Below are 72,089 nucleotides of genomic sequence, written 5' to 3' on the forward strand. Positions count from 1 at the left end.
TTATTACTAGTCTATATGATAAGCTAATTGTTTGTAATATTTTGATTTGAAGTTCTCTTGCTTTAAGAGTTGCATTTAGTCAAATTTGTAAAAGATAAAATTATGATTATTTTATAATTTTAAAATTTGGTCTAAATGTTTTGGAGAGTTACAAAACTTGGTTTCAAGTTTTGGAATTCAAAAGGTTTTTTATGGAGTTGCTAATCTTGTCATCAAGTTTGGAACTCAAAAGGATTTCAAGAGTTACAAAACTTGCCCTCAAGTTTTGGTATTTTAAAAGTCTCAAATTATGAAACAATGATTTCTAAAACTCTTGTAATTAAAAGGTGCAACTTTTGGGTTCATAACCTAAAAATTAATTAAATAGTTTTTAATTTTGAATTTTTATATTTAGAACCTTAATGTTTGTTTGAATAGTTCAAATTACCAATTATGTATTTAATTAAGTTAATTAAATGTTTAATTAAAAGAGAAGATTAATAAATCCATAATAACATGGTTTAAGTTTAATTAAATTAAGAGTATAATTTATTATAATATTAAACCATAAAGTATTTTTAAAAATTTAAAATGCACCATTATACTATATAAAATTAAAATTTTAATATATTATATATGTATAAGTAAACGATTAGCCTTACCGTTAGTAGGCCTCATTCACGAAGCCGATCTATAAGAGGGTATAAGGTTACTGTCTATAAAATGGTGGTTTAATGGGTGTCCACTCTCACTTACCGCTTCCTTGACTAGTGGAGGGTCGTTAGCCGAAAGGGTAGGATAGGACACTAAACCCTAATTAAAAGTGTAATGAGTTATAAAGTAACTAAGCCCTTATAAATTCCCAATCTTAGCTACTTTAGAAAAAATGTAAATTTGACGCTAACCCATGAAATTGCTCTTTGCACCTTGCCAATTCGTTAGTGGAGCGTGTGTGGTTAACCGACACACTAAATTGGACTAGTAAGGGTGGCAAAGGGTAGCTCGATGTTTGTCGTAGATCAATGGAGCGTCTGTGGTTAACCAACACGTTGATTAGGTGATAAATGACTTCGAGAGTACCAAGCTAATTTTCATGGTTATTCACCTTGTTTGTGATCCTCTGTATCCCAGTCACAAACTTAAAGGGCATAATCGAGATCAAACAGGCCATTGAAAAGCTCAATGAATCTCAAAAGATCTAGGAATTTCAATTCGTTTAAAATTTAATGTTCAGTTTTGTTTTTAATGGTGGAAATTGGTAAATATTCATTTACCTACCTTCAAATAATTTACAATTAGATTACGGAATCCCTCTTTCGAATTGTATACTATTGTGTTGGGTCCTAGCCTTAGTATTTAATTTGGGAGTTATATTAAGGACTTAAATTGTTCAATTTCGGGGTTTTTTTGCCAGAATTGGATTTGGATCATTACCTTAAACTATTTTGTATCATAAAATATGTTTATTCTGATATGGCAATGATTATCCTCATCCAATTCAAAGATAAATTATCAAATCTTGAAATTATTACTAGTCTATATGATAAGCTAATTGTTTGTAATATTTTGATTTGAAGTTCTCTTGCTTTAAGAGTTGCATTTAGTCAAATTTGTAAAAGATAAAATTATGATTATTTTATAATTTTAAAATTTGGTCTAAATGTTTTGGAGAGTTACAAAACTTGGTTTCAAGTTTTGGAATTCAAAAAGTTTTTTATGGAGTTGCTAATCTTGTCATCAAGTTTGGAACTCAAAAGGATTTCAAGAGTTACAAAACTTGCCCTCAAGTTTTGGTATTTTAAAAGTCTCAAATTATGAAACAATGATTTCTAAAACTCTTGTAATTAAAAGGTGCAACTTTTGGGTTCATAACCTAAAAATTAATTAAATAGTTTTTAATTTTGAATTTTTATATTTAGAACCTTAATGTTTGTTTGAATAGTTCAAATTACCAATTATGTATTTAATTAAGTTAATTAAATGTTTAATTAAAAGAGAAGATTAATAGATCCATAATAACATGGTTTAAGTTTAATTAAATTAAGAGTATAATTTATTATAATATTAAACCATAAAGTATTTTTAAAAATTTAAAATGCACCATTATACTATATAAAATTAAAATTTTAATATATTATATATGTATAAGTAAACGATTAGCCTTACCGTTAGTAGGCCTCATTCACGAAGCCGATCTATAAGAGGGTATAAGGTTACTGTCTATAAAATGGTGGTTTAATGGGTGTCCACTCTCACTTACCGCTTCCTTGACTAGTGGAGGGTCGTTAGCCGAAAGGGTAGGATAGGACACTAAACCCTAATTAAAAGTGTAATGAGTTATAAAGTAACTAAGCCCTTATAAATTCCCAATCTTAGCTACTTTAGAAAAAATGTAAATTTGACGCTAACCCATGAAATTGCTCTTTGCACCTTGCCAATTCGTTAGTGGAGCGTGTGTGGTTAACCGACACACTAAATTGGACTAGTAAGGGTGGCAAAGGGTAGCTCGATGTTTGTCGTAGATCAATGGAGCGTCTGTGGTTAACCAACACGTTGATTAGGTGATAAATGACTTCGAGAGTACCAAGCTAATTTTCATGGTTATTCACCTTGTTTGTGATCCTCTGTATCCCAGTCACAAACTTAAAGGGCATAATCGAGATCAAACAGGCCATTGAAAAGCTCAATGAATCTCAAAAGATCTAGGAATTTCAATTCGTTTAAAATTTAATGTTCAGTTTTGTTTTTAATGGTGGAAATTGGTAAATATTCATTTACCTACCTTCAAATAATTTACAATTAGATTACGGAATCCCTCTTCCGAATTGTATACTATTGTGTTGGGTCCTAGCCTTAGTATTTAATTTGGGAGTTATATTAAGGACTTAAATTGTTCAATTTCGGGGTTTTTTGGCCAGAATTGGATTTGGATCATTACCTTAAACTATTTTGTATCATAAAATATGTTTATTCTGATATGGCAATGATTATCCTCATCCAATTCAAAGATAAATTATCAAATCTTGAAATTATTACTAGTCTATATGATAAGCTAATTGTTTGTAATATTTTGATTTGAAGTTCTCTTGCTTTAAGAGTTGCATTTAGTCAAATTTGTAAAAGATAAAATTATGATTATTTTATAATTTTAAAATTTGGTCTAAATGTTTTGGAGAGTTACAAAACTTGGTTTCAAGTTTTGGAATTCAAAAAGTTTTTTATGGAGTTGCTAATCTTGTCATCAAGTTTGGAACTCAAAAGGATTTCAAGAGTTACAAAACTTGCCCTCAAGTTTTGGTATTTTAAAAGTCTCAAATTATTAAACAATGATTTCTAAAACTCTTGTAATTAAAAGGTGCAACTTTTGGGTTCATAACCTAAAAATTAATTAAATAGTTTTTAATTTTGAATTTTTATATTTAGAACCTTAATGTTTGTTTGAATAGTTCAAATTACCCATTATGTATTTAATTAAGTTAATTAAATGTTTAATTAAAAGAGAAGATTAATAAATCCATAATAACATGGTTTAAGTTTAATTAAATTAAGAGTATAATTTATTATAATATTAAACCATAAAGTATTTTTAAAAATTTAAAATGCACCATTATACTATATAAAATTAAAATTTTAATATATTATATATGTATAAGTAAACGATTAGCCTTACCGTTAGTAGGCCTCATTCACGAAGCCGATCTATAAGAGGGTATAAGGTTACTATCTATAAAATGGTGGTTTAATGGGTGTCCACTCTCACTTACCGCTTCCTTGACTAGTGGAGGGTCGTTAGCCGAAAGGGTAGGATAGGACACTAAACCCTAATTAAAAGTGTAATGAGTTATAAAGTAACTAAGCCCTTATAAATTCCCAATCTTAGCTACTTTAGAAAAAATGTAAATTTGACGCTAACCCTTGAAATTGCGCTTTGCACCTTGCCAATTCGTTAGTGGAGCGTGTGTGGTTAACCGACACACTAAATTGGACTAGTAAGGGTGGCAAAGGGTAGCTCGATGTTTGTCGTAGATCAATGGAGCGTCTATGGTTAACCAACACGTTGATTAGGTGATAAATGACTTCGAGAGTACCAAGCTAATTTTCATGGTTATTCACCTTGTTTGTGATCCTCTGTATCCCAGTCACAAACTTAAAGGGCATAATCGAGATCAAACAGGCCATTGAAAAGCTCAATGAATCTCAAAAGATCTAGGAATTTCAATTCGTTTAAAATTTAATGTTCAATTTTGTTTTTCATGGTGGAAATTGGTAAATATTCATTTACCTACCTTCAAATAATTTACAATTAGATTACGGAATCCCTCTTCCGAATTGTATACTATTGTGTTGGGTCCTAGCCTTAGTATTTAATTTGGGTGTTATATTAAGGACTTAAATTGTTCAATTTCGGGGTTTTTTTGGCCAGAATTGGATTTGGATCATTACCTTAAACTATTTTGTATCATAAAATATGTTTATTCTGATATGGCAATGATTATCCTCATCCAATTCAAAGATAAATTATCAAATCTTGAAATTATTACTAGTCTATATGATAAGCTAATTGTTTGTAATATTTTGATTTGAAGTTCTCTTGCTTTAAGAGTTGCATTTAGTCAAATTTGTAAAAGATAAAATTATGATTATTTTATAATTTTAAAATTTGGTCTAAATGTTTTGGAGAGTTACAAAACTTGGTTTCAAGTTTTGGAATTCAAAAAGTTTTTTATGGAGTTGCTAATCTTGTCATCAAGTTTGGAACTCAAAAGGATTTCAAGAGTTACAAAACTTGCCCTCAAGTTTTGGTATTTTAAAAGTCTCAAATTATGAAACAATGATTTCTAAAACTCTTGTAATTAAAAGGTGCAACTTTTGGGTTCATAACCTAAAAATTAATTAAATAGTTTTTAATTTTGAATTTTTATATTTAGAACCTTGATGTTTGTTTGAATAGTTCAAATTACCCATTATGTATTTAATTAAGTTAATTAAATGTTTAATTAAAAGAGAAGATTAATAAATCCATAATAACATGGTTTAAGTTTAATTAAATTAAGAGTATAATTTATTATAATATTAAACCTTAAAGTATTTTTAAAATTTTAAAATGCACCATTATACTATATAAAATTAAAATTTTAATATATTATATATGTATAAGTAAACGATTAGCCTTACCGTTAGTAGGCCTCATTCACGAAGCCGATCTATAAGAGGGTATAAGGTTACTGTCTATAAAATGGTGGTTTAATGGGTGTCCACTCTCACTTACCGCTTCCTTGACTAGTGGAGGGTCGTTAGCCGAAAGGGTAGGATAGGACACTAAACCCTAATTAAAAGTGTAATGAGTTATAAAGTAACTAAGCCCTTATAAATTCCCAATCTTAGCTACTTTAGAAAAAATGTAAATTTGACGCTAACCCATGAAATTGCACTTTGCACCTTGCCAATTCGTTAGTGGAGCGCGTGTGGTTAACCGACACACTAACTTGGACTAGTAAGGGTGGCAAAGGTTAGCTCGATGTTTATTGTAGATCAATGGAGCATCTGTGGTTAACCAACACGTTGATTAGGTAATAAATGACTTCGAGAGTACCAAGCTAATTTTCATGGTTATTCACCTTGTTTTTGATCCTCTGTATCCCAGTCACAAACTTAAAGTGCATAATCGAGATCAAACAGGCCATTGAAAAGCTCAATGAATCTCAAAAGATCTAGGAATTTCAATTCGTTTAAAATTTAATGTTCAATTTTGTTTTTCATGGTGGAAATTGGTAAATATTCATTTACCTACCTTCAAATAATTTACAATTAGATTACGGAATCCCTCTTCCGAATTGTATACTATTGTGTTGGGTCCTAGCCTTAGTATTTAATTTGGGAGTTATATTAAGGACTTAAATTGTTCAATTTCGGGGTTTTTTGGCCAGAATTGGATTTGGATCATTACCTTAAACTATTTTGTATCATAAAATATGTTTATTCTGATATGGCAATGATTATCCTCATCCAATTCAAAGATAAATTATCAAATCTTGAAATTATTACTAGTCTATATGATAAGCTAATTGTTTGTAATATTTTGATTTGAAGTTCTCTTGCTTTAAGAGTTGCATTTAGTCAAATTTGTAAAAGATAAAATTATGATTATTTTATAATTTTAAAATTTGGTCTAAATGTTTTGGAGAGTTACAAAACTTGGTTTCAAGTTTTGGAATTCAAAAAGTTTTTTATGGAGTTGCTAATCTTGTCATCAAGTTTGGAACTCAAAAGGATTTCAAGAGTTACAAAACTAGCCCTCAAGTTTTGGTATTTTAAAAGTCTCAAATTATGAAACAATGATTTCTAAAACTCTTGTAATTAAAAGGTGCAACTTTTGGGTTCATAACCTAAAAATTAATTAAATAGTTTTTAATTTTAAATTTTTATATTTAGAACCTTAATGTTTGTTTGAATAGTTCAAATTACCCATTATGTATTTAATTAAGTTAATTAAATGTTTAATTAAAAGAGAAGATTAATAAATCCATAATAACATGGTTTAAGTTTAATTAAATTAAGAGTATAATTTATTATAATATTAAACCATAAAGTATTTTTAAAAATTTAAAATGCACCATTATACTATATAAAATTAAAATTTTAATATATTATATATGTATAAGTAAACGATTAGCCTTACCGTTAGTAGGCCTCATTCACGAAGCCGATCTATAAGAGGGTATAAGGTTACTGTCTATAAAATGGTGGTTTAATGGGTGTCCACTCTCACTTACCGTTTCCTTGACTAGTGGAGGGTCGTTAGCCGAAAGGGTAGGATAGGACACTAAACCCTAATTAAAAGTGTAATGAGTAATAAAGTAACTAAGCCCTTATAAATTCCCAATCTTAGCTACTTTAGAAAAAATGTAAATTCGATGCTAACCCTTGAAATTGCACTTTGCACCTTGCCAATTCGTTAGTGGAGCGTGTGTGGTTAACCGACACACTAAATTGGACTAGTAAGGGTGGCAAAGGGTAGCTCGATGTTTGTCGTAGATCAATGGAGCGTCTATGGTTAACCAACACGTTGATTAGGTGATAAATGACTTCGAGAGTACCAAGCTAATTTTCATGGTTATTCACCTTGTTTGTGATCCTCTGTATCCCAGTCACAAACTTAAAGGGCATAATCGAGATCAAACAGGCCATTGAAAAGCTCAATGAATCTCAAAAGATCTAGGAATTTCAATTCGTTTAAAATTTAATGTTCAATTTTGTTTTTCATGGTGGAAATTGGTAAATATTCATTTACCTACCTTCAAATAATTTACAATTAGATTACGGAATCCCTCTTCCGAATTGTATACTATTGTGTTGGGTCCTAGCCTTAGTATTTAATTTGGGTGTTATATTAAGGACTTAAATTGTTCAATTTCGGGGTTTTTTGGCCAGAATTGGATTTGGATCATTACCTTAAACTATTTTGTATCATAAAATATGTTTATTCTGATATGGCAATGATTATCCTCATCCAATTCAAAGATAAATTATCAAATCTTGAAATTATTACTAGTCTATATGATAAGCTAATTGTTTGTAATATTTTGATTTGAAGTTCTCTTGCTTTAAGAGTTGCATTTAGTCAAATTTGTAAAAGATAAAATTATGATTATTTTAAAATTTTAAAATTTGGTCTAAATGTTTTGGAGAGTTACAAAACTTGGTTTCAAGTTTTGGAATTCAAAAAGTTTTTTATGGAGTTGCTAATCTTGTCATCAAGTTTGGAACTCAAAAGGATTTCAAGAGTTACAAAACTTGCCCTCAAGTTTTGGTATTTTAAAAGTCTCAAATTATGAAACAATGATTTCTAAAACTCTTGTAATTAAAAGGTGCAACTTTTGGGTTCATAAACTAAAAATTAATTAAATAGTTTTTAATTTTGAATTTTTATATTTAGAACCTTGATGTTTGTTTGAATAGTTCAAATTACCCATTATGTATTTAATTAAGTTAATTAAATGTTTAATTAAAAGAGAAGATTAATAAATCCATAATAACATGGTTTAAGTTTAATTAAATTAAGAGTATAATTTATTATAATATTAAACCATAAAGTATTTTTAAAAATTTAAAATGCACCATTATACTATATAAAATTAAAATTTTAATATATTATATATGTATAAGTAAACGATTAGCCTTACCGTTAGTAGGCCTCATTCACGAAGCCGATCTATAAGAGGGTATAAGGTTACTGTCTATAAAATGGTGGTTTTATGGGTGTCCACTCTCACTTACCGCTTCCTTGACTAGTGGAGGGTCGTTAGCCGAAAGGGTAGGATAGGACACTAAACCCTAATTAAAAGTGTAATGAGTTATAAAGTAACTAAGCCCTTATAAATTCCCAATCTTAGCTACTTTAGAAAAAATGTAAATTTGACGCTAACCCATGAAATTGCACTTTGCACCTTGCCAATTCGTTAGTGGAGCGTGTGTGGTTAACCGACACACTAACTTGGACTAGTAAGGGTGGCAAAGGTTAGCTCGATGTTTATCGTAGATCAATGGAGCATTTGTGGTTAACCAACACGTTGATTAGGTGATAAATGACTTCGAGAGTACCAAGCTAATTTTCATGGTTATTCACCTTGTTTTTGATCCTCTGTATCCCAGTCACAAACTTAAAGGGCATAATCGAGATCAAACAGGCCATTAAAAAGCTCAATGAATCTCAAAAGATCTAGGAATTTCAATTCGTTTAAAATTTAATGTTCAATTTTGTTTTTCATGGTGGAAATTGGTAAATATTCATTTACCTACCTTCAAATAATTTACAATTAGATTACGGAATCCCTCTTCCGAATTGTATACTATTGTGTTGGGTCCTAGCCTTAGTATTTAATTTGGGTGTTATATTAAGGACTTAAATTGTTCAATTTCGGGGTTTTTTGGCCAGAATTGGATTTGGATCATTACCTTAAACTATTTTGTATCATAAAATATGTTTATTCTGATATGGCAATGATTATCCTCATCCAATTCAAAGATAAATTATCAAATCTTGAAATTATTACTAGTCTATATGATAAGCTAATTGTTTGTAATATTTTGATTTGAAGTTCTCTTGCTTTAAGAGTTGCATTTAGTCAAATTTGTAAAAGATAAAATTATGATTATTTTATAATTTTAAAATTTGGTCTAAATGTTTTGGAGAGTTACAAAACTTGGTTTCAAGTTTTGGAATTCAAAAAGTTTTTTATGGAGTTGCTAATCTTGTCATCAAGTTTGGAACTCAAAAGGATTTCAAGAGTTACAAAACTTGCCCTCAAGTTTTGGTATTTTAAAAGTCTCAAATTATGAAACAATGATTTCTAAAACTCTTGTAATTAAAAGGTGCAACTTTTGGGTTCATAACCTAAAAATTAATTAAATAGTTTTTAATTTTGAATTTTTATATTTAGAACCTTGATGTTTGTTTGAATAGTTCAAATTACCCATTATGTATTTAATTAAGTTAATTAAATGTTTAATTAAAAGAGAAGATTAATAAATCCATAATAACATGGTTTAAGTTTAATTAAATTAAGAGTATAATTTATTATAATATTAAACCATAAAGTATTTTTAAAAATTTAAAATGCACCATTATACTATATAAAATTAAAATTTTAGTATATTATATATGTATAAGTAAACGATTAGCCTTACCGTTAGTAGGCCTCATTCACGAAGCCAATCTATAAGAGGGTATAAGGTTACTGTCTATAAAATGGTGGTTTAATGGGTGTCCACTCTCACTTACCGCTTCCTTGACTAGTGGAGGGTCGTTAGCCGAAAGGGTAGGATAGGACACTAAACCCTAATTAAAAGTGTAATGAGTTATAAAGTAACTAAGCCCTTATAAATTCCCAATCTTAGCTACTTTAGAAAAAATGTAAATTTGACGCTAACCCATGAAATTGCACTTTGCACCTTGCCAATTCGTTAGTGGAGCGTGTGTGGTTAACCGACACACTAACTTGGACTAGTAAGGGTGGCAAAGGTTAGCTCGATGTTTATCGTAGATCAATGGAGCATCTGTGGTTAACCAACACGTTGATTAGGTGATAAATGACTTCGAGAGTACCAAGCTAATTTTCATGGTTATTCACCTTGTTTTTGATCCTCTGTATCCCAGTCACAAACTTAAAGGGCATAATCGAGATCAAACAGGCCATTGAAAAGCTCAATGAATCTCAAAAGATCTAGGAATTTCAATTCGTTTAAAATTTAATGTTCAATTTTGTTTTTCATGGTGGAAATTGGTAAATATTCATTTACCTACCTTCAAATAATTTACAATTAGATTACGGAATCCCTCTTCCGAATTGTATACTATTGTGTTGGGTCCTAGCCTTAGTATTTAATTTGGGTGTTATATTAAGGACTTAAATTGTTCAATTTCGGGGTTTTTTGGCCAGAATTGGATTTGGATCATTACCTTAAACTATTTTGTATCATAAAATATGTTTATTCTGATATGGCAATGATTATCCTCATCCAATTCAAAGATAAATTATCAAATCTTGAAATTATTACTAGTCTATATGATAAGCTAATTGTTTGTAATATTTTGATTTGAAGTTCTCTTGCTTTAAGAGTTGCATTTAGTCAAATTTGTAAAAGATAAAATTATTATTATTTTATAATTTTAAAATTCGGTCTAAACGTTTTGGAGAGTTACAAAACTTGTTTTCAAGTTTTGGAATTCAAAAAGTTTTTTATGGAGTTGCTAATCTTGTCATCAAGTTTGGAACTCAAAAGGATTTCAAGAGTTACAAAACTTGCCCTCAAGTTTTGGTATTTTAAAAGTCTCAAATTATGAAACAATGATTTCTAAAACTCTTGTAATTAAAAGGTGCAACTTTTGGGTTCATAACCTAAAAATTAATTAAATAGTTTTTAATTTTGAATTTTTATATTTAGAACCTTGATGTTTGTTTGAATAGTTCAAATTACCCATTATGTATTTAATTAAGTTAATTAAATGTTTAATTAAAAGAGAAGATTAATAAATCAATAATAACATGGTTTAAGTTTAATTAAATTAAGAGTATAATTTATTATAATATTAAACCATAAAGTATTTTTAAAAATTTAAAATGCACCATTATACTATATAAAATTAAAATTTTAATATATTATATATGTATAAGTAAACGATTAGCCTTACCGTTAGTAGGCCTCATTCACGAAGCCGATCTATAAGAGGGTATAAGGTTACTGTCTATTAAATGGTGGTTTAATGGGTGTCCACTCTCACTTACCGCTTCCTTGACTAGTGGAGGGTCGTTAGCCGAAAGGGTAGGATAGGACACTAAACCCTAATTAAAAGTGTAATGAGTTATAAAGTAACTAAGCCCTTATAAATTCCCAATCTTAGCTACTTTAGAAAAAATGTAAATTTGACGCTAACCCATGAAATTGCACTTTGCACCTTGCCAATTCGTTAGTGGAGCGTGTGTGGTTAACCGACACACTAACTTGGACTAGTAAGGGTGGCAAAGGTTAGCTCGATGTTTATCGTAGATCAATGGAGCGTCTGTGGTTAACCAACACGTTGATTAGGTGATAAATGACTTCGAGAGTACCAAGCTAATTTTCATGGTTATTCACCTTGTTTTTGATCCTCTGTATCCCAGTCACAAACTTAAAGGGCATAATCGAGATCAAACAGGCCATTGAAAAGCTCAATGAATCTCAAAAGATCTAGGAATTTCAATTCGTTTAAAATTTAATGTTCAATTTTGTTTTTCATGGTGGAAATTGGTAAATATTCATTTACCTACCTTCAAATAATTTACAATTAGATTACGGAATCCCTCTTCCGAATTGTATACTATTGTGTTGGCTCCTAGCCTTATATTTAATTTGGGTGTTATATTAAGGACTTAAATTGTTCAATTTCGGGGTTTTTTGGCCAGAATTGGATTTGGATCATTACCTTAAACTATTTTGTATCATAAAATATGTTTATTCTGATATGGCAATGATTATCCTCATCCAATTCAAAGATAAATTATCAAATCTTGAAATTATTACTAGTCTATATGATAAGCTAACTGTTTGTAATATTTTGATTTGAAGTTCTCTTGCTTTAAGAGTTGCATTTAGTCAAATTTGTAAAAGATAAAATTATGATTATTTTATAATTTTAAAATTCGGTCTAAATGTTTTGGAGAGTTACAAAACTTGGTTTCAAGTTTTGGAATTCAAAAAGTTTTTTATGGAGTTGCTAATCTTGTCATCAAGTTTGGAACTCAAAAGGATTTCAAGAGTTACAAAACTTGCCATCAAGTTTTGGTATTTTAAAAGTCTCAAATTATGAAACAATGATTTCTAAATCTCTTGTAATTAAAAGGTGCAACTTTTGGGTTCATAACCTAAAAATTAATTAAATAGTTTTAATTTTGAATTTTTATATTTAGAACCTTGATGTTTGTTTGAATAGTTCAAATTACCCATTATGTATTTAATTAAGTTAATTAAATGTTTAATTAAAAGAGAAGATTAATAAATCCATAATAAAATGGTTTAAATTTAATTAAATTAAGAGTATAATTTATTATAATATTAAACCATAAAGTATTTTTAAAAGTTTAAAATGCACCATTATACTATATAAAATTAAAAGTTTAATATATTATATATGTATAAGTAAACGGTCAGCCTTACCGTTAGTAGGCCTCATTCACAAAGCCGGTCTATAAGGGGGTATAAGGTTACTGTCTACAAAACGGTGGTTTAATGGGTGTCCACTCTCACTTACCGCTTCCTTGACTGGTGGAGGGTCGTTAGCCGAAAGGGTAGGATAGGACACTAAACCCTCATTAAAAGTGTAATGAATTATAAAGTAACTAAGCTCTTATAAATTCCCAATCCTAGCTACTTTAGAAAAAAATGTGAATTTGACGCTAACCCATGAAATTGCACTTTGCACCTTGCCAATTCGTTAGTGGAGCGTGTGTGGTTAACCGACACACTAAATTGGACTAGTAAGGGTGGCAAAGGGTAGCTCGATGTTTGTCGTAGATCAATGGAGCGTCTGTGGTTAACCAGGACGTTGATTAGGTGATAAATGACTTCGAGAGTACCAAGCTAATTTGCATGGTTATTCACCTTGTTTGTGATCCTCTATATTCCAGTCACAAACTTGAAGGGCATAATCGAGATCAAACAGGTCATTGAAAAACTCAATGAATCTCAAAAGATTTAGGAATTTCAATTCGTTTAAAACCTAATGTTCAATTTCATTTTTCATGGTGGAAATTGGTAAATCTTCATTTACCTACCTTCAAATAATTTACAATTGGATTTCGGAATCCCTCTTCCGAATTGTATATTATTGTGTTGGGTCCTAGCCTTAATATTTCATTTGGGAATTATATTAAGGTCTTAAATTGTTCAATTTCAAGGTTTTTTTCCCGAATTGGATTTGGATCATTACCTTAAACTGTTTTGTATCATAAAATCTGTTTTTTCTGATATGGTAATGATTATCCTCATCCAATTCAAAGATAAATTATCAAATCTTGAAATTATTACTAGTCTATATGATAAGCTAATTGTTTGTAATATTTGATTTGAAGTTCTCTTGCTTTAAGAGTTGCATTAAGTCAAATTTGTAAAAGGTAAAATTATGATTATTTTATAATTTTAAAATTTGGTCTAAATGTTTTGGAGAGTTACAAAACTTGGTTTCAAGTTTTGGAATTCAAAAAGTTTTTTATGGAGTTGCAAATCTTGTCATCAAGTTTGGAACTCAAAAGGATTTCAAGAGTTACAAAACTTGCCCTCAAGTTTTTGTATTTTAAAAGTCTCAAATTATGAAACATTGATTTCTAAAACTCTTGTAATTAAAAGGTGCAACTTTTGGGTTCATAACCTAAAAATTAATTAAATAGTTTTTAATTTTGAATTTTTATATTTAGAACCTTGATGTTTGTTTGAATAGTTCAAATTACCCATTATGTATTTAATTAAGTTAATTAAATGTTTAATTAAAAGAGAAGATTAATAAATCCATAATAACATGGTTTAAGTTTAATTAAATTAAGAGTATAATTTATTATAATATTAAACCATAAAGTATTTTTTAAAATTTAAAATGCACCATTATACTATATAAAATTAAAATTTTAATATATTATATATGTATAAGTAAACGATTAGCTTTACCGTTAGTAGGCCTCATTCACGAAGCCGATCTATAAGAGGGTATAAGGTTACTGTCTATAAAATGGTGGTTTAATGGGTGTCCACTCTCACTTACCGCTTCCTTGACTAGTGGAGGGTCGTTAGCCGAAAGGGTAGGATAGTACACTAAACCCTAATTAAAAGTGTAATAAGTTATAAAGTAACTAAGCCCTTATAAATTCCCAATCTTAGCTACTTTAGAAAAAATGTAAATTTGACGCTAACCCATGAAATTGCACTTTGCACCTTGCCAATTCGTTAGTGGAGCGTGTGTGGTTAACCGACACACTAACTTGGACTAGTGAAACGACCCAAAAATACGACCCAAAAATTTCATTTTTCAATATAACTAAAAACCATAATCTGAGTGTCATATCATAGAACCATACGTGATATATCTTAAACATGATAAAAACACTGTGCGGAAAAACTGTCTCATATCTATGTCATATCAAAATAAAAATAAAACTAAATCAACTCCCAGGATAAAAGTTGAAGCTGTGGTGTGTGCGATGCCATCATCCCGAGCTCTTCCCTCTACTTGCGGAAGTACCTAAAACCAAAACTGAAACTGTAAGCACGAAGCTTAGTGAGCTCCCCCAAACTACCACATACCATACAATATATATAAAGCACATACTGGGCCTTGCCCACTGCATCAGACCGAAGTCTGGAACTAGCTGCATCGGACCGAAGTCTGGAACTAGCTGCATCGGACCGAAGTCCCAAACTGACTGGGACCTCGTCCCCTGCATCGGACCAGAGTCCGGAACTAACTGCATCGGACCGAAGTCCGGAACTGACTGCATCGGACCGAAGTCCGGAACTGGATCGAAGTCCGGAACTGACTGCATCGGACCGAAGTCCGGAACTGACTGCATCGGACCGAAGTCCGGAACTGACTGATCATGGCATAGCATAAAACATAACAACTATTATAATCACACATACTGCATACTGCATCGGAACAGAGTCCGGAACACATAACACAAATATGCTGGAATCACAAAGACATCAAGCACTCTAGCTACTGCATCAGACCAAAGTCCGGAATTACTGATAATTAAACGGGCCGGCATTGTGGCCGTAGACCCGTTCCTACTGAAGGGAAACTCACCTCGTGAACTGGCTGCTGTGTGTATGGCTCTGGAAGCTAACTGCTGCTGCTCCGGTATCTCCCCGGATACAAGTCCATAAACACACTCAATCAAATACTAAACACTGCACTGGGTAAAATGACTCTTTTACCCTTGGTCAAAGTCAACTCTAGGTCAAAGTCAACTCTTGGTCAAAGTCAACCCACAATTGACCTGACTCGTCGAGTTGGGCCGCCAACTCGCGGAGTCTCTAATCTCACTTCTCAATCCTACTTGTTGCTACTCGCCGAGTATGGCATCGACTCGACGAGTACCCTCTTGATCCAAAAACTCAGAAAATCTTCTTCCGACTCGCCGAGTCATATGAACAACTCGACGAGTTGTTCTTGAGCTTAAGAAGATTGCCTTGGACTCGCCGAGTTCTATGAACAACTCGCCGAGTCCCTCCATTACTAAGTCTACCCTCAAACTCCCTGAGTCCACTCCACTACTCACTGGTCCCACTCGACACCGCTCGAAAGGAAGAAATCGGGGACTCGCGACTCGACTCGCCGAGTCGTTCTTCCGACTCGCCGAGTCACCGCCATGCAACTATTCTACACTCGATTCTGCTCGAATCCAAAACATACAAATGATAGATCTGAGTCCAAAAAGCTGATTTACCACGTAAAGTTTCCAACTTTACGTGTACAAACACATGAACAAGGGAATAAAGGCTAAAAGATGCTTAAAAGGGGTAGATCTAGGGTTAATATGCAAAATAGCTCCATAAAGGCAACAGATCTGGGCTCTACAACTCCTAAATGAACAGATCTAAGGATATCTCGACATAATAGGGCTTCCATATCAACATAAGGCTTGAGAAAAGCATCAACTAGATCTAGAAAGGGTTTTAAAGCATAAAAGGGAAGGAAATCTGAAGAATACCTCAAAGAGCTCTTGCTTTCCCTTGAATCTCTGCTCTACAATCCTTCTCCTTGCTCCTTTCTTCTTCTCCTTCTTCAAGCCTTCACAAATGCACACAAGATCACTTAAAACACTCAAGATTGAATTAGGGTTTTCTCACAGCTTTTGAGGGTGAAGGAGGCGAGATTGGGGGCTATAAGGTGGCTTAAATAGTGGGCAACCTGGGGATTTAGGGTTTCTCCCAGACGGACAGACTCGCCGAGTCGCCAGCTAACACGTGCTCGAAATCCCGACCCTACTCGGCGAGTCAGGCTATGAACTCGCCGAGTCCCTCTTGCAAAGCTTCAAAATAAATACCAAAGAATTATCATACCGGAGACGGGTCGCTACAACTAGTAAGGGTGGCAAAGGGTAGCTCGATGTTTGTCGTAGATCAATGGAGCGTCTGTGGTTAACCAGCACGTTGATTAGGTGATAAATGACTTCGAGAGTACCAAGCTAATTTGCATGGTTATTCACCTTGTTTGTGATCCTCTATATTCCAGTCACAAACTTGAAGGGCATAATCGAGATCAAACAGGCCATTGAAAAACTCAATGAATCTCAAAAAATCTAGGAATTTCAATTCGTTTAAAACTTAATGTTCAATTTTGTTTTTTATGGTGGAAATTGGTAAATATTCATTTACCTACCTTCAAATAATTTACAATTGGATTACGGAATCCCTCTTCCGAATTGTATACTATTGTGTTGGGTCCTAGCGTTATGTTGTGGGCCCGATGTGCATTTTTTAGCAGAACTCACTAAGTTTTGACTTACAGTTGTGAATTTTAATGTTTTCATGTATTTACATGATCGGGGAAAGACGAAGTCGTAATCGTACACACCCTCCTGCTGATTTATGTTTTGAGAGATTGTTTGGATAGTCTGATTTATATGGATTTGACTTGAAAACAATGTTTGCTTATCTTATGGTCTTATGAAAATGTCTTTTAAAAATGAAAATTTTATCATGGTTTTTGGGATGTTAAACATCCATTACAAATAATCCAATTAAGATACATCAACTTTATAGATAACAAACTAAATGTGTATTAATTATATTATAACCGTATTTTCCATGCATTATTAGGTTGCGATAATTTTTTCCAACAAATCAAGAAGTATATATGCAAGAACCAAAAATCATGAATATATACAACGAATGACCCTTGACAATTAAAGCGACCCCCGTACTTTCGTGTTCCCGATATCACATTAGCTCATCTGATTGTGCGTTTCATATCTTCAAACTCATTTCAAAGTTGCACATTTAATGAAAAATACTGTTATAATATAACTAATACATATTTATACATAACATTATGGTTTGAATGTTAAAAAAAAACCTTGTATTTATACAAAAAAAATGGTTTTAAATGAAATATATATATATATATATATATATATATATATATATATATATATAGTTTTAAATATAAAAAAAGAATACAGTTTTAAATGGAAATGATAACATTGAACAAAATTGAAAAAAATGATGTTCATTTGGAACAAAAAAATAATGTCAAAATTGGAAAAAAAAATAGAACTTGGTGTCAAAACTGAAAAATGAAAAATTAGTGTATTTTGTGTAATATTATATTCAATTTTGACACGTCGTCATGCAATGTCAGCTTGCCACATCATCAAAACTCACACATCATCATGTCATATCAGCTGACAACCGGATTGACCGGTCAAGTGTTCAGAATCATAACAAATTAAAAAAGCAGTGTCCAATTAGAGACAAAAAATAACGCATTGTTAAAATCGAATTTTCATGTAAACTTAGGTTACGTTTGACTACTAGCTGTTAAAAAAAACCTAGCTAATAGCTAAACAGATAGCTTATAAAAAAATGACGTTTGGTAAAACTAATTAAAAAATTAGCTTAAAAAACTCCTAAAAAGATAGTCTAAATAGTTTTTTTACAAAGTTAAAATATAAACTAATTTTTGGTTTGTAAAAGGTAAAAACTTAAAAAAAACTTGAAAATAAATAGGTTAACAACTACCTTGGAGCACCAAATACAACTTTATTAATTTTTGTGGTATTTACCCATATATATGAACATAATAATCGATAAGAAAAATATAAATCTAGATAGTTATTTTAAGGGTTTTCTTTTTTTTTTTTTTTTTATTTAATTTTTTTTAATTTTTATAAATTCTAGGATTTTCCGTAAATAATCATCAATTTAACATATCTCAAAAGTAAAATACTTCTTGGACGTGCCGTGCGAAATTGTCAAGGCGTCCTTTGTAGTTTTTTTTTTCTTTCTCTTATTTTTATTTTGTTTTGTTTTTTTCTTTTTATAAAGGTTATTTTTTTTTTAAATTTCTTTCTTTTAAACATTCACCCCAAATATAATTCATTCTAGCTAATTGGTCACCAAAGTTTGTTATTTGACAAAATTAGTCCTTCACCTTTAGTCTCTTTTTGTGATCTAATACTTTTTTATGTTAAGGTCTCGTCATTTATATTTCAAACTTCTTGAAATAATCTTATAATTCATTTATTAATTTATTTTTGATCTAGCTATTTTACTTTCTATTTATTAATTTTAATTTTTTACTAAAAAGAGAAAAAATCGTAAGCCCAAATTGAAGATGTTACATATAACTATTTCGCACCCACTAGCCATTTTAAAGATTAGACGTGTAAATTTCATAACTATTTATAAAAGCCCTAACTTTTTAGCTATGTCTAAGAAAAACCTTAGAAGAATTAATCTAATATGTATTTTTCTCATAATTGACTTGTATGAATTAATAACTCATTAAACTAATCACAGTTCATAATTACTATTGGCAATGGAATATCCCAAGCAAGCACCGAAGTTAGGTGGCATTAAAATGATTCCTCCTCCTCCCTGATGATGCTATTGCAATTTGCTACCCCATGAAAAAGACAAAGAAAGAAGTTTTGACCTTCGATCCATTAGGCCATTACCCGGTCCATCTAGTTCCACTACACGCTCTACACCACACACCACTTATTATCACACAAACACACTAACAAACATCACATCATATTTTGTGTTTCTCCATATATCCACATTTATAAGTATGGATGATTTTTGGATGGACTATTCCTAAATACACACAATAAACGATATATGTAAAACACCTGACATTTCTATGCATTTAAAACAACTTTACAACAACTAAACACTCAAATATTTAATATATATATATATATATATATATATATATATATATATATATATATATATATATATATATATATATATATAATTGCTTGTGATGATGTTTATGATCAAATAATTAGTTTTTGTGTTCAAAAATATTGACGTTCCTAACATGGAGGAGAGATAGTGATTACCTTGGATTTCCTGAGAAAATATTGACGTTCCTTATTTATGTCATTTTTATTATGAAATTTATTATTATGAAATTAATAAATTAGTTTTTCGCTTTCAGTCATTCATTTGCATATAATCTTTTTTTTTTTTTTTTTTTTTTTTTTTTTTTAATTTTGTTATTAAATGCTAAATATATATTAATAAATAATCCTAAAATTATATATAGTAAATTACAGTTTTAGTCCCTATGGTTTGCACTCAGATGAAGTTTTATCCAATGTTTTAAAAACCGGTTTTTTAATTGAACCAGTTGGGTGACGTTTTCCGGTTCAACCGGATAGTCAAAGCGGTTCTATATTTTTATATGTTTTTAATTATCCTGCATACATTGATAACAAAACTTGTCATCTTTTTAATATTACAAACGTGAATAGAATGCAACATATAAAAACAATCATTATAGAAGTCAAAATCAAATAAAGAAGCCAATAACAAACAAAAAAATCCAAGAATGTCCGGTTCAACCCGGTCCATTCCGGTTCAATTCAGCCGGTTGAACCGGTTTTTTACCAAAACCGGCCAGTTCAATCCGGTCAGGAAATCATTATAAAACCGGTCCAAATCGAACCGCCCTCAACTCCGGTTCCCGGTTCAACCGGCCGGTTCGAACCGGTTTTTAAAACACTGGTTTTATCCAAGCTTTGAAAAATTGATACAAAAGATCTTCATTGTTACAAAATCCATTATGATGGTCATTTTAGCTAGCTATTAAATGCAATGTAAAATGGCCGTTATGCCCCTTATTTATGTCATTTTAACTATGAAATTTATTAATTTTTTATTTAAAAGGCATTAAGCACCATACCCTACTTCTACTATCCCACCCTTAAACTAGACAAGAGGGTGTCACTGGCTTCACCATCACTAAATTGAAATTCCTAAACGAACATCAAGACCATCCCACCACCCAATCATTTCTCATTTCCTTTAACCTTCAACAAAACATACAAACAGAGAAGAAGAGGAAAAAAAAAGTCACACATGTTGTTGAAGTTGCACAAAGTAGTTTCAGACCATCCCACCACCCAAAACATACATCAAGACCATCCCACCACCCAATCATTGTCAAGAGAAGTTGCACAAAGTAGTTTCAGACAACTCCAAATTGTTGTTGAATAAATAAAATTAAAACGATGACAAAAAAAAAATTAAATACGTGAATTATTACCTTGTTTTGACAAAAGCAAATTATGGCAAGGGACGAGAAGGATATATTCAAATATGTTAAGCAACAAGAAATGGATCGATTATGGGTGAAGTATGAAACAATCGCTAAAGTTTTTCGATGAATATGACATTGCATAAAAAATGGAAACAGTTTTAGTGCATGCGAGCCAATGTGAGACTAGCCAATTTGATAGATACTTTATCTCTTAGATTGGAGGTCATGGGTTCTAATTTGGGGATTGACGAATTTTACTAACTTGACCATACTAACTTTTAACAACTAACCCGTCGTTCGAAAAAAATTTGGTGCATGAGAGTGAGAGAGAGAGAGAGAGAGGAGATTAATGGTGGATGAGGTGGGAGTCCGAGACAGTTATGGACCTTTAGGTGTAGGAGATAGATAGATAGATAGATAGAGCTGAAAGAGAGGATGAGGGAGAGATCGGTGGTGGCGGAGGCGAGGAGATTGATGATGGAGTAGGTGAGAGATGGCAATAGTTTTGGTAAAAAAGAAAGAGTGAGAGTGAGAGCGAGAGATAGATTAAGATCGGTAGTGAAAGCAGAGGATAAAGATTGATGGTAGAAGAGAGCAGAACGATGAGGATCGGAGATAGTGGGAAGGTCTATGGAAACTACAACAAACTAGACTTTACTTTTTTTTCCATGTAAATAACAGAAATTGTCTTTTAAATTCATAAAATGACAAAATAACAAAAGTAAATAATAGAAATGGTTTTTTAAATTCATAAAATGACAAAATAACAATGAAAGTAGTTTAGTCATTTTTTGTGATTAACAAAGAGGTATAAACATTCTTAGGCAAAAGGACCATACATGATGGATTTTGAAACCATAAGGGCCATATATGTCAAGTTTCAAAAGTTTAACGAATTTACGAGTGTAAACAATAGAGACCAAAGCTCTAATTTCGTATTTATTTATTAACAAATAAAATTAAAACATGTTTTAATTATAAACGAGAAATTACCCATTCCCCGCTCCGCATGGGACGCAAACTAGGTTTTGTTTAGTATGTTTTGTTTTGTGTGTATGGTTTGCGGGTATAGTGTTAATTTTTACAAAACGATAGATTAATATATTTTTGGAGGGACCAAACTTGTTGGTGTACGAAAGACCAGGGAAAAAACTGCAGACATGTCAATATACGAAAGTTGAAGGGGTGGAAAATATCGATGTTCAAATTTGAGGGGATAAAAATGATATTTTACAAAGTAAAGAAGTCGAAAGTGGCATTCTACAAAGTATGGGTAGAAAGTAGCAACATACAAAAATGTAAGGGTCAAATCTATCAACAAAAGAAACTTTTATGGCCAAAATCTAAAATAAAAAAGTTTGAGGCCAAAGTATGATACAAAACTATAATCTAGGGACCAAATATATCAATAAAAAAACAAACTTTTATGTATAAAGTATGAAATAAGAAATATATGTGGCCAAAATATGAAAACATAAAAGTAACTGTTCATAAGGATTTATATCATTTTTAATCATTAAACTTTATTATCTTTTGTTTAATCTATCATTTGTTATTGAACTTGTTTATTTTTGTTCATTTGACATCACTCTAACGGGTGATAGTAGATGTAAAACATCGAACGACGTTAGCAATGTTAGAATTAGTTATTGAAGTTTTCTGAATGTTTTATTTTAGTCATCATACTTTTGTTTAAGCTATCATTTTTATTTTATTTTTTTCATTTTAATCACTCTATTTTTCTATTATCATTTATTAAAAATAAAAATAAAAAACTACTATTTTTTCTTTTTCTTCACGACTAAACTTGTTACATCAATCATATGAATAATCATTGTGATTTAGGGTAGCGTGCACATTTCGTCCTTAACTTTTTTTAACTCGAACACTCTCAATGGCTTTAGAAATATACTATTTTGTCCTTATCATCACTCTCATCATTGGTAGAAACGCACCCAATTCATCATCGATAACTAGTTTTACGTTAGGTGACCCCATGTAAAGTCTTCGTATCGGTTGGCCCAAAAAAGAAAATATTCTGGTACATCTGAATCAATTGAAAACACTAACAAATCTACTTCTTCTTCTAGAAACCAGAATTACGGGACTTGATCATCCTTCAATGCATAAGGATGTTTTGTATGAAGCACATGAAAACATTAAACATTCATGCTACCCAAAATCACAAGTATTATTTATATAATTTACTTTAAAATAATTGATTTAACAAGTTTAGTTGTAGAGAAACGGAAAAAAATGTAGTTTTTTTATATAAATGATAATAAAAAAATTGAGTGGCTAAAATGAAAAAAAAAATTAAAAAGTTTAGTGACCAATGGTAGCTTAAACAAAATATAATGACTAAAACAAAACAACAAGAAAAATTCAATGACTAAATATAACATTGAAAACAATATACACCGGCTATCACCAGTTAAAATGACTAAAATGAAAAATAAATAAATAATTAAATAAACAAGTTCAATGACCAATTATAACTTAAATAATAAAATATATTGACAAAAAAAACACTAAGAAAATTTTAGTGGCTAAAAATGATCTATACCTTTTTTTGTTTTAATATATAGTATAACGTAACACTTGGTAAATTGGATTTGTAAGAAAATTAATAATTTGCTTATTTATTAATTTTAAGTGATGCAGGATGGGTTTTGCAAACCGTCGTGTATCACAGATATGTAGGAATGGCAACGGGGCGGGTTCGGGGCGGGGCATGGATTCCCAAACCCGCCCCGATAACTTTCGGGTATCTTATCGGGGCGCCCCATTGGGTTTCGGGTTTCCCCGTCGGGTTTCGGGTATCTTATCGGGTTTACAACAATTGATAACGAAATCCTTATTCTCTTTTAGGGTACCCCAATGTCTTATAAAATATACATGTTCTAGCAACTCTTTTAAATTAAAAACATGATGCATCACTTTAATAAAATAAACTGGAAGTTATATTAAAAATTATTTGATTTAAGTTTTTTTTAATACGTCAAAACACATAAAAATGATCATTAACACCAGATTGTTAATAATTAAAAAAATTGTCCACGATAAGTATTTTATATTTGAACGCGTACAATTAATAGCAAATTTTTTTGAACATATTATATATATATATATATATATATATATATATAATCGGGGCGGGGCGGGTCGGGGCGAGGATAACCCACTCCCTGCCCCGAACCCGATAAAAAACCCGATAACGACCCGTTACCCGACCCGAAATGATCGGGTTTCGGGTTTCCCCGTCGGGTTCGGGTTTTTTTGCCATCCCTACAGATATGGAAGCGAGAAAAGCTAGGTATTTTCTAGTAAACAAATAAAGAGAACCTAAAACCGAAGAAACTTTTTATTATAATATTAGTTTATAATATGTGGAAACTATGGTTATAAAATTAATTAAATTTTCATAATAAAAATTTATAATTATTAATAAATTATTTTAAATAAGTCATTTAAATCAATTATTAATTAAGAGATATATCAAATTTTTAAAGTTATTATAACTTAAAATTTAGCATATAATTAGAAAATGTAAATTTGAATTTTAAAATAAGTTGCTTAATATATTTACATGACACATGATATAATATTAATGAGTTGTATTAGAGCATCACTTGACAAAAAAAGATTAAAAATATTCATTTATTAGAATAAAGATTTCTATATATCTTCAACATTACAATCTAATCTTTCTTATAAAGGAGACTAGTAACCTCCAAATTGTTGCAATAATAAATGTCATTGCAATATAAATGTGATGATTTATAACCGACACATTAAATTCGGTTAGAATAACATACACATTAATATCGATACTAAATAGAAAGTAACATACTTAATAATAAATGAGGTTATTACTACTTTTATTTTAGGGTATAAAAAATTAAAAATCTCTGATAAAATCAAACTATGGAACTAAAATATATAATATAATTTTAAATTGAAGAATACGTGACTTGAATTTCACATTCTTTCCACGCTCCTAGTGATCGAACTGGCGAGTTGTTTTATTGGTCTCTTATCATTCTCCCTCACTTGAAAAGTACTCGTCCTCAAGTTCTTGGAGTAGGCGTTTTCGGTTGAAATATTATTGATATTATTGATGGGTTTTCTAGGTTATAAAAAAATCATATGAGCGGAAAAATTCATGTAGGAGTATAGATACGTACCTTTTGATTATTATATAAAATAATCAAATCAAAATCCTATTGAGTTCCTTGGAAAGCAAGCACTAAAAACTTAAATGTCTCTAATGGCTTGTACCCAAAACTCTAGCAAATAGAAGACTTGACGAGGGGGGAGATGGAGAGCAAATTTTCAGCTCTACGGGAGTAATGAAGAGTGCACGAAAATAAGGAACCTAAGGTAGGAAAACCATAGCTAACCTAATTGAATATTATAATAATATTTCAAATATGGTAATTATTCAACTCCTAATTTATCAATAAGGAATCATTCTAGAAACATTAAGAGGCTTCCTAAAACTGTCCCCTTCTAGGGAAGGTTCTGGAACCTTTCTTGTTTAACTATTGAATAGTTACATCTTAGCTCTTACACTTTCAATTAACTCTAATTAACCCGAAATTAATTCCAATTAATTTCTCATTAGTTCTAATTAACTATTCTGTTACTGGTTATGAAGGCAACCCAAAAAGAACTTTGCTTCTAATTCAAGAATATACCAATTTAGTTATTGGCTTAGACAACTTAATCCAACAGTCCCCCACTTGGATAATTCTGTAACTACAATTGAAAGTATAGACATTGAAGTAAACATCAAAGAGTGCTTTCTAAAGCAACTGCCGAACTCTGATATAAATCAACTATTGGTCCTAAGATAAGTGATCAGTTATCCCTTCGTTCTTCATGATATCGTATGGACATGAGACATGGGCATAGTCAATCTCCTTGTCCAAGATTTTGTTTCCCGATTTCCTAATTTGTAAAGACTTTATTGGACTTCAAATTCAACACATAAATTAGTCCTGGCTGGGCCAACACTATATAGTCAACATTAAATCATCGAGGGTCCCAATGATATCGCTTTTCCTATTAGGGCAAAAGGAACGAATAAACTTTGACTACATAATTGTAACCTTCACTCACCAAATTAGATATGATGCTACGTTGTATAACATCAAGTTACTGATGTGTTTACGCAACATCAAGATACACTAGATTTGTAAATTACAACTTATGTATCTTTGTTTGAAGAATAATATATATTATAGTCTTAGAATTACTCTAGATTAGATCCATGAAGTAATCTCTAAGCGTGGGTTTATCTAATACTTAAAATCTCTATTTTCAAAGTACTCATGAATATTTTAGCAACTCTAATTGCAATGTCTTAACCTCAATTGACAATCTATAATCAATTCATGACAGTCTTAATTCATTAATTACTTCCAAAAGTATAAATGATTGTGGAATTTTGAATAATTCCAATTACTCAGGAAGTAAAACATGCAAAATGAAGCACAAGAATAAATAATTGAATAAGGTAGTACGATACTCAAATAATTCTTTATTATTCATCCACCAAATTAGTTACATTTATTTTGTTACAAGTTTAAAAATATCATCTAACCACTAAAAGTAACATTGTCTCTTAAACCTATGCTCCTGGCATGCTGGTAGTGTTTGAATCTTCTCATAGCCTTTGTAAGAGGATCTACAACGTTATCTTCTGATGATACTCTGTTCACCAGAAGGTGTCCTTTTCAACCCGATGTCGAATGTAATGGTACTTTCTATCGATATGCTTGGATATAACATGACCCTTTAGTTCTCTTGTCAAAGCAACCACGCCTTCATTATCACATAACAGTTCTATTTGTACCTTAATAGTTGGAACGACTCCAAGATCTCTAGTAAAATTCTTCAGCCAAACTACTTCCTTTGATGCTTCGCTCGTTACAATGTACCATGAATCACAGGTGGAATCAACTATCGTGTCTTGCTTGGAACTCTTCCAAGTAACTGCTCCCCTATTCAATAAGAATACCCAACCAGACTACAAACAAAAGTTGTCTGGTCAGTTTGAAAACTGACGTCACTACAACTACTTACTCTTAATGTATCACTCTCACCAAGATCTAGGAACATGTTATTTGTTCTTCGTAGATACTTAAGAATATTCTTCACTGCTATCTAATGGGCTCTGTTAGGATTTCCATGAAATCGACTAACCATGCTCAAAGCATAAGACACATCAGGGCGAGTACATGTCATTTCATACATGATCGATCCTATAGTTGAAGCATATAGGACTCGACTAATGTCAGTTTTCTCTTCATCAGTATTGGGAGTTTGAGTATTACTCAACTTAATAGTACTATGAATATGTAATTCACCTTCCTTTAAATTCTATATACTGAAACATTTCGGTATTTTATCCAAATATGTACTTTGACTAAGACAAATAAGATGATTCTTTCTATCATGATGAATTCTTATTCCAAGAATATAGGCCGCTTCCCCTAGATCCTTAATAGTGAAACACTTTCCAAGACAATACTCAACTTCTTGTAAAGTTGGAATGTCATTTCCTGTAAGAATTATGGCATCACGATAGAAAACTAGGAAGGTCACTCTACTCCCATTAGCTTTGACATATATGCAGGACCCATATTCACTTCTAGAGAACCCAAACCCTTTGACCTTCTCATAGAAGCAAAGATTCGAGCTGCGAGATGCTTGTTTCAATCCATAAATGGATTTCTAAAGCTAACACACTCTATTATGAAACTTGGCATGTACAAAACCCTCTAGCTAACTCAAGTAGACATCCTCAGATAACTTCCCATTAAGGAAAGCGATTTTAACATCCATTTGCCATATTTCATAATCATAAAATGAAACTATAGAAAGCATTATTCTGATTGATTTTATCTTAGCTACTGGTGAAAAAGTCTCATCATAGTTAATCCATTGGGTTTGAGAAAGCCCTTAGTAACTAGACTACTTTCCCATCCATGTTGGTCTTCTTCTTAAATATCCATTTCACCCGATTGTCTTTCAACCAGGTACACAATCAACCAGGTTACATACTTGGTTATCATACATGAATTGAATCTCACTCTCCATTTCCTCTTTCCGTTACCAACTTTAGGGATTGTTATTGCTCCCTTGTAGTTACCAGGTTCATCAAAATTTACCAGGGTATGATCACTAACAAACATATCACCATCTGTAGTAAGATGGAAACCATAAAACTCAGGTGGCATGCTAACTCTATTGGATCAACGACGAGGTAATGAGCTGTCAACTGGCTCAACCAGAATTTATTCCTCGTGTTGAGTACTAGTATTGTTTGAGGTTCCTTTATTGGATAAGTCTTGAATTTCTTCAAGATCAATAGAACTCCCACTGTCCTCTTTGAATATGATCTCTCTCTCTCTCTCTCTCTCTCTCTCTCTCTTGCGAAAGACTCCTCTTCGAGCTACAAAGACCACATTCGCACTAGGTTTGTATAACAAGTATCCAAAGGACTTTTGTGGGTAGCCAATGAAATAACACTTCTCGGCTCTAGGTTCAAGTTTGTCATGAGTCTCTCGTCTTACGAGAGCTTCACAACCCCAGACCTTGATATGTAGGAGTGAGGGTACCTTCCCTATCCACATCTCATGAGGTGTTTTCGCAACCTTCTTAGTTGGGACAAGATTCAAGATATGAGCAGCCGTTTCTAAAGCATATCTATAGAAATGAATTGGAAGTGAAGCTCAAATCATCATGGAACAAACCATATCTAGTAAGGTTTGATTACGCCTTTCAGCCACACCGTTAAGTTGTGGTGTTCTGAGAGGAGTCAATTGTGAAACAATTCCACATTCCCTAAGATAGTTGTTGAACTCGATACTAAGATACTCACCACCTCTATCAGATCTGAGTATCTTTATCTTCCTGCCCAAATGATTCTCGACTTCGTGTTTAAACTCTTTGAACTTTTCAAAGGTTTTCAATTTATGTTTGATCAAGTAGATATAACCATATCTACTATAATAATCCATAAACATCACATAATATTGATTAGAATCTCTTGTGGTGGATCTGAATGGACCATACACATATATATGGATGAGGTCCAACAATCATTCACCTCTTTCAAATGTTCCATTGTAAGGTGCTTTAGTCATCTTGCCTAGTAAACAAGATTCACATTCATCATCTGTCCTAAGATCAAATGATTCCAACACTCCATCCTTTTGGTGTTGGGGATGCATTTTATTATTTATGTGCCCAAGAAAATAATGCCATATACATGCCTTGTCTACACCATTAAAAGAATGAATATGAAACACACTATTGCCTAGGTTATCAACACAAATCATAGTTTCATACACACCATTACAAGGTAAAGCTTCAAATATAAAAACACCATTTTTATAAGCAGAAATATATTAAATATCATTATTAAATGAATATTTAAAACCTTGTCTAAACAACGCATGAAATGAAATAATTTTTTGTGTTATATCCAATGAATAACAGCAATTTAATAGATCAATTCTAACACCACTACTAAGCATAAGACTGTAAGTCCTAATCTTGGTAACACGTGAAGTCATACTATTGCCCATGACCAGGTTCAAGCTTCCATGTTCCACTTCCTTGCGTTCTCTTAGTTCCTGCAAATCATAACAAATATGGAAACACATCCTATGTTAAGGACCCAAGAATGAGAATATTGTGTGTTATTAATGTGAATTGTGTAAATGCCTGAACTGGACGCCTTGATCTTTCCATCTTTCAAGTCCTACAAGTATTTAGGGCAACTTCTTCTCCAATGATCCTTTTCACCACAATGAAAGCAGGTGACCTCCTTTGGGATACTAACATCAGGAACATCAAAGTTGGGCTTCAACTTAGACCCACTACCACACCCTCCAGCATGGGCCTTCCCTTTCCATTTAGATTAAGAAGGATCTTTTCTCTTTTTCCCTTTTCCATATCTAATGGCCAGGACAAGAGCACTTGTATTAGAATGGACTTGATTCTTTTTCATCCCCGATCAACAGTCTGCAACAAGTTATGGAGTTCGGTCAATGTTGTCATTTTATTGTTCAAATGATAAGTCAATATAAACTGATCATAACTAGGAGTCAAAGAGTTAAGGACCATATCAATGACTAACTCTTTGTCAAACGACACATTGAGATTTTCCAAATGCTCCACGTATCTCTGCATCCTTTGCACATGACCGCAAACATATTATCCTTCCTTTAGCTTGCACGCCATGAGAGACTTGACAACTTTAGCATTTTTGCGTAGTCTTCTTGTGGAACTTTCCAGCAAGGTCGAGACACATCTCGTATGGCCAATAGTCCTCAAAGAAATTGTGGAGTTTTGGCGTCATGGTAGCGACCATTGTTTTGGTCGAAAATTACACAAGTATAAATCAACCAAATTGAATGAGAGGTTGTGATGTTCAAATTATACAATAGATAACGGTAAAGAGAATGACATTATTGTTTACAAGGAAAGCCCCTGATCCTTGATAGGATTATTGGCACAAAACCTTGGGAGGTGATAATGATCACCTTACTTGATGATTTTATTAATATAAATTGATGATTACAGAGAGTATTTCAGTAAGAACGAGTGAAAAAGTATGTAGAGAAAGCTAAGAGTAAGCAGTGTGTATCGTGTGCGAGATACATGTGTCAATTTATAGTCTAAACTAGCTAGCAAGATGTCTGATGTTCCCAAGATTCTCTAAGACCAGTTTTGTGAACATTGATTGACTAGGTATTCCGGGTCTTTATCATAGTTGAGACGAAACTCTATTGAGTATAAGTCTCCTCTTGACTATTTCTGCACATGTGTTAATTAAGACCAAAATACAACCGTTATAAATGTTAGTAAATAATAATAACGGTAATAATTGAGATCCTGAGATAGTTGAGGATCCTGAATATCTAATGAGGTTTGAGGATCCTGAATGTTTTGAGGATCTGGCCCTAACAATTGCCCCAAAGTTATTCCTGAAAATAAGTGAGTTAGTTTCGATAACATTAAAGGAATAACTTAAAGTAAGTAAATGAAAAGAGATAACAGTAATTTTTAAATTTTAACCCTTAACGGCTAGAAAAATTCAAATTCTAACGGATGGATTACTAGTCGTTATCAAGAGGTCAAATCAGCTGTTGGTCTAGTATAAATAGATATGGTTTGTCTCATTATTTTATTTTCTCTCCCTTGCTATCTTTCAATTACCAACGATTTATTAGAAGGTAATTATCTCTTTTTCTTCTACGTTTTTACTTCTTCTATCATGGTTAGAAAAATGGCCGTTTCTCGCAAAAACATCTTAGCTCTCCCTGAGGATGACTTCATCGACCAAGGGATTTTCTCATACGAGTAGACGTGTTCCTTTGGCGATGATGATATTGAGTCTTTGAGACTCAATGGGGACTTTCCTCTTAAAGTCGTTTTTAGGCCCTTCGACCCTCTCATCCAACCTTACTTTGTTTCTCCAACCTCGATGTGCTTCCTTGAATACCCCTTATCCTTGGGTTTGAAATACCCTTTCCCTGGGATTGTCTCTGAATTCTTCAGGGTGACTGGGGTCTTATATATTCAGATCATGGCGATTCTTTTAGAGGATCCTATACTGGATTGACCAAGTAAATCAGTCAAAGGCCTTGATATAAATCTTCCTGAACTGGCCTGCATGTATGATCTCACAACCTTCGGTAATTCTTGCTTTCTCATCAAAGTCAAAACCCATAGATCTCCTTTAGTCCTAAAAACCAAACATAATGACAAAGCTTGGAAAGAAAAATACCCTTTTATGAGACGTAACTCTGTTCTTAGTGGGGATCTCCTGCCGGATGTCTGGTTCAAGAAGGGTAAGATTCTTTTATATTAATATAAGGATCCTAGAATTCACACCTTCTTATTTTGTTTTCTATTTTGCAGCTTTCAAATTCGAAGAGCTTGTACCTGTTGTTGAGGAATCTGAAGAGAAGACCAAGAAGTTCTTGGCCCTGTCTAAAGTTGAGAGATCTTTTCGATTTGATCAAGTCACTCTGCAAGAAAGCTCTTCTGCCACTGACCTCATGTCGACAACTAAGGACCCTTCATTCCTTTCATTTGTGATGAAGGTTTTTAATAGTCTTTTATATAGGATCCAAAGTCACTCGCTCCAGTGCTTACTTCAAACTTGCTGATCTTGACACAGCCATGTCGAAGGATCAACCGACAGTGAAAAAGGAGATGAGCTCATCTTCTCTTCCTCCCAAAAGATCTACCATTGACTTAATAGTGAATACCCCGAGATCCAGGAAAAGGAAAACTGTTGAGTTTGCAGGTCTATCTTTGGAAAGCCTTGGGGTTGAGGAACCACTCTAGAAACTGGTCTCTTTCTCCCAAGTTGTAAGTGTTGGTTTTATTCTCGTTCTATCTTTTATTCTACCTTTTTCTAACCCATTATGTCTTTGTTTTAGGTCTCTAATCATGTTTCCGCGAATCTAAGGATCTGAATGGAGAGGGCTGAACAAGCCCTTCAGGGACAGGAAAGGATGTGGAAAGCGACCAACGAGGATCTGTTAAGGAGAGTGGAACTACTCAGCAAGGAGAAGGCTGAAAAGGAGGATGAGCACTTCCTCAATATGGAGGAAGTGATCTATGTTGTGAAGGTCACTGTTGCGGTGGCTGTTTGGGAGGCCAAGATCCGTCTTGCGAAGGATCTAGAGAATACAGGTTCCTAGGATGTGGACGGTTGGCGTGAGGCACTGGCCAAATTGACTGGCAAGCCTTCTATCGCCAATCAGTACCCTGTATAGCGGCTAGCCGAGGGAAGGGAGAAGAAGGATGCGGCCAATGATGACCAGGCTAACGTCTAGGCCTGCAAGAAGTTAGTGTAGGTAGTTTTTTTTTCATCAGTAATGTAAAGCAATTAATCTTTTGGTTGGGTTGGTGCGCAACCCCTTTTGAATGCAATGGTTGTGTTTTCTTTGTATATCTCTCTCTTGATTTTTCTGCATGATTGTTACGATACTAGGATCCTTAAATGATCAGGATCCCAGAAAACTTGGTTCCTGCAAACAATCCTGAGACAAAATTCTTTTATTATATCATTTTTAGTATACTTGAATTCTGATAACCAAATGGTTTTTTGTAGGATCCTAGAAAATTCAGGATCCTTAAACTTTACTTAGAGTTTTTCGAGAATAAGGATAGATGGAACCTGATTGTCTTCAAGTTCTTCCTTAAGCTTAATAAGCTTTTCAATCTTACAATTTACTGAGGATAAATATCAACTTAGGATTGCTATTGACTTCTGATGATAAGATTCTTACTGATGAGGATCCATACCAATGAGGATCCTTAAGGATGAGGATCCTTAATGATGAGGATCCTTAATGATGAGGATCCTTAAGGATGAGGATCCTTAATCATTAGATCATACGGGGAATTCCCTTCTTAGGATAACATGGTTAGGTTAAAAACCTTGACAAAATTCTTTGGTAACATCATAAGTTCAATTGATAACATGTTAATGTTATGTACTGGGGAGGATCCCAACTTGTGAAATATTTCACGGGAAAGATCACTACCTATGATAACATGAAAATGTTATGATTTGTGTGTATTTTCTGGGGAAAGTCCCAACATGTTATAACATGAAGATGTTATAAACCTTATGTAATTTCTGGGGTAAGATCCCAATTTCAGATAACATGAAAATGTTATAAACCTTAAGGATCTTAACTTGTGTTCAAATATAAGAGGTTTCCAAGCCACTGCATCATGAAATGATCCCCTTATTTCTATCCCATAGTTAGATATCGTGCGTTCAAGCGAGGTGTATAAACCTTAGTTCATGTGAAAGAGGTAATTAGCTCTTTAAACCTTAGAGGGGATTAAGTAACCTTAAGCCTAGGAGAGATGATTAGTCTTTAGCTTGGGTATATGATAGCTTAAAGATCATACCGTTGATATAATGGAATTGTTCAAGTGTTAAGATGTTGAGATCTTCGTGTGTCAAGATCCTTATGTTTCAAGATCTTCAACCTTGAGGATCCTTATGTTTCAGGATCATTACATATGGAGATCCTTAGTTGTACTTTGTTCTACATAGCAAACTTTAGCTAGGGGTGGGAGTTAGTCTAGCTAATGCCCCTCCGATGCTTAATTTAGTGCTTTATTCGAGGAGAAAATAAGTGATGACAAAAAGTTTAAGGTAAAGAATATGTGCACCTTGATTTTTTTGAAGATCAATCAATCTTGTTTGCATGTAGTATGCTTTGAGATTTATAGCATTTCAGGATCTTGGTAAAATGTCTCCTTCGAGTGTTGCAAGCCAATATGCTCATTTGTCTTCTTCAACATTTATGAGATATGGTCCTTCCCACTTAGGATCTAATTTACCTGCACTAGGATCCTTAGTGTTTTGGAATGTTTTCCTTAATACCAAGTCTCCTATTTGGAATCTTCTAACTTTTATGTTCTTGTTACAATTCTTGGTGATCCTTTGTTGATAAGCAACAATGTGTATCTTGGCAAGATCTCTGAGTTCATCAACAGTGTCAAGATCCTGGGCTAGGATCCTCTCATTGTTTTCTTGATTTTGGAGCAAGTATCTTGCTGTCGAGATCATTACTTCGGTAGGGATCATTGCTTCTGTCCCAAACACCAAAGAGTAGGGGGTATGTCATGTGGCTACTTTGGAAGTAGTCTTATCTGCCCATAGGACGAAAGGAAGCTCTTCTGCCCATCTTCCTTTCTTTTTATCTAGCCTTTTCTTTTAGTTGTTTACTATGATCTTATTGCTAGCTTATGCTTGACAATTAGCTTGGGGAGGAACATGAGTGGACATTATCATTTTGATTCCCCAATTCATGCAAAAGTCTCTTGTCCTCTTGTTTATGAGTTGGGATCCATTGTTGCATATGATTTCAGCTGGGATCCTGAACCTGGTCAAGATATTATGTTTAATAAATGAGACTACCTCTTTGTCTTTAACTTGAACAAAGGCTTCAACTTTAATCCACTTCAAGAAGTAATCAGTCATCACCAACATGAAGACTTTTCCTCCTGGAGCTATTGGTAATTTTCCTACTATATCCATTCCCCATTTCATGAATGTCCATGGAGAGATATTAGGATGTAGAGGTTCTGCCGGTTGATGTAGGATGGTGTGTCTTTGGCAAACATCACACTTTTGAGCATGTAGAAAACAATCTCTCTTCATGGTTGGCCAGTAGTATCCTGTTCTCAATACCTTGGAGCATAAGGATCTGCCCCCAACGTGATTGTCGCAGTCTCCTTCACGTATGTCCTTCAAGACTTCCACAGCTTCAGGATCTTTCAAGCATCAGAGATATGGACTTGCCGTAGACTTTTTATAGAGTTTAGCTTGGATTATTATGAATATTGAAACTCTTGTTCTGAATGCTCTTTTGCTTTTTTTTTCTTCTACCGAGATCGTACCATTTTGGAGATACTCCATAATGGGTTAGGTCCATGAACATGGACTACTTCAAGGATCCTGATCGTCGAGATCCCTTTGGGGAGGGATCTGAGGGTCAGGATCTCCGATGGCTGCTACACTTATTGGTTGTTCAGGGTCATTGGGTTTGTCGGAAAGGGCTTCTATAGCTGGACTTCTTAGGTGGGATATAGGGATCTTCATTTCTGGTGGGATCCTTAGGGAGGATCCTAAGTTGGCTAATGTGTCTGCTTTTGTGTTTTCTTCTTTGGGAACTTGGGTTAGGCTAAAATTTCCAAATTCAGAGGGTAATTTTTTGAGGATCTCGAGGTATAATGCTAATCTTTCACCTTTCACTACATAAGATCCATTGAAGTGACTGGTTAATAATACAGAATCAACAAATACCTGAAGATCCTTGATTTGAAGATCCTTAGCCAATTGTAGTCCCATGATGAGTGCTTCGTATTCCGCTTCGTTTTTGGTTACGTTGAATTTGCAACTAACTGCCTGGGGTAGGATGTCCCACTGTGGCGATTTTAGTATGATCCCTAGCCCGGTTCCTTTTTGGTTTGAAGCTCCATCTATGAATAGTGTCCATTGTCCTAGGTGTCCGTCTTCTATGAGTTATTTAGCTTTAATGTCTACTTCATTTTGTAGATCATCACTAAAGTCAGCCACAACGTCTGCTAATGCTTGTGACTTTATGGCAGATCTTGGCTCATATTTGATGTCAAACATGCTTAACTTCACTGACCATTTTTCCATCCTTCCTGACATCTCTGGTTTTCTCATCACATTCTTAATAGGGTAATTAGTTTTCACATTTAAAGTATGTATCTCAAAATAATGTCGTAACTTAGTAAAAGCAGTTACTAATGCAAGAATTAATTTTTTGAGATGAGAATACCTGGTTTCAGGATCTAGAAGACTTTTACTTACATAGTAGATAGGATGTTGGTCTCCATTAAGATCCTTGGCTAGGACAACACTTATTGCACCTGAGGATACCGAGAGGTAGAGGAGAAGTGCTTCTCCATCTATAGGCTTCACCAGCATTGGCACAAAACTTAAGTATCTTTTGAGTTCCTGAAAAGCTTCTTCGTGTTCTTCATTCCATTCAAACTTCTTGTTCTTCTTCAAGATATCATAGAAGGGCTTACACTTTTCTGAGGATCTTGAAATGAACCTGTTGAGTTCCGTCACTCTTTCGGTTAGCCTTTGGATGTCTTTTGTTGAAGATGGAGATTTTAGCTTGATGATTTCTTTGATATGCTCTGGGCTTGCTTCTATTCCTCCCTTGGTTACCATATACCCAAGGAACTTTCCTGATTTCATCACAAAGTGGCATTTAAACGGATTCAACTTCACGTTGTAGTTGTCTACAATATCGAAGGCTTCTTTGAGATCCCTAAGATGATCTTTAGCTTTCATGGACATCACCTCCATGTCTTCAATGTAGACCTCCATGGTGTCCCCTAGCTTATCTTTAAACATCCGGTTCACCTGTCTTTGATATGTTGCACCTGCATTTTTAAGACCAAAAGGCATTGCAGTGTAACAATACATACTTGTTGGTGTTATAAATGCTATATCTTCTTGATCAGATGCTTCCATCTAGATTTTTTGGAATCCTGCTGAAGCATCCATGAAGGTTAGAAGTTTGTGGCCAGCCGTTGCATCTATCATGGAGTCAATGTGTGGTAGTGGGAAAGGATCCTTAGGACAAGCCTTGTTAAAATTCGTGTTGTCTACATATACTCGCCACTTCCTGTTCTTCTTCTGTATGACAACTACATTATCTAGCCATCTCTGGAACTCCACTTCCTTGATTATACCTGTCTTGAGGAGCTTTTCCACTTCTTCTTGGATGATCTGATTCCTTTCGGGGTGCAAACTTCCTTCTCTTTTGGTGTATCGGTCTGAAAGAAGGATCAATATTAAGTTTGTGAGTGATAATACTCTTGTCTATACCTGTCATATCTTCATGTTTCCATGCGAACATTCTTCTTCTGGTTTGAAGGAAGTTCAATAGGTCTTGCTCGATTTGCTCAGGTATTGAGGATCCTATGATGACTTTGGCTTCAGGATCCTCGCTGCTCAAGGGCACTTCCTTCATGTCTTGCTCCCTTGTATCTAGAACATGTCATGCCCCCTGCCTTAATTGCTATGCTCTATGGGGTTTCATTGTAGGCTTCATAGAGGTTTTATAACATTCCTTTGACTCTTGTTGATCTCCCATAATCTTCACTGTTCCCCAAAGAGTAGGCATCTTTACACACTGATGATATGTTGATGGAACCGCTTTCATCTTGTGGATCCATGGTCTAACTAATATCATAATATAAGAAGATAAAGTGTCAATGACACATAAATTTTGTATAAAGTTTACTCCGTCTATGTATATTGGTAGCTTTATCTCCCTAATGGTGTGTTTCGTTTCTCCGCTAAATCCTATGAGGACCGAGGATCTTTTGATTATCTCCGATTTCAGGATGTTCATCCTCTTTAGTGCGTCCAAGAGTACAATGTTGACCGAGGATCCTCCGTCAACAAGGATCCTTCTGACGAAGTGGTTGGCAATGTACAGTGTTATCACGAGTCCGTCATGATGCGGATCCTGGATCCCTTCCATGTCCATCTCGTCAAACGTGATTTCCTTTTCATTGCTAACCAAGGTATTCTTTCGTGGTCTGTCCTGCTTTTCTATTTTAGAGACCTTGTTGTGTCTTTTAGCTTGAGAATAAGAAGTACCACAAATTTTAGATCCGCCTGAGATAACGTTAATTATCTTGGCGTTTGGGGGTGGTGTAACGCCCATAGATCAGGGCTAGTCAATTTAGAGACGATAAGCGTCAAAAATGACTTTTTGATAGAAAATTATTTAGGATGAATAATCTTAACTAAGTTGTGGTATATGTTACAAGGATTCCTTACATATAAAGAACGCCGAAATCCGAGTTATAACGAAGAAGTTATGACCTGTCGAAGTTTCACGACAGAACCAACACGACGCTGAATGACGTAAAACGTGAATTTACGTTAGAGCGATATTTAGCCTTAGTGATCTAAACGAAATTCGTAGAGTTCGTTAAACCGAGAGCGTGCATAAAAAGATTGCCCAAATCTGACTTCGAATAAGGAAGTTATGATTTTTGTAAGTTTCAGCTCAGCAGTATGCAGCCTGAAGTTCGAATATGAGATCGTGTGATTTCTAGCCGAAACAATCTAAACGAGAATCGAATATCTCGTCATTAGTAGTGCAACGATAAAAAGACAGACGGAAACGGAAGTCAGATGAAGAAGTTATAAATTCATAACGGAGTTTTCCTCTCCCGACCTACTAAAAATAAATAATAAAAATAAATTCAAAATTAGCCGACGAAGACTAATTGAAAGTTGTAGAGCGTAGTGTCACCTACGTGTGGATATAAAGAACGTCGAAAACGGAGTTCGTATGAGGAAGATATGAATTTTTGAAGTTTATTAAATAATTAAGATATTAAATTTTTATATAAATTCGGATATTATCCGAAGGAGGGGAGGAGTCATCGATCCGATCCGAACTACGCCCAGTGTACCCCGATGAATGAACCACTCGAGTGTTTCGCGTTTGTAAGTGATGATGACTCCAGTCTAATCTGGACTATGCCCCACGTACTGGAGCATTACGCCTAACGTAACGCGAGGAATCAGACCCTATAAAAAGGGTGCGAGGGCAGACGGCCTTGTTGCTCATTTTCTCTTCTCTCTCTCCCGTTTTACCTCGTTTTTCATGCAATAAATACCCCGAAGCCCCGGTATCAATCCCGAGACCCGAATCAAGTCCCGAAGCCCCGAAGATCTTGAGATGTAAAATTCTCGAGCCGAAGCTCTGCCTGCGAGAAGCCCAGTTTTTGTGAAGATCTCCCGGTTTCACCGAAGAATACTACTTCTACAAGCCGTAGTGCTGTCCGATCATCTTCTAATCAAGTGAGTGCATAGTCCCTTTCATAAACACATCTTTAATACAAGTATCGGTTGAAGGTATTACATCTATGTTATGTGTGAGTGTATAGTTACTTTCTTCTAACTCATAAGTATTAAGTATTTGCTACGAAATACGTGATATGTGTTTATATATATTGTTGTTTATTTGAGATAAGCGTGGAATGGATGTTTTATATCGGTTTTAAATGAGTTAAACTGTATATGTATGTTATATCTACAAATATGTTAGGTGGAGCATGGGTAGACAAATTAGTTGATGTATGATGACAGATGAGTTTGAGGATGAGACGAAAGATGAATCTTGGTAGCTATGGATTTAGTACCGTATAGACGAACGTTGGTATCTATGGATTTAGTACTATTAGATAGACGATGGTAGCTATGGATTTAGTATTGTTAGATACACGTTGGTAGCTATGGACTTAGTACCTACACTGGTAGCTATGGATTTAGTACCCGATGAATGAACCATAGCAACTATGGAATCAGTGCTTTACGAAGGAACCTTGGCAACTATTGTCTTAGTGCCAAATAAAGAATCCTGGCAGCTATTGTCTTAGTTCCAAATAAAGAATCTTGGCAGCTATTGTCTTAGTGCCTAATAAAGAATCCTGGCAGCTATTGTCTTAGTGCTTAATACCGAGTGAACGAATAGATGACTCTTAGGGTAGACCCTTAAGAGTAAGGAAGATAATGGGGATGTGTAATTGGAATGATCATTTGATGATTGAATATATATATATATATATATATATATATATATATATATATATATATAAGATATAACATTGTGGGATGAAAACCCTCTATGCTCACCAGGCTTCCAAGCCTGACCCTCTCAGTTTTCTTTGTATTACAGGTTATGGCACGAGAGCATAAGTTGGTTGATATAACGAGAGATTTTGGATTATAGGCCAGTAGTTATGAATAACTATTGTAAGGTCTTTTTTGTTCTATTTATGCTTTTGGTCTGTACTGAACATGACATCCCGAGATTTTGTTATATAATAAAAATACATTTCTTTAAAGAAATGCTTTGATAAATTCTTATCATATTTTGTTTTGGGTACAAATTCCTCAAGTGTTTTCTTTAAAAGATTACTCTGATTTTAAAAAACAAAACATAAACAAATCGGTCTTTTCTGGCCGTGAAATTGGGGATGTCACAGTTGGTATCTGTGACATCCCCAAAATCTCGGCCAGATAAGACCGGTTTCATTTATGCTTTTTAAACATTTTCAGAGTAAATCCTTTTGATTTTAAAAGAGATGCAGAACTTGTTCCCAAAAACAAAACATGATAAAATAGATTTTTATCAAAACATTTCATAAAGAAATATAATTTCATTTCATAATCAAAAACCGGGATGTCATGTTCCGATACAGACCGTAAAGCATAAACGATAACATTACAAGTCATTCAACAAATATATACATATACAGACTTGTAAACAAAACAACTTGATGATTCATCCATCTTATGCCCTTGCGCCACTTCTTGTAATACAAATAAACTGAGTAGGTCAGCCTTGGGGGCCTAATGAGCATCTAGGGTTTTCAACCCACAATAAATAATTATATTAAATTTCAACAATCAACAATAACCCGATTACCCATTCCCGTTATCCTCAATTTACGTTCCTAAGAACAACATCTATTATTAGGAACTTAATTTAGGATTTTCATCGGGACGGACATTACTGCAGAGGGGCTTCCTCAACAATAAGTGTCCTAAAGGCAACCATGTGGGGGATAGAGTACACTGGTGAACACATCGTTCACAACACCTACAGGTTATGAGCCTGCTAGCGTTCCACATGACTGTCTAGAATAGTCCGTGGTCATCATCCATACTCTGCTAAATGACTAGAATAACACCAACAATGAGGCCTCTCATCAATTTATTTCTTTGCACACCAACTGTCTACCCATGTTCTACCCAACATATTAGTAGATAAAAATATACATGTTTTATACATAATTTTTAAAAGAAAAGCTGTATAGCATGCTCTTTCAATACTCCATCCAAATAGCAAGTAATATGTAAACACATAACAAGACATTTCAAGGAGAGTCATATAAGTCTATGTGTTAGAAGGTAATAATAATACCCTCACACAACCCGTATTCTTAAATACATTCAACGATTACTTGTATAATATCGTGTATTGAAAGGGACTATACACTCACTTGATCAGAAGATGATCAGACAACACTACGACTTGCAGAAGTAGTATTCTTCGGTAGATCTAGAAGATCTTCACAAAAACCGGGCTCCTCGCGGGCATGGCTTCAGCTCGGAAATCTCACTTGTCGGGATCCTCAGGGCTTCGGAACTTGCTTCGGGGCTCGGGAATGATATCGGGTCTTCGGGATATGATTGGCACGCAAAACGATGCAAAACTTAGAGAGAGGAACAAAAATCGCAAGGAAAATGGCTGATCTCGAGTTCTATTTATAGGCTGCTGGGTCTGGGATTACGCTGGACGTACTCAGTACGCTAGGCGTAATTTCCAAGTACGTTGGGCGTACTCAGTACGCTAGGCATAATTTGGTTACGTTGGGCGTACTTCGACGTCACTGCATGCGTCATTTGGTGGCACTCAAGTATTGGTCAGACAACTTGCACTCCTCTGAGTATGCTGGGCGTACTCAAATTACGCTCGGCGTAATTTGACTCGTCAAACTTCTAAATTGTGTAACTTTCGCATACAGGCTCCGTTTTCGATGTTCTTTATATCCATGCATAGGTCAGACCATACTCTACAACTTTCATTTAGACTCTGTCGGCTAGTTTTGACTTTATTTTTTATTATTTATTTTTAGTAGGCCGGGACAGAAAAACTTCGTTAGAAATTCATAACTTCTTCGTCTGATGTCCGTTTTCGTCCCTCTTTCTGTCATTGCACTACCATTGATGAGATCTTCGATTCTCGTTTAGAAAGTTTCGGCTAAAACTCGCTCGATTTCAATTCGAACTTTTGGGTTGTCTACTGCTAAGCTGAAACTTCGAAAAATCATAACTTCCTCATACGAAGTCAGATTTAGGCGTTCTTTTTATGCATGCTCTCGGTTCAACATTATCTACATCTTTCGTGTTGATCACTAAGGCTAAATATCACTCATTCGTAAATTCACTATTTACGTCACGCTGTGCCACACCAATTTTGTCGCGAAACTTCGACAGGGCATAACTTCGTCGTTATAACTCGGATTTCGGCATTCATTAAATCTCCGGAATCCTTGTTTCAACCACTACATCTTCATGCAAAGATATCGCGCATATCTCACACTTTAATTTTGACACTTATTTTATTCTTAATTCATTAAATTATAATAATTAAGAAAATAAACACATAATTCACAAATAATACATTCTTATTATTTCAAATTGGGTTACAAAGGTTAACCTAGACTATTACATTGCTAAAAAAATGGCAAGCCCAGAAACACAGGCGTTACAGTATCAGAGCATTAGTTTAAACCAGCTAGGAATTTGTAGGAAATTTCTAGACTTAAACTTAGAATGCTAAGTAATGATTGTGAGAAGTGTGTCTAAAATATTTTAGGTAGTACACCTAAATTGACACAAGCACTAGTTTATTTTTGGAATGATGCCTAAAATGCTTTTATGTGCTAAATCTTTTGTGTAATTGCTATATTGATGCTATTATTTGTTCGGATCTATGGTCTGTGGCCGACCGGATCTGGAAACCTTATATGTTTAGGATTCTAAGCGTATGACTACGATATTAGAACTAGCATGTAAACATTTCGGAGTGATATGGAAGATCGTAATATCTATCGTGAAGGAGGATACAATTTCACCTTATTCGGTGTATAGATCAAAATGGCAAGAACAAGAAGCGGAGTTGGAAATGCAAACAAAAGCAGGAATCAACAGCCTCAACCACCAGTGATTGAGCAAGCACCTGTTGTAGCAGCAGCACCAGAGCCAATAACGATGGCTGGGGTGCAAGTGATGATGCAGATGATGTTGGATCGCCAAATGGAAAAGACAAAGAGATTATTCCAACAGAATCGTGAGGAACTGTCACTTCAAGTGGAAGAGCCCGGAGTGAATAGAGGGCATTCGGAGGGAGGTAACTACAGTGGGACTGTTAGACAAGTAGAACCCCTAGTGGCAGAAAGGAATGACCCGGAAAGGGAAAGAAACAGGGATGGGCGTATGTATAAAAATTTCTTGGGCGCCAAGCCGCCGAGTCTTTCTGGAAGCATAAAGCCTATTGAGATTATGGACTGGATCTTTGAAATGGAGATGGTGTTTGAGAGTGGTGACTGTAGCAACAAACAAAAGACTGTCTTTGCAGTTAGATAACGGAAGACCGGAGTCTTGAGATGGTGGAAGTTACTAGCATATATGATGCCTCGAGGGGAAGCCCTGAGGATGTCTTGGGAATCATTCCTGGAACAGTTAAAGATGCAGTACCACTCAGAGATAGATCTGATTGATCTGAACAATGAGTTCCAGAACTTGAAAAAGGGGAAAATGAGCATTGATGATTATGCTACTACGTTTATCGAAAAGATGAAATTATTTCCATACTTGGTGCCGACTGAGCTCGCCAAGATCGAAAAATTTGCTAACGGATTTCCATCAGACTTTGGCCCAACGGTCAAAATGACAAGTACGTTGAAGGCAGTCGTTAGAGCTGCTAAGAATGTCGATATTCAGATAAGAGAGAAGGGTCTAGAGAAGGTTGAAGTTGGAGAAAAGAGGAAGTTTGAAGGATCCTCAAGACCTGATAATAAGGGAAAGTTCGCAAATTCTAACCTAGATGACCAAAGGTATGGACCCAAGTGGTGTGAAAAGTGCAAGAAAAAGCAATTTGGAACATGCAACAAAGAAGTAACCTGTTACAAATGTGGAAGGATTGGCCACTATTCCAAGAACTATACACACAATGATAAGGTGTGCTACGGATGCGGAGGCAAGGGGCACATGTCTAGAGACTGCCCAATGAAAAATGAAGCAGCAAGGCTAGAAGCACCACCAAAGCCAAGGGCATTCCACATGATCCTTGATGAAGCAGAAAACAACGTGAAGATTCAAGGATGAAGACTTCATATATATATATATATATATATATATATATATATATATATATAAAGTTTGTATCAGGAAGTGTAGCCTATTAGAGGCGTAGTATAGGGTGAGCTTGAACTTTGTGTAATCGTTTCAAGAAATAATATAAACCCTAGTTTTGCCATCTGATGTGTTGTATGATTGTGTGATTTTCTTGTATGGTGACTTGGTCGACTGTGGGACAATACTTGGGACGAGTATGAGTAGGTGTGAAAGGTAGTAGATGCATATACTACTGGAAGCACAGGACTCGCACTTGGATCAGGGAAAGTCACAAGGTTACCAAGAAGCTGGTGATTGATTCCGTTTTATTCGAGTATGTCATTACCCTTGTTTCGGTAATGACTAGTGAGATGGTTGTTATTCAGACCCTAGTGGTCATATAAATTGAGTCTGACTACGATGAGTTTGTTACGTGGTTCGGACAACCAAGTTAGATGTAACATCTGACTTAAGTCAGAAGGTTGAAATTAATGCGATCGATAGTATCGCGCTCGTTGTTAAAAGAAGTTTGCAGGTAGAAATGCTACATGCTGAAATATGATTATATCACATTAGAATATGAAAGAAGGTATATTCCATTTTGGAATTTAACTCTAAAGGACTGAGTCTAAGCATTGCATCATGCGACGAGAGGTCATTAGAGCACAACCCATCGGTCTGTTGCAATAGAAAAAGGAAAGTATTTATCCTAAAAAGAGGAAGGAGTCCACAATAAGGATTTATTTGGTAACTCGAAGGTTGCGGTTGAAAGTACAACATAATACAATAAGCAGATGCAAGGTTGGGCATCGTCTGCGGTCAAGAAAGCCATAGAGTTAAATACTCTTTTGAGGAAACATAGAAGTTACGGTTATTACCTAGGATGAGGAAATAACGTGTGGAATCATTATGCAAGTACTATTTTGTTGATGATTCCGGGACCTAATCATCGTAAGGGGGAGATAATTGTAATGCCCGTAGATCAGGGCTAGTTAATTTAGAGACGATAAGCGTCAAAAATGACTTTTTGATAGAATATTATTTAGGATGAATAATCTTAACTAAGTCGTGGTATATGCTACAAGGATTCCGTACATATATAGTGTAACGACATAAATTTTCGAAACAATTTTTCACATTTTAAAAACATACTTTCATTCATAATAGTTATAAAAATATCATTGTGACACATAACAACCCTTAACATTACATCCCAAGATCATAACATGTAAAACTCCTCGTGTGTGTACTGATCATGCCGCCGCCTTCCCGCAGTCATCACTAGTACCTGAAACACATCACACAACACTGTAAGCATAAATGCTTAGTGAGTTCCCCAGAATACCACATACCACACATACGCCTTTCCAGGCCATAACTCTATGGGATCTTCCGATCCGAGTGTATCAGGGGACTTCCGTCCCGAACTCTGGTAGACCTTCTGGTCATACCCGTATCGACCTTCCGGTCCGTAACCTCTTGACCTTCCGGTCCATATCATCTTGACCTTCCGGTCCATACCATACATAGTATATATAGCACATACATATCACATAACATATAACACATACATATCATAGCTTACAAGACCTTCCGGTCACACATAGGTGCCCTTCCAGGTACAGTATAGTGAGAAGACTCACCTCGGTATCTCGGATAACCTCGTACTCGGTCACACTGGTCTAGCCCTCGCCTTAACACATAACAATACTCATAAAAAAATAATGGCTCTCAAAGGCTAGATCAAATCCACTATATAACTTCCACAGAAGGGTAAAAGACCATTTTACCCCTCCCTGACCCAAAAGTCCAAAGGTTGACCAAAACCCTAAAAGTCAACAGAAGGAAGTACGGGGCGCGTACCTTCTCTATACGCGGGGAGTACGCCAACGAACCACAATCGAGGCTTCAACCCCTTATGTTGCGCGTACTGGGAGTTACGCCCAACGTAACTCCCAGTTCAGCCATTTCTTAGATTTTGGTCTTAAACGATTAAGACACTCCTTCAACTTCCAGATCTGGCTCTCTTACAATCTCTTAATCCATAAAGTTAGAACCTTTAAGCCTTTGCATGGCTGTAAAGTTCCATACACCCTCAAACCACTTTCCTTTTTCCTTCCAAAGGTCTAGATCTCATGCATGGCTCCATCTTTACGTCTAAGTTTGCATTTTTATGAACATACAACACATATAGACCAGAAATATGATAGATCTAGGCCAACGGAGACCAATTGCTCATAAAGTCTCCATCTTGGGACCAAAAACCCTAGCAATTGGTCCAAGAAGCACATAACTCAAATAACAAGGCAAGGTTTGAGCTTTTTACCTCAGGAAGAACCTCCAACCTCTGAAAAGCTCAGATCTACTCTTTCCCACAAGCCTCTAGCCTCCAAAATGACCTCTCCTTTCCTTCCACCACCTTGAAATGACACTAGGAGCTTAGAACACTAACACACTTGCTAAAAACGATGGGACTCTCTCTATTAGGGTTTTTCTCTCTAGAATGGAGGCTGAGGTTGTAGCCGTAGCATTCCTTATATAGTGCTCAAGCCCCAAATTAGGGTTTACATCTGGACACATTACGCCCGGCGTAACCTGGGTACGCCCAGCGTACCCAGGCGAGTCCGCGTCCAAAATAAATGTGCGAGTACGCGTAGCGTACTCCTCAGTACACCCAGCGTACACACAAGCCTAACACATACTTAAATGACTTAACTTGACAGCTTGGGAAAGGAGAAGGGTTAAATAGCTTTACCTGAATTTCGGGATGTTACATAAAGAACGCCGAAATCCGAATTATAACGAAGAAGTTATGACCTGTCGAAGTTTGGCGACAAAACCGACACAACGTTAAATGACGTAAAAATTGAATTTATGTTAGAGCGATATTTAGCCTTAGTGATCAAAACGAAACTCTTAGAGTTCGTTAAACCGAGAGCGTGCATAAAAAGAATGCCCAAATCTGACTTCGAATGAGGAAGTTATGATTTTTCTAAGTTTCAGCATAGCAGTATGCAACCCGAAGATCGAATACGAGATCGTGTGATTTCTAGCCGAAGCAATCTAAATGAGAATCGAAGATCTCGTCATTAGTAGTGCAACGATAAAAATATAGACGAAAACGGACGTCAGGTGAAGAAGTTATGAATTTATAACGGAGTTTTCCTGTCTCGGCCTACTAAAAATAAATAATTAAAATAAATTCAGAATTAGCCTACGGAGTCTAAACAAAAGTTGTAGAGCGTAGTCTCACCTACGCGAGAATATAAAGAACGTCGAAAACAGAGTTCGTATGAGGAAGATATGAATTTTTGAAGTTTATTATATAACTAAGATATTAAATTTTAATATAAATTCGGATATTATCCGAAGGAGGGGAGGAGTCATCGATCCGATCCAAACTACGCCCAAGGTAGTGCTGTACGCCCAACGTACCCCGATGCATGAACCACTCGAGTGTTCCGCGTTCGTAAGCGATGACGACTCCGGTTTGATCCAGACTATGCCCCGCGTACCAGAACATTACGCCCAACGTAACGCGAGGAATCAGACCCTATAAAAAAGGTGCGAGGGCAGTCGGCCTTGTTGCTCATTTTCTCTTATCTCTCTCCCGTTTACCTCGTTTTTCGTGCAAGAAATATCCCGTAGCCCTGGTATCAATCTCGAGACTAGAAGCAAGTCCCGAAGCCCTGAAGATCCCAAGAAGTAAAATTCCCGAGCCGAAGCTCTACCCCCGAGAAGCCCGGTTTTTGTGAAGATCTCCCGGTTTCACCGAAGAATACTACTTCTACAAGCTGTAGTGTTGTCCGATCATCTTCTGATCAAGTGAGTGTATAGTCCCTTTCATAAACACAATTTTAATACAAGTATCGGTTGAATGTATTACATTTATGTTATGTGTGAGTGTATAGTTACTTTCTTCTAACACATAATTATTAAGTATTTGCTACGTAATACGTGATATGTGTTTATATATTGTTGTTTATTTGAGATAAGCGTGGAATGGATGTTTTATATAGGTTTTAAATGAGTTAAACTGTATATGTATGTTATATCTACAAATATGTTGGGTAGAACATGGGTAGACTAATTAGTTGGTGTGTGATGACGGATGAGTTTGAGGATGAGACGAAACACGAACCTTAGTATCTATGGATTTAGTACCGTGTAGACGACCATTGGTAGCTATGGATTTAGTACTGTTAGATAGACGATGGTAGCTATGGATTTAGTACTGTTAGATAAACGTTGGTAGCTATGGATTTAGTACTGTTAGATAAACGTTGGTAGCCATGGATTTAGTACCCGATGAATGAACCATAGCAGCTATGGAATTAGTGCTTTACGAAGGAACCTTGGCAGCTATTTTCTTAGTGCCAAATAAAGAATCATTGCAGCTATTGTCTTAGTCCCTAATAAAGAATCCTGGCAGTTATTGTCTTAGTGCCTATTACGGAGTGAACGAATAGATGACTCTTAGGGTAGACCCTTAAGATTAAGGAAGATAATGGGGATGCGTAATTGGAATGATCGTTTGTTGATTGAATATATATATATATATATATATATATATATATATATATATATATATATATATATATATATATATATATATATATATATAACATTGTGGGATGAAAACCCTATATGCTCACCTGGCTCCCAAGCATGACCCTCTCAGTTTTCTTTGTATTACATGTTATGGAACGAGAGCATAAGTGGGCTGATATAACGAGAGATTTTGGATTATAGGCCAGTAGTTATGAATAACTGTTGTAAGGTCTATTTTGTTATGTTTATGCTTTTGGTCTGTATTGAACATGACATGCCGAGATTTTGTTATATAATGAAAACACATTTCTTTAAAGAGATGCTTTGATAAATTCTTATCATATTTTGTTTTGGGTCAAAATTCCACAACTGTTTTCTTTAAAAGATCATTTTGATTTTAGAAAACAAAGCTTAAACAAATCGGTCTTTTCTGGCCATGAAATTGGGGATGTCACAGGTGGAGATCCTGGTTTCTCTAGGATCTTGCGACCATCATGGTTGTTTTCCTTGGACTTTTCCTTCTTTATTCTGAGGATCTATTTAAGATGGCCTTTGCTAAGGAGGTAGTTGATCTCCTTTCTTAGGGCTATGCAGTCCTCCATCATGTGACCAAAATCTTCCTGGTAAGCACACCATTTGGACTTGTCTTTCCAATTGGTAGATTTGTTATCCTTCTTTATCCACCTTGCTTTGTCTCTAACATCCTGCATAACATGGATTAAACTTGAAACATCCTTAGAAAAAACAATAGTAAGTGAGCTTAGGGGGTTCCCCTTCATCCCCTTCATCTTTGAGGGTATTAACCTTGTGATTATCTGGTTTGGAATAGGGCTTCGATTAGTAGGATCTTGGAGATGAGGATTCAGTCTTCCTATTGGGATTCTCGTATTGACTTTGAGTGGTTTCTCCTCATTTGGACTTCTTTATCCTCTTCAAGCCTTATGAACCTCAATGCTCGACACCTAACTTCATCCAATCTCTTGCATGGAGTCATCACGAGATTTTCGTAGAAGGGTGAATCCTTCCTTAGACCCATCTTGAAGGCCTCCACAGCAATCACCATATCAATGTTCGGGATGCTCATAGCTTCCCTGCCAAACCTGTTAACAAAATCCCTAAGTCGTTCCATAGGATCCTGAACCACCCGATAGAGATCACTAGTGATCTTCTCGAAGGTTCTGCTACAAGAAAACTGGTTATTGAAAATATTGACTAAGTGTGCAAATGAAGTGATAGAATAGGGAGGAGCGTTTAGCAGCTATTTAAGAGCTGATCCCGTGAGGGTTGAACCAAAGCCTTTGCATCGGCAAGCTTCCTTCAAGTGCACTAGGATGGGAATGATCTCCATAATTTCTCGGTATTGTGCTACGTGCTGTTCAGGATCTGTAGTTCCATTGTAAAGCTTCATGCTAGGAGTCTGGAAGCTCTTAAGAACTTCGGTATCAACTATCACAGGAGCAAATATCGAGATCCTGTGAGTTGTTGGAGATGCTTATGGTATGGGTTGAACTACCCCGGGTACGCTTGAGATCATCTGTCTCAACTGTTGAAGTTCCCTAGCCATGTTTGGACTTATTCCCGCATCAACATTTGTAGAGTTAGTATTGATAGTATTGTTGTTTAAGAAGTTACTACAATCAAGGTTTCTAGGAGTACTGAAATGCTCATTGAGATCATTGATTATAGCTGCTCGATTTTTTGTAGTCGTTCTCCAGGGTGATGCAGCAATAGTATGAGTTGTGTTCCCCTGTTGATTTGCTGAGGATCCCGCATCATCGAAGTTCAGGATCCTTGGTTGTAAAACTATACGCATCGTTTCCTGGGATTTCTAAAATTCCTCCTTCATCCTCTCCACTTGTCTAATTAGTGTTCTATTGTTGTCTTGTCACCGAGTCATCTATTACGTTATTTTCATCATCACAGCAAAGAGTTCAACAATAGTTACCGGAGCAGTCGGGTCTTGGATCCAGAAGATACCAAACTTCCTTGGTTAGTGCCTGGAGGGGTGTTTCTCTTGGAAGTATCGGGTGCTTTCCTCTGACCAGCGGGTCCATTTGGAGTAGGTGGTAGGTTTTTGGTTGGAATGGAAAGAGCAGAGGATGGAGAAAGGATCAGTTGCATAGACATGATCTTTCGAGGATTTTGAACACCACAACCCCACGGTGGGCGCCAAATTGTTTTGGTCAAAATTTACACAAGTATAAATCAACCAAATTGAATGAGAGGCTGTGATGTTCGAATTATGCAATAGAGAAAGAAAAAGAGAAGGACACAAGTGTTTACAAGGAAATCCCTTGATACTTGCTAGAATCTCCGGCACAAAACCTTGGGAGGTGATAATGATCACCTGCCTTGAAGATTTTATTAATTTAAATTGATGATTACAAAGAGTATTTCAGTAAGAACAAGTGAAAAAGTTCATAGAGTAAGCTAAGAGTAAGCAGTGTGTATCATGTGCGAGATACATGTGTTAATTTATAGTCTAAACTAGCTAACAAGATGTCCAATATTCCATGGATCCTCTATAACCATCTTTGTGAATGTTGATTGACTAGGTATTCCAGGTCTTTAGCATAGTTGAGACAAAATTCTGTTTAGAATAAGTCTTCTCTTGACTATTTCTGCACATGTGTTAGTTAAGAGCGAAATATAACCATTATAAATGTTTGTAAATAATAATAACGGTAATAGTCGGGATCATGCGATAGTTGAGGATCCTGAATATCTTATAAGGTTTGAGGATCCTGAAGGCTTGAGGAGCCTGGCCCTAACAACCATGATGCAAGCAAACTTTTTGGTGTCATCAAAATGCTTATTGTAAGCAACTATTTCTTCATGATTAGTAGTAGATTCATCGATTTCAACAAGAGGTTTTTCGTGAACATATTCCTTGTTCTCGTATCGAAGAGTCATCTTCAGATTTTTCATCCATTCTATATACTTTGGACCAGTGAGATTCTATTTTGTCAAAATCGAGAGAAGAGTGAAGTTATAGCTTTAAGGAGTGGCAGATTTTTTAGGAGCGAGATCACTAGTTCTAGACATCTATAAAGAGACATAGTTTTAATTAGTGATATAAATCCTTCATATTTTAACCCAAAATAATTATTCAAGGCTAGGATCCAAATTACATTTCACAATAAAGAAGAGGGATGTTGTAATCTAATTGTGAACTTATCAAGGTAGGTAATACACATTTACTAATTTCAATCTAATATGAAATACCTAGGTCAACTGAGATTCATTGAATCTTATCAATGACATGTTTAATCTCGGATTATGCTCTTCAATTTGTTACTGGAATGTCGAGGATCACAAATAAGATGTGAATAACCATGCAAACCCGCTTGACAGACTCGAGGTCATTTATCATCTCGAATTGACGTTCCGATAAACAACACACGCTCCATCAACAATGATAATTTTTTATTTGTCCATAACTCAACTTTATAGTCCCAAATTAGTGTGCTAGTAAACAACGTACGATCCGCTAACGACTTATAAAGAGTGATGTGTGTTTTAATGGATTAGCATACACTTCACATTTTTTGTCTTAAAGTAACTAGAGTTGGGATTTATAAAAATGTTATGTTTGTTATGGCCAAGATCCTCAACCCTATTTAGGATCCTGGATCTTCAAGAACTTTCAAGATCCCGAACATATCTCAAGATCCTGACCATTATTATCACTATTATTTCCTAACATTTCGAACAAATATATTTCTAGTCTTTTTGTCACATGTGTAGAACTAGTCGACATACGACTCATGCTCAATGAAGAAACGTTTAAATCAGGAAAAGACTTGGGAATACCAAGTCAAACGTGTTTATTTTTATTCGAGAGGATCCTGTGAATATCAGACTTATTGTTACTTAGCCTAGACTATAAATACACATGTATTTCACACACTGCACACACCTAGACTCACTGCAATACTTGTCTCACTTACTTACTTTCATTTCTGTAATCAATCATTCAATTAATACAATTAAACAAGGTAGGTGATCATCATCACCTCCTACGATTTTGTGCCGAAGATCCTAGAAAGGATCAAGGGCTTTCCTTGTAAACCACTTGTGCAATCTTGTTCTAGTTTTGATAATTACTTTACAAATAACACCACAACCTCTTATACAAATTGGTTAAGATCTACTCAGAATATTTTTAACCAAAACAATTTGGCGCCCACCATGGGGTCATGGTGTTCATAATCCTTGAAAATCATGTATACCCAACCAACCTTCTGTTCTTCCGTTATTCCCTCTATTCCTTCGAAAAATCTTCCACTTCCTCCAAGCGGACCCCCTGTTTAGAAGAAGATTTCTGATGTACCGATTAAGAACACTCATCCGGTTTCTCCAGGACCCGTGGGATCCCAGGATCCTCCCGCCTATGTCTCGAATAACGAACTCTTCATCATGATGAAGACATTGACACAACAGGTGGATCAGCAACAGGAAGGCAATAGAACGCTGCTTAAGGAAATGGAACGGATAAGGGCAAAGATCTGCAAACCTCAGGAGGCAAAACCTTCAATCTTACAACCGAGGATCCTAAATTTCGACAATTCAGGATCCTTAGGGAAACGTCCGAAATCAATAGCTCCAAAATACGTTGCTACCTGAACATGGAGAGCAACCCCAAACATCCAAACTCATGTGGCCCAGGATCTTGATGAGACATTCAATACTCCTAATAACATAAATATTGGTAACTTTTTTAATAGTAACACTATCAATACTAACTCTGTGGATCTTGATGCAGGAACAAGTCTAATTGTGGCCAAAGAACTCCAACAACTAAGATATATGATATTAAGCATACTAGGGGTGGTCTAGCCTATACCGGAAGCATCCCTCACCAGTTATAGGATCTCAAGATTTATCGCTTCAATAGCCGATACCGAAGTTACTAAGCGCTTCCAAACTCCTAGCATGAAGCCTTACAATGGAACCAAGTATCCTGAAGAACATATCGCATAATGTAGGGAGAGAATGGAGATCGCTCCCAGTCCACCATGTTGAGTCCAAGAAGATTGCGTCATTGGGCTTTGCAGTTCAGTCCATTAAGTACTCTCGGTTTGGGCCTGTCCAGCCGTGATTTGTTTAGGGTTTTGTATATATAGTGCATGCATGCATTATATTGTTAACGCTTTTAATAATTACTTTGCTTATCGTATTGTAACCCTAACCTATCTCTATAGTAACAATTCACATCGAATTCTTCTGAGATAGAGCATATTAATCATTCGACGCTCGTTTGATTCATCATTGTGTTCATCATTTTCCATTCCTATCGTTCTTATTTATTATCTGCTTGAATCTATCGATCTAAGAGAATTATATTGTCATCAATTGGTATCAGAGCAGGAGACTTTGTAATAAATACGCATCTCTTCTGTTGGAAGAACGATTCTAGGGTTTCCGCTTTTATCGAATCTATAGGAGCCGTCATATCTTCATTGACGTTGTTTCTTGATTTTGATAAAACCCTAATTCAATTTTTACAAGTCTGATTCTTAGCAGATATTTGAAAAAGTTCGTTATGTCTCTCAAAGATTCACAAACCAATCCGATCAATATCTCCAACAACATTGGATCCACAACTAGAATCCCTATTCTTTACACTAAAGATTATGAAGTTTGGACACATCACTTTGAACACTACGTCGTTGGATCTGAAGACAATGTCTGTCATATATGGGAAGCAATAACATTGGGTCCTTTTGTTCATTCTGGAACAAATATAACCATAAAGACCCAAAAGGAGTACAACCAACTCTTGACCGATGTGGAGAAGATTCCTCAAGACGAAAAAGGAAATTTGTTGTGCAACATTAAAGCCATGAGAATGATAAGATTTTCTTTGTAGTCAGATACCTTTCGTCTTGTTAGCCCATGCACCACATCAAAGGAGATCTGAGATAGACTCAAAGAGTTATATTCAAATGATGAAGACCTGGAACACTCCATCCAAACACTATTGCTTTCAAAGTTCTGTACCATCCAACAAAATCCGGATGAAAAACTCATTCAAGCTTTCGATCATTTCAACCATCTTCTGAGCAAAATGATCAAGCATGACATTGGAAGAGAAGTGATCGAACAGAAGGTCACATTTTTGGATGGGTTAACACCAGAATGGATGGCTGTGGCGTTAACTGTGAAGGCTCATGAGCAGTTTAGGTCCTATTCATTGGCAAAGATGGTGGGTATTCTCAAGTCCCATGAAAGTGTTGTTTCAAAAGAAGCGAAAGTGGTGTCTGGTATGGGATCCTTGGCCCTTCTATCTAAGGTGAAGAATGTGGCAGAAGATGAAGAGGAATCAGAGATGTCAGAATGCGATTTGACAAGCGAAGAATATGCTATGATGGTTTCCAATCCAAAGAGGTTTGCTCGCAAAAAGTTCCCTGTTGCCAAGAACCGAAACTGGCAGGGAAGCTACAACTCAGATAAGGCGAAAGAGGATAACAAAAGCAGTCCTCTGAAAGAAGAAAAGAAAAAGGAGAGCAAACTGGTGGGAGACTTCGGATATGATTGCAATTTCTGCCATGGCAAAAACCACTTTGCCAAAGACTGCATGTTAAGAAATTTGTCGGAGATGAAGGAGGGTGAAGATGATGAGGCATATCATATGCGAAAGCTGGAGGAGATAAAGAAGAAGAAAGCTACTAACAATTCGATGAATACTTTGATTGTGTAGGAGAATGTATTGGATGATGAATTTGGTGGCGTGGAGGTCTGGTCTACAGACTCAGAAGACGAGGAAGTACGTAAACCCTGACATGGTACGGCGTTTGTGGCAAAAGAGGGTAGCACTAAGTTCACTGGGAGATGCTTGATGGTGGCAGCTGAAGTGTCACGGATGAGGGGATATACAACCGAAGGTGAGCATGACGAGGCGAATCAGAAGGAGGATAAGTGTTTCGCGGCCAAGCCTGTGAGTGAAAGGATCAACGACTGTGATCAATTGATCAAGAAGGTACAATCTATTCTCGAATCACTTAAAATACCTATAACAAACTATGAAAAGGAACTAAACGAATTAAAATTTAAGTTTTCTAGTTTAAATGGAAGCCTAATGCAAACTCGCCTCACAAATGCTAACTTAACCAATCAACTTAGCAGGGCGACATCCAAGAGTGAGGAGCAAAGGAAGTGGACCGAGAAGACGGAGTTAGAGTTAGTTAGGACGAGAGATGAGCTAATTTATTTATAGCGAGACAATTTGAAGTTTTTAAAACAATGGAATATTTTTTGTTTAATAACTAAACGTCTTTACTTAATATTACCCAGTTGTACTTAAATTGTGATATTGGCAAAAAGGTTCACAAAATGATCTTGCCATTTCTTGAATTTAAAGAGGATGAAGTGGATGTAGATTGCTACAATTGTGAATCAATTGTGTCAGATGAGGTTTCAGATGCTTACATGATAAGTCTGGACAAATTTGAGTCTTTTATAAAGTCCAAAGACCATAAGGACATGCTTAGGAAATTGTTGGACGAAAATGACAAATTGAACATAAAGACCGAAACCATGCAAAAATTTGACTCATTGAGTACCAAGTTAAGTTCAAAAAATAGGACGAATGTGGAAAATTCTTCTGAATTTGATGAGGACACTGATATGAGTGAAATTTATGTAGAGCATGAGGTTGACTGCTCTGAATTACTCAAAAGCGAACCCAAACCAGCAAAACCTCTCATATCTGAAAACTCAGTTGCTTTCGCTCGTATGTCAAAGGACAAGTCAAAAGTCCTTAAAGAAAAGGTTGTGGTATTCAAAAACATGCAAGCGGTACCCAATCAAGTTTATACCACCATAGGAGTTACCAAGAAGACTTCTTTGGTTGATGAAGACAATGTTGATGGTTGTGATAACTTTTTTTGGTCAGCTCCCATTAATAATGCATACGAAACAGTAGGTCTGTCAAAGCAAACCTTGTGGAGAGTCAAGGGTAGATATTTGGTTGAACCTCTCAACAAGCCTTCAAGCTTTGATAAGCCAAGTAAGAGTGACACTAAAGAGATTCCAGGTGAAACGGAAAAAGCATCTGGAGAATTATCTTCAAGCGAAGCTTGTGAAGATAAACCGAAACCAAGGGGAAGTATTCACAAATCTCAAAAGCAACTTGCTGAGCAAGCACGTCAAAGGAACAGAAGGTATCAGAAGAATCTCAAAGAGAGAAAACAGTTATGGAATTCCCAAAATGCTAATTACATTCCCAAAGTATTGAATCCACACGCAAAAGCAAGCCCTCAGACGAACAAAGCTCCATGCACTCACTGTCAGTCTTGCAGACCAACAAACCGAAGAGACAGTTTCGATGCTGAATCAAGCAGGGATATGAATCGAAAACCCTGCTTCGGTCCTAAATTCAACCAACAACCGAAGCCAAATCAAGTCAAGGATATCAAAGGAAAGGGAAAGCTAGTATCGCATCTAAAATTTCATGTTAATAAGACATTAGCTAACCCTAGGAATCTAAAGATAAGCTCAACTGAAAATCTATGCAAAAACAAAAAGTCAGTTTTAGGTAAATCAAATCAAGAAAATAACAAAATCAAAGTTTTTACCATTAAACAAAAAGATGAAACCATGTTAATAAAAAGAACATATATGGTTGATCTTTCTATTGTAATTCCTTGTCCAGTAAAAGGCTCACAAGGACCCAAGAAACTTTGGGTTTCTAAATCTGCATAATTTTTGTAGGTTATAAGTGACGAGCAGTTCGATGACGAATGGTACATTGATAGTGGCTGCTCACGTCACATAACAGGAAGGAAGGAAGATCTAAGGGAGTTTCAGTCCCTTAAGGATGTTGGATGTGTCAAATACATGAATAATTCATATGACACGATCAAAGGCTATGGAATGATCACAAATGGAGAATTCTCAATCAGGAAGGTTGCATGCGTTAAAGGGCTACAACAGAATCTCATCAGCGTTTCTTAACTAGTCGTGGGAACTAGATTAAAAGTTTCATTCAATGATGAAGGTTATGAGATTGTCAAAAAGAAGATGGAGACTGTCCTGTTGAAATCCAAGTGAAAATGAGAGATGTATCCTTTAAATCTTAACCCTATTCGAGGAAAGCCAGCCGTATGTCTTCTTTCAAAAGCGAACTCTGACGACAGTTGGCTCTGGCACCAAAGGCTCTCACGTCTCAACTTTAAGGATATCAATAAGTTAGTTATCGGTGATCATGTAAGAGGACTTCTTCTTTTTAAATTTGATAAGGAACACATGTGCGCTGCATGCGAAATAGGAAAGAAAAGCTGAAAGAGTCATCCCACACGCGTTAACACAAAGATTGTTGAACCACTTGAACTTCTACACATCGACCTGTGCGGTCCTTCGACAATTGAAAGCATCGGTGGTAGTATGTACATCTTGGTTATTGTAGATGAATTTTCACGTTTCACTTGGGTTTTCTTTCTTAAACAGAAATCAGAGGCGACTCCTAAGCTCAAAGCGTTCATAAAGCAAGTGGAGCTTCAACTGCGAAAGATGGTTAGAAACATCAAGACCGATAATGGGTTGGGATTCAAGAATAAAGAATTTGAAGAATTTATGGTTGATAAGGGAGTAACTCACAATTTCTCAGCTCCCTACACTCCACAACAGAACAGAGTTGTTGAAAGGCGAAATCACTCTTTATGTGAAGCATCCCGGACCATGCTTAGCTTCGCTTCCTTAACCCTGTATTTCTAGGCTGATGCTATAGTTGTTACTTGCTATACCCATAACCGATCCTTCCTCAACAAGCGGTTTTCCATCACTCCGTATGAGATCTTGAATAATCGCAAACCGAATGTCAAGTTCTTCCATGTGTTCGGTTCAAGGTGCTTTATTTTGAATTCCAAAGAGAACCGAAACAAGTTCGACGTAAAGGCAGATGAAGGGATCTTCCTTGGTTACTCACTAACCTCAAAGGCATATAGGGTTCTGAATAAGCATTCAAAGAAAATTGAAGAAACCTATTATGTCACCTTTGATGATGATTATGTAAAGAAACTTCAATCCAACAAAGGACCGATAGGGGAAATCTTTCTAGCTTCAGGTCGATTCTCGGTTCCTATTTCCAATCTATTTGAAGAATTCATATTGCTCTTTGATGAACTAGAGAAAGCAATAAATTCTGAGATAAAGGCAGCTGACAACAAAATCGACATCTTGAAGAAAGTTATAGATGAAGCAGCAAAAGAGATGGAAAGTGAACATCACGAACCAACCGAACAGCCAGGTCCAAGCAAACCTCCAAAAGAATGTTCTATATTCCAGGCGGAGGGTTCATTGACATTAGATAACCCTGAATCATCTTTCCAAGAGGAAAATCCATCACCAACAAAGACTCAAGACGTCTCTTTCGAGGGGGAGCATTCTGATCCTAATGTTGAAATCGTATCATCATTCGAGGGGGAGAATCATAATACAAATGATGATTCGGATTTTCATTCAGAATTGGAAGAGGAAATCAATGCCGAATTGGATCCAACTCTTGATCCAAACTACCCTCCTCTCGCAAAATGGACAAGAGATCATCCAAAAACTCAAGTAATTGGTGAAGCGTCTGAAGGAGTCCTTACTCGGTCTCAAATAAAAGTGAAGCAAACTGCTCTGTTCTCTCAAGTAGAATTTTGCATGTTTAACTCGTTCGTCTCAAAAATAGAACCAAAAACGGTTAACATTGCACTCGATCACTCTGATTGGGTATAGGCGATGCAAGACGAACTCCATGAGTTTGGAGACTAATTCCCACACCAATGGATGCATCTGTCGTTGGCCTAAAATGGGTTTTCAGAAATAAAATGGACAAAGAAGGGAATGTGATTCGTAATAAAGCGAGGATGGTTATGAAGGGATATTGTCAGGAAGAAGGTAACGACTATGAAGAAACCTTCGCTCCAGTGGCAAGGTTAGAATCTGTGACAATCTTTCTGGCATATGCGGCACACAAAAACTTTGAAGTGTTTCAAATGGATGTCAAGTGTGCATTCCTGAATGGTGAACTAGAGGAGACCGTATATGTTGAGCAACCACCAGGTTTTGTGAACGAAAGGTTCCCTAATCACTGCTATAAAGTCGTCTATGGGTTGAAGCAAGCTCCTAGAACCTGGTATGAAACCCTTACTCGATTTTGAAAAATGTCAAAGTTTAAACAAGGTTCGGTTGACCCAACCTTCTTTCATAAGAAAGAGGGTGAACACTTAATGATCGTCCAAATTTACGTCGATGACATCATCTTCGGTTCCATGAATCCCAGCCTAACAGCTAAATTCAGGAAGTTGATGGAGACTAAGTTTGAGATGAGCTCAATGGGTAAATTAACTTTTTTCTTGGCTTGAATATTAGACAGGGACCTGAAGGCATATTTATCAATTAGAAGGCCTACACGAAGACACTGCTAGCGAAGTTTGGCATGATGGGTGATTCCAAAGTAAAGGTTCCTATGGCGTTTGGAACGAAGTTAACACCATCTTTGGAGAAACCGGCTATTGATATGACTCTTTATCAACAAATGATAGGGTCTCTAATGTATCTAACAGCTAGTCAGCCAAACATAATGTTTTCTGTCTGTTATTGTGCTAGGTTCCAAGCTAATCTATGCGAACCTCATATGGTGGCTGTTAAGAACATCTTCAGATATTTGAAGCGAACCTCTTCTCTCGTTCTGTGGTATCATGCAAAATCAGGATTTTTCGTACAAGCATTCTCTGATGCTGATCTTGGAGGATGCGGTTTGGACCGAAAGAGCACTACGGGCGGATGTCAATTTCTCGATGGTAAACTTGTCAGCTGGGAGTCCAAGAAACAAACATGTGTTTCTCTCTCTACAGCCAAAGCTGAATATATCGTTGCAGCATCTTGCACTTCTCAGGTCATTTGGATCCAAAGCCAACTAAGAGATTATGGCCTTAACATGAAGAGGATTCCTCTTTACTACGACTCTGAAAGCGCCATTAGGATCTGTCATAATCCAGTGCAGCATTCCAAGACGAAACACATAGCACTGAGATATTACTTTATCAAGGATCATATAGAAGACGGGAATGTTGAAATTCACTTCGTTCGGTCCTCTGATCAATTGGCTGACATCTTTACTAAGGCCTTGCCTGAAGCATCATTTAATAGAATACTACAAGGTTTAGGAACGATGGAAATTGATTCAGTTCCAAAACCACACTCATTTCATTGAGTATAACTTTCGCTTTCGCTTTCTTTAAGTTTTTTTTAACAATTGAAATGATTTGAACACTCGGTCTATTTCGGCTCCTAATTTTTCGAGAACCGAAATGAACTGAAGGCTAGGTCTATTTTGCCTATTATAATTTTTCTTTAAAGCGAGCGATTGTTTCATCTTCTGGTTTGGAACTTACATATCCTTTGTATATTATCTATATCTTTTTCCTTATGTCTTCAAATTCATAAAATACAAAAATATTTTCTGTTTTATTTTTATTTCTTTTTCAAAAAATTCATAAAATTCAAAAATATTTTCTTTTTATAATTCTGTATTACAGATGTAATCTCATTATGGAGTTGAGTCAGGTATAAATTTTCTATCTATGTACTAGCTAAGTGTCCCTAGAAGCATGTTGCCGCATGTCAACCGAAGCCTCCAAGACTTTGAGTGAAGCCTTAATGATTCGATATATACCAATCGTTTCTTCCCAATTAGGCTGCTAATATCCCTCAAGTCATGAGCTACCTTACTCTTCTCATATCGAGTTAAGAGTTATCTACTTAGTCTATTTTAATAGCAGAGGTACTTTCGGTTCTTTAATAACCTCTTATTCTTTCTCCATCTTATTTCGTCTCATAATAATAAACCTTGAGACTCTCAGCATTTACAATTGAGGTTTATGGTTACACAACATCTGTGTTGATGATCTTAGTTTTGTCTCACCACATGCTAAGTGAAACCCAAAATCCAACACCAATAACGAATTGACGGTGAACAATTAACTATTCTAGTTTTCACCCATGTTTTAAACGAAAGCACTTTAGTGGAAGGTACCCAGAAGTCTCTTTTAATTTTTGTATGATCTTTATGAAATTGTCTAACACCAAGGCGTTTCTTCCCATAAGATCCCGTTTACTTTTGTTTTTGAGATTTCTATAGCTATCACCAAGTCACTGAATTTATCTTCTAACCAACTTGTTTAAAAGGCTACACTAGTCTCACAAGTACTTCATCCAAATTTCGGTCTTATGTCAAGTATCGAAGTTCAGTTGAAGCTAAGCCACCCTTTATATCTTAAATTTGAAAAGATGCCTTTCAATGTTTCTTAACAAACATTTGATCGTATTTCGACGGGAAACCACACAGACACTTCTAAGTCTCTCTTGACTTTGAAGGAAGCAATTCGTGCCCGGGATCTGTAGTTTCGTGTCTATATGGACATCACTTAATTCCCACAAATAATTTGCTTTATTTCTTATTTATTGGCACACTCTTGCACGAAGATCTTTATGATTTTCCCAATTCTTGTTCTTGGTACTGATGGAAAATTTTCAGATTTAATGCTCAGACGCGAACATTACTAACCTTATATGAAGCGAAAGGGTGAGTCACAGTTGGAAAAAGAATTTCAAACATTTTTGAAGTTTAAGAGGTGGTAAGAAGATAAGATTTTAAACCGAGTCAATGGATAAGAATTGAAAAGTGCGCGTGCATTTGAAACGGTTCTTGACATCACGCCTAATGACGTATTCCTTGGGATATACAGCTGTCAAATCGCGCTTTTTCAGATGCCGGTTCAGAAGATCGTATCATCATTAATGTTGATACTTTCTCTCTCCTAGGAATGGTATATAAGGGTTTCTCACACTCTTGTACTACTTTACCACTTCCAAATTCTCACAACAACTATTCGGCGTATTATCTCTTTACTGTTCATCTTCTTCCTCAAGATCATCAATGGCGGATTCTTCTTTAGTTCATGAACAGACTGCTCAGTCCTCTCTTCTTACAATCAAACCTAATCAAAATCTCATTGTTGATCTGTCACCGTTCCATTATGATCCATACATGTTGTTGATGGGTTTTGAGCAATACATCAATCCTATGGTGTACATGCAAACCCTAATAGCTTTGGATCTAGTTTGTCTAATGAACATGCAATTGATAATCGAAAGCCATAAACCCTAGATCTAACAAACTATAACTGAAATTAGGGTTTAGATCTTACCTTTGATTGTTATATAACAATAACAATCAATCCTTGGATTCTGAAAGCTTAGTGTCTCAAGTGTTGCACCTCTAATGGGGCCATAAAGGTTCCTTATATATGCTGGCTATTAGGGTTTACAGCTAGGAAACCCTAATCTGACTGCTTAAGCCCTAAGCAGCATATGGACTCCCTCTTTAAAAGCCTTGAACGATTTCTAATGGGTTTCCCCATAGAATTGGTCCACTCCAACTTCTATGGAGTCCATTAGCCCATCTATGTAATTATCTTATAATTACACAATAATTCCCTTAAGTTTAATTAACCTCTTTTAGCCACAAAATTAATTCTTAATTAATTCTTGACTAATATTAATTAAACAAGATGATTTCTCCTTTAATATATTATTCTCATAATATATAAATAAATCATAATAAAACCTTTCTCTCCTTAATTCATCCTACATATTGTTATGGTGAAGGCACCCCAAAGGACCATGCTCATAATCGGGTCAAGTACATACCAAAATAGTTATGGACTTAGACACTAATCCAATAGTCTCCCACTTGGATAAGTCTAATATCTTATTTTGCATAACTTCAGAACCTGATCAGCAATCGTAGCTTTCAAAAGCCACTGTCAACTCTGATCTTATCAGATAGCGTGTCCTTTAGATAAGGAATTATATATTCCTCCATTCTCAAGATATCGTATAGACACGAGACATGAATTTGATCATTCTCTCTATATTGTTTCCCGACTTCCGATTTATGACGACTGACAACAAACTACAATTGAACACATCAACTTAGTCCCGGCTTGGCCAAGCGCTTAGGGTGTCATCACAAAATCATCTAGGGGCCCACAGATATCGCTTTTATCCCACTTTGGGTAAAAGGAATGGATAAACTTTGACTCAAATGCTCGCTTGCACCTACTGATCGAATCACACACAACAATAAGTTATATAACACCAAGTTACTGGTGCGTTTAGTTATCATCAATGTGCAACCGCCTAGCAAATAACAACCCACACGTCTCGGTTTCAAGAATATACAATATTATCGTCTCACTAATCACCTGTGATAAATCCATGAAGTGTTCCAAGTGAGCGTGGGTTTCATCCAATACTCTAATCTTATTAAAGCACTCATGAACTCTGCAGCAAACTTGTGCTATGTATAAACACTTTAGACAATCTACAAACAGATTCATGACAGTCTTCTTTCATACCTACTTCTAACGTATGACCGACTGTGGAGGTTAGAATAACCCAGTTATTCTGGAAGTCAAAACATGCAAAGTGAAACGCAATAATAATATTAATCCTATATGGCCCCAAAACTTTTGAGCGTAAATAAAATAGTTTTATTTAAACACCATATTGATTACTCATTATTCGTTGCTTACTGTTTCAGAAAATCAATTTATTACTTGAATTACAACATTAGTTGTCCCATGCTCCGAGCATGCACACTATGTTTCCTATGGTCCATGCTTTGTGAAATAGATCAATTGAAAGCTTTTCCAATGAAACTCATTTCACAATTCCCAATCCTTATCATTAGTGTAAGATCACAACATTCTTGCCACTAATAGAATATGTTAGATTCTAACATTTTATGCAATGATCCTTTCGTAATGTCATAGCACAAAAGTCACCAAGATTCGGCTAATGAAATTCCAAGGTATTCTATCGGAAATTGTTACAAGACAATTCCATAGATGTGATGTCTCTCACTCAAAGTACATTCCTTTGAACATTCTTTTTGCATAAAATTTTCTAATCTAGACATAAATTCTTAATTTCCAACTCCCAAAATGGAAACATTTCCATATTTGCCATACGACAACTCATTCTAAATAGAATCTTATCTATTCATAATAATGTCGATATGGTCCATCCAACACTATACTTCCAACTACTCACAAGCAACAAAACCTTGGCGAACCTTAGATCGTTCTTTGATAGTTGTTTAATTATTTTAGTCAAAAACCGTTCTAGTCCGTTTTCCTTCTTAATGCGCTAAGCATTTGGAAAATTTTAGAAAGATCAAACATTATAGTATATGCAATCGATCCTATACCCGAAGCATATGGGACACGATTCATAATGTCTTACATAAAGACTTGATACTTTACCAGTCTTTTGCTATAATATTTCTAATTGCCATGTTCTCACAATTTTGATTATGAAAAGGGATGCCGTAATCATAAACAGATTTTGAGAATGCAGTTAACCTTTCCATATATAGAATTTCCTCATGTTGAACCATTCCAACACAACATTTATATATATTTGACTAAATTTGATTAAAATTCCACAATCTAAGCCTTTAGATTTGAAATGAAGTATAATATTCTCTCCCTTAATTATAGCAAAACAACTTTTGAACCCCTACATCTCTGCAAAGTGAATCTTTGTTTTCTATAACTAATATTGCTAACTTGCAATACTTGACATAATAATCATGCTCCCACTAACACGATGATTATTACCATACAAGCATAACACTTATGCTCCCACTAGCTTTGACATATATTCAGAAAACATCTGAACTTCTAGAAAACAATGCTTATTGAATTCCTTAAGTTCATATTTCTAAATACTTGATGCTTTGATAAGCCTTTATCTAAGCTTCTTAAACTCATACACCTTAGCCTTAGAAAGCTCACATGTGTGTCTAAAGAAATTCAGAACTTATGTTACTAAGTCCCAAATGTTCAGACCAATTGCCAAATCTCACAATTCGGACTATGAAAAGGGATCTTGTAATCATAACCAAATTTCAAAATACAATTTTCATAATTGTAATCTTCTTAAAATCTCTCTTAGTGAAAGCATTTCATCACAATCATTTCATGAAGGAGATAAACCTTATAACACTTAGATTTCAATGTGTATGTGTTCCTATCCATGTGAATTTGTCATAACAACAATCATAAGACAATGATTGCGACAAATCCAACTCATATGGAATGAACTTGTTCAATCTTGAATGCTCACCTTATGGCAGCATGAATGCCCACCATTGCTTCCAGGTTGTTAACAAGCTCACCCTTACCTTATCAATGTACTTTCCATTGATCAGGGTGGCTTGCTTTTATGCAATCCAATTAAGAACTCATATTGCATAGTTGACTTAATCTGAAATGGCACAGAAACAAAAATATGTCAACACGATAGGTCACCAATCTCAAGTCGTGTGCTAGTGATGATGACCAAGGTTTATTCTTGATTTGTTCTTGAAACTTTTTCAAGACCATTAAGACTCCCACTGACTCCTTGACATATAAGGTTCTCTTGTCAAGAAACATTTCTTGACAAACAAATATTCAAGAGTTAGTGTAGTTATTATCAAGACAAAAGACTTCACAAAATTGGTCCTAGTTGGTCTTTGTCTTATCCAAGACATCACAACTTACCAATTTAAAAAAAGAAAACTTTTCCAAATTCCACATTTGATGAGTGTTATAAACCTACTTAAGACTTGTCACTCAATTCACAATCTTGGAGTATGACTCTAAGATTCGATATTGGAACGAAGTATGATTGACTTCTTGATTTAACCATTTCCATAATTCACGATTCCTCTTCTTAGACATACAAATGTACTAAGACTCACTTAGAGGATCAATTGAGATATGGTTCTTAATCATTAAGGCTTATCATAAAACACAATAAAAGGTACTCTCCTTTCTTCTTAGAATAGAGAAAATTTTATCTTTCTGCCTATTTGATTCTTCTCATTCGTTCTGCTATTTATTGAAACCTTTTCAATCAACTCAGAATTACACCTAATCTTATAAGTATAATCATATTTACTAAACTTTAGAAAATCATGACGAATATCTCTATCACTCTTGTGGTGGACTTGATCAACGCACAACCTAGTGTACTCGATCTCCTAGTCCTTCATTTGACACTTTGTCAAAGAATTAGTCTAATTTCCAAATATGAAGTTTCTCATTCATCATGCAACCAGGTTGTATGATTCCAAGTTTCTGTCCAATTGAAACTTGGGCGATGAGAATCTTTCCTTATTCGGCAAATTCTCGACATTTCCACAAATAACATAATTAAGAATCAAATCCATTATTGCTAATAAAAGAAACAATTAAACATCAATTTTTCATACACACCATTCCAAGGACAAATAAATAAGATAAAATCAAAATTTATTTTATTGCGGAAAAATTTGTCCTTACAATGTATTTCAACTGAAAACTATGCTATTACATATTTCTTAGCAATCTATCCTAACTCTAAAGTAGTAGCTCAAAAATCTGATCTTCAAGCAGTGCGATCGAAATCCATTTCTTCACGATCAGATTCAACTTACTTCTTCCCTTAAGCTTCCTCTCTTTTCTTCGATCCTACAAAACATCAAAATGTAATCTTATCACATCATGTATTGAAAATCAAAGAATAGGAACTTATAGAGTTAGTTATTGGATTTTACCTAAAGTAGAGCCATACGTCTTGACTCTCCCATCTCTTAGATCTCTCAGGTAGTATGGGAAAATTCGTCTCCAATGCCCCTTCTCTTGGTAATAAAAGCAAATGGACTCCTTTGGCATAGCACATGGGACAATCTCATACTTAGTCCTTTCTAGACTTCCAATGTTGCCAGTGTCCATTGAAGTTTGAGAGTTTGATTCACCAGAAAAATTTGCTTGACCAGCACGCCAAATCATTGTTGATTCAGCAGCTATAAGCAAATAGGTGAGATCAATGAGGTTCACGTCATGGTCCATCATATAGTACTCTCTAACGAACTCACTATATGATTCGGGAAGCGACTGGAGAACCTAGTCAACAGCCAACATCTCTGAGATATCGACACCCATCATCCTTAACCTATCAATATGTGACTTCATCTATAAGACGTGTGCACACACAGGTTTCCCATCTTCATGTTTACTTGCCAAAAGGGCTTGAGTTAGCTTGAACTTTTCAAGCCTTCGAACTTGTGGGTCAAGGAGAATAATTGGAGGAGGTGGAGGAAGTGAAGCATCATCTCTGGTTCCTTGATCATATCGTGGAATATCATCTCCATTTGGAAAACTTGTTCCATGGAATTTAGGAAGACCATTGTTAGATTCAGACATCTACAAAACGGGAGAAATTCAAGTCAAGTTGATTAAAATCCTTGATGTAACACCCAAATGAAAATCAAGGCTACGATCCAACATAATACTCTACAACCTAGAAGAGGGACGCCGTAATCTAGTTGCAGAATATTTGAAGGTATGTAAATGACGATTTACCAATTAACACCATGAAAAACGAAAAAGAAATTTAAGTTTTAAATGAATTGAAACTCCTAGATCTTTTGAGATTCATTGAACTTTTCAATGGCATGTTTAATCTCGATTATTCCCTTCAAGTTTGCGACCGGGGGATGCCGAGGATCACAAACAAGGTGTGAATAACCATGCGAATGTACATGGTGCACTCAATGTCATGCTCACCTAATCAATGTGCCAGTTAATCACACACGCTCCATTGATATATGACAGACATCGAATCACCCTTCGCAACCAATGTCAATCCCAAATTAGTGTGCCGGTTAACCACGCACGCTCCACTAACGTTTTGACAAGGGTACAAAGTGTAATTTCATGGATTAGCATACAATTTCACATTTTTTCTAAAGTAACTATGATTTGGGAACTTGTAAAAGCATGTAGTTACTTTGTACTTCATTATACTTATAATGGAAGGTTTCTATCATATCCTACCCGTTCAGCTAACGACCCTCCACTAGTCAAGAGTGCGGTGGGTAAGAGTGGATACCCATTCAATCGCCATTTTATAGGCAATTTCTTCAAACACCCCTTATAGACCAGCTTCGTGAATGAGGCCTACTAACGGTAAGACTAACTCTTTACTCATACATATATATATATATATATATATATATATATATATATATATATATATATATATAATATTAGACTTCTAATGTTATATATATATATATATATATACATATATATATATATATATAGTATATGGTGTATTTTACACTTTTAAAATACTAGGTGGTTTTATTAACTTTCTCTTTTAATTAACTTAACGAAACCATGTGGGTGCAATTTGAACTTTTCAAAATACTAGGGTTTTAGAATTTAAATATTACATAATTAAACTATTAATCAAAATTTTAAATTCCAAAACTTGAGGGTAAGTTTTCAAACTTTTCAAAACATTAGGGTTTAGCTATTTAAATTTCAAAAAACTAAACTTTTAAGTTCAAATTTAAGCTATAAAACCTAAAGGGGAAAAATGAAACTTTTTCACAAGATAATTCAAATCTAAATTACAAATAATCAATCCTTATCTAATAAAACAAAATATTATCTAAATGTTGACAATTATCTTCTATTTTGGCAAGGATAATCTCCAAATATTGATAAAATTCGGATTTTATTAATAAAAAAACGTTTTAGGTAATTATCCATAGCCAAAACAGGTCAAAATCCCAAAGTCTGCTCCATCTGACTCTCTGACTCGTCGAGTCAGGCTTGGAATCGTCGAGTTCACTATGGACTCGGTGAGTCACCCTGTTGACTCAGCGAGTCAAGTCGAAAAACCTCAAAAAAAATTCGATTTTCAGCCAAAATTCGATCAAATAAGCATCAAATTCACTAACAAACAGCCCTAGTCTCTGATACCACTGATGGGTTTTGAGCAATACATCAATCCTACGGTGTACATGCAAACCCTAATAGCTTTAGATCTAGTTTGTCTAATGAACATGCAATTGATAATCCAAAGCCATAAACCCTAGATCTAATAAACTATAATTGAAATTAGGGTTTAGATCTTACATTTGATTGTTATACAGCAATAACACTCAATCCTTGGCTTCTGAAAGCATAGTGCCTCAAGTATTGCACCTCTAATGGAGTTACAAACACCACTAAGCAACTTGGATGAAGAGGGGGGAGAGAGGAGGCACCAAAAACGGCTGGAAACCCTAAAGGAAGTATTCACCATGTTTTTGGGGCCATAAGGGTTCCTTATATATGCTGGCTATTAGGGTTTACAGCTAGAATACCCTAATCTGACTGCTTAAGCCTAAGCAGCCCATGGACTCCCTCTTTAGAAGCCTTGGACGATTTCTAATGGGTTTCCCCATAGAATTCGTCCACTCCAACTTCTATGGAGTCCATTAGCCCATCTATGTAATTATCTTATAATTACATAATAAGTCCCTTAAGTTTAATTAATCTCTTTTAGCCACAAAATTAATTCTTGACTAATATTAATTAAACAATATGATTTCTCATTTAATATATTATTCTCATAATATATTAATGAATCATAATTAAACCTTTCTCTCCTTAATTCATCCTACATATTGCTATGGTGAAGGCAACCCAAAAGGACCATGCTCATAATCGGGTCAAGTACATACCAAAATAGTTATGGAATTAGACACTAATCCAAAAGCTGCAAGTGGTCGAATGTCTCAAATATTCACCGCTCGTCGTTGCGCTATCCAAGGTGGAGTATGTTCCAATGTCATTGCTCTTGCAAGTCTACTCAACTGTTGTATACGACAAGGTTAAGGAGCAGAACTTCTTTGAGATCTTCAGTCACAAGGCGTCAATTTCCAAAAATCGATTATGCCTGTTACTAAGGATGGCTGTCGATGACTCCTTGATCAACCCTGATACTGTTTTGACTTCTCAACTCTTCACCATGTTTTATGATATGAAGTATACGGAGGTTCTTACTACTGTTACAAAGTACAAGAAGTCGTGTCTTCCTCCTAAGTGGAATGGACTTTTTACCCTCCTCTTCAAGGGCTTATCGGAGAGGGTTGTTGGTTCCGATGGGGCGAGCAAGGCGTTTATGACCCTTCTTTATGGTCAGTACCATGGAGTTCACCTGGAATTTAGATCCATCTTATGGACGCAACTGGTTCAAAGTCTCAGCTCTGCATCTCGTTATTCTAAAATCTCTTGTGCTAGGTTTTGGACCTAGTCACTCACTGGGCAATGGAGAAATTTCATGTTCCAACCATGGCAGACTCCTTAATGTCATCGATTGCTACTTTTTTGTACGACGAAGATCATCGTCTCTGATCCATCAAAGTTCTTATTTATTGGTTCGGTTCCGTAATCAATGTATCAGTGTCTCTCGCCTGAAAGCAAATTGATCAATGAGTACAAGAAGCTTCCTCCTACAAGCCCAAGACAACTTGCTCTTGAAATGCAGAGTTCGCTGGACGCAGTAGAAAAACCAGCGTAGAGAGGGAAGAAGCCTGAAAAGAAAGGGGAGAAGGAAGGTCAATCCTCTAGAGTTTCTACTCCCAAGAAACAAAAGTCTGAGCAAGCCGCTCCTTCGGCTCCGAAGAAATGAAAGACCAAGAAGAAGGCGCACAAGCCTCGATATCCTTCATCCAGTGACTCAGAGTACATTCCTTCTGATCCTCAACCTGAACCCGAATCTGGTGATGATGATGTCTCTCAGTACGAAAGTCCATCTCGAGGTAATTCGCCTCCACCATCACCAACTCATGAAGGTAACCAAAACTCACCTCCTCCTTCACCTACCCAATCATTTCCCATTACTATTGCTCCTTGTCCTCCTCTCGTTTCTTCTACTACTACAACCTCAATTCCAATTCCAACTCCTTTATTCACTGAGGTTACAACAACCACAACTACTTCTACTCCAACCGATCCTCAGGTTCGTGTCAACGTATCTGATATGGGGGCACCTAATATTGAATCTGAACCCCCAGTTATCTTCAAACCTTTATCTCCACCTCCTTCACATGAGTCTGATACAATTCTTGGAGGAGAAGAAATGGAATTTGATTCTACTTATTTCAGTCATATCGAGTACTGAGTGATGATGATGATGACGCTCCTGTCACGAAGCAAACTTAAAGGATATGAATGACAAGCTTGACCGATTGCTTGCTTCCTATTCTACTTCTAGTAATGCATACTCTGAAGCTGCTCTCAAGGCTCTGTTTGCAACCCTTGTTAAAGAGCATGACACTTCGATTACTAATGTTGTTAA

This window comes from Lactuca sativa, chromosome 2, assembly GCF_002870075.4.
Source record: "Lactuca sativa cultivar Salinas chromosome 2, Lsat_Salinas_v11, whole genome shotgun sequence".
NCBI lineage: Eukaryota > Viridiplantae > Streptophyta > Magnoliopsida > Asterales > Asteraceae > Lactuca > Lactuca sativa.